This window comes from Arachis hypogaea, chromosome 1 (genome assembly GCF_003086295.3).
Source record: "Arachis hypogaea cultivar Tifrunner chromosome 1, arahy.Tifrunner.gnm2.J5K5, whole genome shotgun sequence".
Classification (NCBI taxonomy): domain Eukaryota; kingdom Viridiplantae; phylum Streptophyta; class Magnoliopsida; order Fabales; family Fabaceae; genus Arachis; species Arachis hypogaea.
In genome coordinates this window covers 106,302,384-106,374,472 of record NC_092036.1, presented here as the reverse complement: position 1 = coordinate 106,374,472, position 72,089 = coordinate 106,302,384, and the positions used below count along the sequence as shown (strand labels likewise).

Genomic DNA, 72,089 nt, shown 5'->3' with positions numbered 1-72,089 from the left:
CCCGATCTAACTCTTTTAGCTGTTGGGCTTTGGGTGCTCCACCATACAAACACTATAATGGAGGCAAAATCAGAATGTATCAACAGATTACAGCACATTAATAGGGGGAAAAACTGTAATTTGGATTAAATAGAAAACCCAAGACATACCGTGCAAGAGAAACGTGAAGATCTTCCAAATTTGACAGCCTCATCTTGGATCTGTGTAGCAAGTTCACGTGTTGGAGCTAAAACCAAGACAGTGGGGCCATTCAAAGGATTATTCCTTCTCTGCCTAAGAAGGATGAATGCAGGCATTAAGTAGCCCAATGTTTTGCCAGAGCCTGTTTTTGCAATTGCCACTATGTCCCTACCTTGCAGTGCTACTGGCCAAGTTTGAGCCTGAATTGGTGTTGGGTTTGAGAAGCCAGCAGAATATATCTGAAATGAAACAAATGCAGGAAAATCATCTCCATGAGCAGTGCAAAACATATGTCTTTTGGTTTTTAGAATATGTTGTTGCATTTTAAAAATGTACATAATTAGCAAACAATGAAACAAAAGGACCCATAGGTTATGGTTGCTTACTGAAGCAACTTGAGGCAATTAAAAAGGAGCAATAAAGACATGAGTGACGGAGCCAATATGCAACAAATCCCATATCACATAAGGTGAAATTTGAATGAAGGGCCAACCACCCTTTTAGAAGATGCCCATGAAAGGCTCCAACCATCCATTTTGCAGGCTCCAAAAATCAGAATAGTAGTTGCAAGTATAAGTGTGCCAATAGCAGATTAGCAGTGCAGCGTACGACATATGCTCCTGCTCTGGAGCAGATATCGCACCTGCGACAAGCAAGAATGAGTTCAAAAGTAAAATTTATGTAAAACCATCCCTTTATTAAGAAGTACCAAAGCATGCAATTTAATAGAACGTGAATAATACACTTACCTCTCTCAAAATCTCTGGAGGAAATCCAGTAGCATCAAATGTCATAAAAGGAGGTGGAATGTTGTCACCCTGTCCATTAAGATCCAATATATATGATGTAAGAAACAGTCCATCAAACGTAAAACATGGGTAGCAATTTGACTATGTAATAAAACCATATCTATATAAACTGTAGCCAACACCACTTTTATGTGGGAAAAAAAAAATTTTTTCCAGTCCAAATGGCGCAGGCCATACCCTATATATGATGTAATATATATGAACAACAATGGGATTGTGTTCACAAGATCAAAATTATCAATCATGACATGGACTTTTAAAATCTAGGTCATTTCAACAACTCCATAAGCTATTGATCAGGATATTAAAACAAATACCATACATAACAGGCAGCCTAAAGAAAATACAGACCGTTGCTGTAACTTCATGTTGCTGACAATAAATTTCAGCAGGTGTCATATCAGTAACATCTGTAGATCCCATATAAGGAGGTCCTTTCAAGGAGTTACTTGAGAGAGGCGGATGCCCTCCTACTGGTGGAAACATGTGCATTGGATGACCTGGGATACCACTTCCATTTCCACTAGGCATTACATTTTGAAAAGGGCTGCTGCCCATTCTCATATCCTGCAAATATGTGGAACAAATATATCAAGGGCAACAACATTTAATCAGACATTGACATGAATTACAGGGAAAGAAAGACAATGAAGGAGCAACTGAAAATTCAATAATTGATTACATACAAATGATACGAATGATGAAGCATTTAATCAGATATATTAAAACAAAAGCAAACTTTTGCTCAGACATGCAAGATTATCAAGAGATTGTTGATGATTTAAAGGGGAGCATATAAACAGAAAAGAGCAATCATGACACAGATTCTAGAGCCATGACTGACAAAACTATATTAACTAAATCACCAACATATAATAATATATGACTAAAGGACAGAACAAAAACACCACAAAACACAGCTAAAGCCTTAGGGTGCTTGGATTCTTGGACCAATATGTGATCAATACAGATAGATGCAAGGCAGCACCTTGATGATGTCCCATGCAACTGCAACAGTTAGAGCAACACAATCTCAAACAAGGGAGAATAGGATGTGAAACAGCTGAAAAGTCGTTTGGGGTTTGGGATTTTCAATTTTCAGGGACGAGCTTGGTTCTATTCTTGAGAATTGGATTCCTATGTCATGTATATTCAATTGTTATAAATATTCAATGTCTTAGTGTGTAAAACTTAGATAACATGAATCCACCAGTGATTGGTCCAATCATATTGAGAAAAAGACATTTCTGATTTAAAATTCACACTAAAAAGAAAATACCTGCTGCTTTGTTGAAATGGGTATTGGTGCAATATTTGGCTGCTGAGGACCCATAGCTGGCATCTCTTTGCTAGAGTTATAGTAATATTCATTCCCAGCTCTACCATGAAAATTATCTGCATGTCCCATCTTCTGGCTTCCAGGATGGACATTGGGTGGATGACCATGCATCATACCAGGCCCCATCTGGTTTTGAAAGCTAGGACCATGTTGGTAAACTGGATAAGAACTACCCTGTTGTAATGGCACTGCAGAGGGAGACTGTTGTATGCTTCCTGGTGCGCCACCAAACTGTTTTGAGTGACCAGCATTTGCACCTCCATCTGGCACTTGCCCAGATGGTCCGGATCTAACTCCAGCAGGAATGTTCTGATTGGTTTGTTGATAGTTAGATGGCGAAACTCCAACCTGGTTTTCATTTTTAAACTCTGGTTCCTCTATCTTTGGGAATGCTGATTTGAAGTCTTGTTGGTTTTCATAAGAATGACCATGCATGTTATGCTGGGAACTTGGCTGCACAGGTTGAGGCATGTTTGGCTGATATGGCATATAATGCATGTTCTGGGGGGCGAATTGATGTGCTTGTGGTTGCACAGAATGTGAGCCCTGAGCCTGAGATGCTCCTTGACCAAAATGTTGGGCATTGATACCTTGGGGCTGCATCTGATAATGCATCTGATGTGGTTGTTGTGTCATCTGCTGCCCTTTAGGCTGGACCATTTGTTGCCCTTGGGGTTGCATGGGATACTGTCCCTGAGGCTGCATTGAATGCTGTCCCTGATGCGGCAATGAATGCTGTCCAGCCTGATTAAACCCTGGTTGTGGCATGGACTGTGCCAACTGCAAATTCTGCTGTTGCACCCCTTGTGCAACCGGAGATGGCTTCTGCTGAGATGCCACATGCGAACTCTGCTGTTGTGGCATCATTTGCCCATGTTGCTGAGCAAGGTTACTCCCTTGCTGTTGAGAGGACTGAAGCATTTGCTGCCCATGCTGCCCCATCATCCCACCAGATTGCATCGCATGAGCCACGGGTATGGGCGCCATGTTGGGTGTAGAAGCAGCCGGAGCAGGGCCCGACGGCAAAGGGGGAGGTTTCTCATACTGGGTGACATTAGTTTCAGGGTTCCAGTAGTACAAAAGACCAGTGCTTCCATCAATTAGCCCCTTCCATGGCGTAGGAAGGGTGGGATCATCAGGTGCATACCGTGGACCAGCGGCAGCTTGAGCTGCCTCTGCTGCAGCCATGTCTTATTATGTATCTCTACAGCCCCCAAAAAAAAAAGCTACTTTAAATACCATCATAGACCAAAAATCCATTCAGAATCTACCAATTATCCAGTACAACTCAAAGCAAAAGAAAAACAAAACAAAAAAAGAACATCCATAATTTTACCATAAGTAAGTGGACAAATAAAATAAATAAGAGAAATATCATAATTCTTGCTTATTAAGAAAATTATTAGGAAAGAATGAATAATCATCTGAACAATCGAAGAAGAAAGAAAGCAAGAGAGAGCGAACCTGGGTGACAATGTAAGCTTTTGATTTGTGATTTTAATATTTATCCTCTTTGAAATCTAGAATAATTAATCAGGGTGCATGTCGGTGCAGATTTGCGGTGTGTCAGTGATTACAATATAGAGAAGAAATTGAAGGGAAGGGAAGGTTAGTTGGAGGGTGGAGGAATGGAAGTGAGAATGGTACGGTATTAGGGTTCAAACAACGAAACCTCCGAAAAGAGGACGAAGGTAACTCTATAATATATTAATATATGGTTCGGAGGCCATAGACGCCACTAGCAAGGTGACTAGGTACTTTCTATCATAGGAACGGGCCAAGTGGGCCTCATATTATGGCTACATGCTTATTGGGCCTTACGCATTCCTTTGACTGGCTGATCCAATCAAAATTATAAATATGTTTTTCTCTTCTGGTAACATTTTGATATGATTTATCAAAAAAAAAATCTGCCAAAAAAAAAGAAAAATGAATTATTTTTTATCTACAAATTTTCTGACTAAAAGAAAAGAACAAATCATTTTTTTTAAATATAATAAATTTAAGTTTCGATGCATTTGTGGTGTATTTAATAAATTAAACAATTTTAAAAACTTATACTAATAATGATTTAATACAAACTTTTAAGACATATATTAATTAAATTTTATTTTTATCAGAACAAAAAATATTAAAATAACACAATTAACCTTTTACTTTTATATTATGTCATAATATTTTTTTCATAGTTTTTTATCTTTTATATTATGTCAATATTCTCCTTTTATTTTAATTTTTTTTTTATGTTATTTTTCTTTGATAGAAATGATAATGATTTATGAGATAGGGTAAAAGACAAAATAGATATTTTAATACTCATATTTTATCCCAAATATTAATTACTTGTCTCGTTATCTGCAAATATTTTATTTATTGTCTGAAATCATATCGACAGATACTTACAAGTTATAACCTATGACTTATCAAAATAAAATACAAAATACTAAAAAGATCATATAAGTTTTAAATATAATTAGCCATCAAATTATAAATCGATTAAATTCTAAGTGATGTCAAAGAAGTTTAAATTTCTCCAACTAAATTAATTAAATCTAATAATCTATCTCAAGCATTCATTTATAGGCTCATTTTTTTCTGTTATGAAAAAAGATGTTGGTGTAGTACAATAAAATGGACATATCCAAAAAATTGTGTCAGCCCAAAATGCAACATGCGTTTTACGCTTTTCCTTTTTCTTGTATTTTTTTTTTGTTCATCAAATTAAACAAACATAGGCTGCGTTTTAGATTTTGAAAAATTTTTAATCTTTTTTTATTTTGTTTGAGACCAAACGCATTCTTTATTTAGTGAGGGCCAATTTTATTTTTAAATAACAAAACGTAACTTGTGTTTTTAACTTTGTGTCGGTCTTTTTTTTTTAATACACAAAAAGTAGGTTACATTTTTAGGGTGTCAGATTTTTTTTGAAAGTCTAAAATGTAGGTTGCGTTTTGTTTAAAAAAAATATTTTAATCAAGAGTCGTGTCTATAAATACGAAGTAGGATTCATTCAAAATGCTTCACTCCACTTCTACTCCTCCTATTTCTTTTAGTAGTTAGTTATGTCAAAAAAGTCGAGTTAGGTGAGGTTGAAGTTATGGAAGATACTGCAAATTTGCGAGTGTATTATAACGGTGAGATTATACCAAATACACACGAAGGAGTAACTTTTGTTTTTGAATCTCCATTGTCATTTGCTATTCCATGCACCATGGATTTTGTAGAGTTACAAAATGGTCTTTGTGATAACATACAAAATCACATTTCGAAAAGGGTGAGCAACATTTTATACAGGAATCTTGTACAAGTATTTGGTGGGCTGATACAGTTTCAAATAATGCCCATCACTGATGACGCCAGTATGCAACAGATGTTCTGTATTTATCAACAAATCCGATTTTTCACGTGCCGATGATAGAAATGTACGTTGAGTTCGAACAGCATTCGGGGCTGGATGCGGTTGACAAAGAGGCCAATGTTGATGAGTGTGGAGATATAGATTGGGAAGAAGATGACAACGATAGTGAAGAGGAATTCGAAGCCAATTATGAAGTCGATGATGAAAACAATGACGGAGACTTGGCAAGCAATCCGGGAGTGCAAAATGAAGCATAGGCGATTGTAAGCCGGCACCCCTTTGGTGTTTCGTCTTTTATGCGGACTCTGGATCTCGAAACCATGCATGCCCCGGAATTTTCTAAGTATGCGAGTATGGGTATTTATGATTATTAATTCAAGTTACAACTAGTGTGTATTTTATTTGCCTTGTCTAAATGATGGTGGTGCGCATATCGTAGGTGAAGGCAACGTTGCATTGGAAGATAGTGAGTTTAGTGTCGGAATAGAATTTGGCTCTAGAGAGTCGGTGATATCTGTAATCAAAAGCTGCACTATCTCTAAAAAAAATTGATTACACTGTGTATGAGTCTGAACCGCAGACATTCTATACGAAATGCAAGGGTTATGGTGCCGGGTGCGATTGGCTTATCCGAGTTAGCTTGATTTGAAAGAAAGCTTATTGGGGGATTAGAAGATACAATGGCAAACACACGTGCACCATGGGCACAATTTCACAAGATCATACCAAGTTGGACTCAGACACAATTGCAGATGCCATTAGGCCGTTGGTCAAAGCAGACCCGTCGATAAAGGTAAAGTCTATTATTGCAGAAGTTCAATCCAGGTTCAACTACACTGTTAGTTACCATAAGGCTTGGTTGGCAAAGAAGAAATCTGTTGCAAAAGTTTTCGGTGATTGAAAAGTTTCTTACCATACTCTGTCAGTATGGTTGAAAGCAATGACTGCAAAGATGTTAAGGTCTCGTGTTCAAATAAAGACGCTCCTCATTTACCGTGAGAGTGAGGATGTTCAAGGTGTAAGAGTTCTCCATCGCGTTTTTGGAGCTTCTATCTGTGTATAGTAGCATTCAGAGTTTCAGACACTGCAAGCCACTGGTGCTGGTTGATGGCACACACCTATATGAAAAATATAAAGGTGCACTTTTAGTTGCCGTTGCACAAGATAGGAACCAAAACATTGTGCCTATTTCATTTGCGATAGTCGAGGGTGAGACGGCAGATGCGTGTGAGTTTTTCCTAACCAACTTGCGGAGATATGTTGTTACCATTGATGGCGTTGGCATTATTTCTGACCGCCATAACTCCATTGACGCAGCAATAGCTCGCAGTAACAGTGCATGGTCACCATCAATAGCGTGGCACATGTTCTGCATCAGGCACATCGAGTCCAACTTCTTAAGGATGTTCAAGGCTCCGTATTTGCATAAACTCGTGGTTAACACATGTATTTGATTTCGCTCTTATGGTCCTATTCATAGTAATTTGGCATTTGCTTATGATTAAATGGTTTGTCCAACATGATATTCTAGGACGGAACAGGAGTACAACAAAAACTACCAATAGCTTAAAGAACAGGGTGAGGCATATACTCAATGGTGCAATGAGATCGATGTTTAGAGATGGGTGTTGGCATTCAACGGGAGTCATTGTTGGGGACATATGACGACAAACTTGGTAGAGTGCATAAATTCTGTCCTGAAGGGTGCACGCAACCTTCCTGTGACTGCCATTGTTAGGTCTACTTTCTATGGGCTAAACGAATTGTTTACCCGGAATAGGCCGAGGCTCATGAGCGTGTCCGCAACAGATTCACGTATTCAGAATTTGCTACCAAAAGCGTTGAAGAAAGCTTTCGACGTGCAGGAAACATTGTCGTCAATCGGTTTGATAGGTGCAAGAGATGTTTGAGGTTCGTGAAATGCAAGATGGTTCTATTTACATTGTCAACCTTGCGCAACGACACTGCGATTGTGGCCATTTTCAGGTCAAGCGACTCCCATGTCTCCACGTTCTTGTTTGTTGCGCTAACCAACGTCTTGATTGGCAAGTATATATGCATGATGTGTACAAAATATCTGAAATTTGCAAGATGTATAGAGACGAGTTTGTTCCAATTGATGACCCATCTACGTGGGATAGATATGAAGGAGCTAAAGTGATCCTCAATTGAACATTGAGGCGCGCGACCAAAGAAAGAGCAAAGTCAACCCGCTACTTGAATGAGATTGATTCGCGGGACATGCGTGGTCCTCGCCAGTGTACTATATACTAAAAAAAATTATTATTTTTAGGTGTTTACTACGGTACGATGATAAATTCATACGTACCGATACGTTTAAAATATAAACAAGTAATAATAAGTCATGTGGAATTTATTTTTCACATGAACATTTAATTTTTTCTTTTTTAAATATATATTATATCACCACTTTTACTAAAACAACTCAAATAAACGCATCAACTTTATCATCCTCCTCCTCCTCCTCTCTCGTTCATCTTCTTCCCTTGCATCTGCACTGTGATCTCATTCAAACCTCAAATCCAATGCTTTTTCATAGCTCTGTTCCCTTCACACCAAATTCGAAGACCAACAGAACCCACTTCCATTTCAGCAACTTCTCTTCCTTTAAGCCTCTAAAATGCTCCCTTTCCGCGGTTTCAGAAGCACCCCATTTCGAATTGAGCACTCACAGCAACAAGAAGCCCTTCCCCGCAAAGGTTTCTAGAACCATCATGGAGCTTGCCACTGTGGGAACCCTCTCTGCTTTGACCAATGAGGGTCATGAGGGTTCTTCTTCCCCTTTGGCCATTGGCGTCAGGTTCGCCGTTGACCCTCATGAAGGCACCCCTTTCTTCTTCTTGAATCCCACTTTTCCCTTCTCTCCTCAAACCCCTTCTTCCCTCCATGTTCAGGTGCCATTGCTAATGCTAAAGCTTCTCTGCCTCCTTCTCATCTTCTTATAACCAATTAAGTTGTAATTACTATGAATGATTCCAAAAAATAAAAGACATATAGATAGATAGACAGTTAGTTAGTTAAGGTAGTTGTAAGTTAGTTATACTTTCAGTTACTAGTTCTATTCTGTTATAACATATTATACTCTAGATGAGATCAAAGTATATGTAGTATGTACTGAAAATTAAGTTGATGAATATATTTTTCTCATTTTTTTCATTTCATATGTTTTAGTTAGCATAGTTAGAGGACATGTTAGTTGGAGGAATTTGTATTGAAGAGATTGATTTGAACTCTGTGTTCATCAGTTGAACCAATCTGGGTTGCACACTCCTCAGTGTACACTTCAAGGCACCCTCACCAAACCACAAGATATGAGTGCAACCAAGGTCTGTTTCTTTCTTCTCACTTATTAACTCATATTTAGATTCAGTTCACCATCTATAACCAATTTTGCCTATGACTCTACTACAAGGAAGCTTTTGTATTTCGGTATGGTTATGGTGGCATGGTTACAGGAATATGTAGTGTTTCTACTGTGCTTGTGTTTTGAGAAGATCTTAGTCCTCATTGTTTGGCATCCCCTGCCATTGTACAACGCCTTGTTTCATTGTGGGGGAAGAGGTTCAGAGAAGAAGTTGATCAAGATCTTATGTACATTGTTGCTGTAGATAGGGTTCTTCAGTTGGAAGACTTTCAAGAGGCGTGATGTTTTCTTGTTAATGCTGCTGGCTTAGTTTCCATTTTCCAACAGTTAACATTTGAAATCAATCTTGGAAGTAATATGTTCCCATGTGTTCTAGGATGGGGAATGGATCAGCTCTTTAGATTACAAAAACGCTTAACCTGATCCTCTACGAGAGTTTGCAGAAACTGATAGTCAGTGAGATTAACACCAACAATATGGAAGACATTATTCGCTTTTGCACTATGTATGTTGATTTGGATTTCCAGGTTTGCACCTAAACTACATTTGTTTTACTTTCGTGCTGCAATTTGCTCCTATAGAATTAACTAAATTAGTTCAAACCTTATGCAATGACTTGGATTTCTCATTGAAGGTCTTAGAAGCAAAGATGATATGGGTTGATCGCTTGGGGTTTGATATGCGCTTGTCATCGACTCAAAAAGGCATATTCGAGGTCCGCATTCCTTTCCCTCGAGAAGTCACGGATGAAAAGGGTGCCAAGTCAACATTTAATTGTATGTCACAACTAGCTTGGGAGGTTGAAAGAAATGTCCAGCCTCTAGACTTTGAGAAGGTTAAACAATTGAAGCACATAAAGTCTTGAGTTGTAGTTGGTGTAACCACTTACTGGTTTGTTAACAAATACGAATCATCGGTGAAGCTATGTAATTCTTTTTATTTAATTCATGATTGAGGATTCTTGTTGGGATCCTAATGGATTGATTCTAAGTTTGACGTAGTTTTGAGTTTAATGAAGCCTATTGGAGCAGTATTTGAGGTTTGGTTTGTGGAATGATCAGAAATAATCCAATGCGTGTAGCATATATTATGTATAAGGAGCATAAGAATAGTGTAACATAAGAGGATTAATAATACGATTTTTCTTAAAAGGAAAATTATATACATGATACTAATTTTAAATTTTTGTTTCCATATTTCACTTGGTTATAAGTAAAATAGTCGTTATAACACTACAATCAGTTAATGTACTAGAACGCAAGTTATTAAGAGTGTGCATTTATAAGACCTAACATGCAAAAAAAAACCAAAACTATATTTTAAACTTCATATATATATATATATATATATATATATATATATATATATATATATATATATATATATATATATATATATATATATTAAAACAATGAAATTATTATATTTTTAGTATAGATTTACTACTTGGCAATAAATTATAGACAAATTTAAATAAAACTTGACTATTGCAACTATGATATACATACTATACAATTATACTTCATTATGTTTTCAAATGCTTCTACCTGTTTATTTTCAAACATAATATGTAGATTTAGAGTACATTCATTTACCTTGATTTTTGCCAAAATAACAAGGAAATGACATACATGAACTACTTAGCAGCTAGAGTGAAGCGAAAATTTTTGCTAACTCGTTTTATTTTGCTAGTCCAATCTGCATGCTTGACACTCCCATTCTTCTTCAGCTTTGGCTGAAACAGAGACCAAATCTTATTCTCCAAACTCTCTGCTGTATATTTGATATGCTTCACAACCATACCTTCATTCTCGATTGTCAAGTTGTAATTCTTCACATAAGCCTTATAGATTGGTACAATACATTCCACCAAATGCTTGCATATATTTTTCCTCAAGGCCTCATCACAAATTGTCCAACTAGATTCCTTCTTGTACCTCTCATCAAAAGCTACATTGAAAGTATACAATCTCTTTCCCAAACCTTGGCTACTCAATGAGGATGAAAGTAAGTCTTTTTGAACAATAATTGATAGAAGCTTTCCCCAGCTATTCCTCAAATAAAGTGCTGCATAATAGTCCTTGTATTGTTCATGTGCTCCTAACCAAGTATCTCCCATCATATCCCCAAGCATGATACCCCTCAAATTGTAGAAATGGCAATGATTATCTATCATGAAAATGTAGGACAATGTGATATCCTCATAGGCCTTTGACCAAGAATCAAGATTAACTGCAACTTCCTTGATTGTGTCATATATTTGTGTGAAAACAATACCCTCTTCATATGTTTCATTTCTCCAACTAAGATGAGTTTCTAAGACCTTTTTCAAATGTGGTAGATATGTATCATTAAGCAGCTGATTGCAGTAATCAGTTACAAAGCTTATCAGCCTAGGGACACCGCCATCTCGGGGAGGAGAACTTGGCCTTTGCAGCTTCACTTGCGCCAGAAGTTGCTAGAATATCTCACAGGCACCATTAAAAACTTTGGTGACAAGATCCTTTGTCGCGATTCTAATTTCTTCACAGGCTTTCCCCCCAAAAAGTTGGTTGAATTTTAGTCTAAGATCATCTAACACACTGAATATGTCTAGCATGTTCAACAACTTGTAGGGATCGTTTCTACTCTCCGAAACATTCCTTCCAAATAGAATGAAAGAAAGAATTCCTAATCTGATGGCGATCCTGGCAAAACATTCGGTCGATGCTTCTCGGCCAATCTTCTCAAAGACACGGCAAGATAGCATGTACTCAGTATCAAGAACGTTCTTGACAACCAACTCCAAATCAATGCCCATTGGTCTATGTAACTCGCTATTTCCCTGACATCCTCAAATTTAGCTGTTGGAATCTCAAGGTAGCTCAAGTCTAAAGTGTTCAAAGTTCTTTGAGCATTCGTCCCTCGAACTTCAACATATATAGACTTACACTTGGCTAGCCTGCTGTTTGCATTTAACCGCTCAATGATGGCCTGCAACTTCCCCATAACAGAACCTGGCAAAGCTTGTGTTGCGACGTGTGATCCTACCGAAACCAAAGGAATGGGCATTGAGTTTGCCATCAGAAGTCTTTGGAACTCAGTCTCTAGATTGTCTAAGGCTGCACTGAGAAAACCTCCATTGATGCGAACTCCCTCTTCCACGGCTTGCAATTCTTGCAGTATCCTCAAGGATTTCTTCACCTGAAAGAGGTAAAACTCATTGGTGATCGCTTTGTCTTGTAAGAAGTCAAGAACACCCTGCAACCAGCCAATTGCTAACGTGCAATTATCAGTGAGAAGCTTCAAGGCTTCTTCAAGCTTCTTGGCATCTGAGATGTAAGAGCATAGATCAGAACCAGGGTCAGTCAATGGAGAATTCTCCAAATGCTACACAAATTCAAACACTTTGAGGACAGCAACAGCAGAACATAGAACACTATCTATACCATTGCCAACGTCCATGAACGAGCATTTCTGCATGGAGATTGGTCTGAATGAAGTTTGCAGGGATTAACATCGCTGGCGAAGAAGCTCCAATCTTGATTCAGATTCATCTAATGCAGAACCAATAGCACTTGATGTTTCCAAGCTAGCTAGCAAGCACATTCTTGCAGCATCAAGGTTCTGCCTTCCTTCCATCCCAAAAAGATATTGGCAATCAAGTGTTTTAATTTCAAAATGATTACTAACTTTTTAGATTGCATTAATGATTTAACCTTTTGCAAATGAAATATGGTGTGTGAAAAAAGATGATCTTTGTTGGTTTTTTCTAGAACCCTCATGACCCTCATTGGTCAAAGCAGAGAGGGTTCCCACAGTGGCAAGCTCCATGATGGTTCTAGAAACCTCTGCAGGAAAAGGCTTTTTGTTGCTGTGAGTGCTCAATTCGAAATGGGGTGCTTTTGAAACCGCGGAAAGGGAGCATTTTGGAGGCTTAAAGGAAGAGAAGTTGCTGAAATGGAAGTGGGTTTTGTTGGTCTTCGAATTTGGTGTGAAGGGAACGGAGCTATGAAGCATTGGATTTTAGGTTTGAATGAGATCACAGTGGCAGATGCAAAGGAAGAAGATGAACGAGAGAGAAGGAAGAAGAGGAGGAGGATAACGTTGATGCGTTTATTTGGGGTGTTTTAGTAAAAGTGGTGATATAATATATATTTAAAAAAAAATTTAAATGTTGATGTGAAAAATAAATTCTACATGACTTATTATTACTTGTGTATATTTTAAACGTATCTATAAATTTATCATCGTACCATAACAAACACCTTATTTTTATTACAGACATCTATTCTATTATATAAAAATAGGATATCTGCATTTAATGATGGAGCTGACGTGGCATACTCCGGAGAGTATTTCCTGATTTAATTATTTTAACTCATTCAATACAATTTATTACCATGATTTAATTATATCAGCTAATTAATTTGATTAGATATTTAAATATTAATATAATTTATTATAATATATATTACTTAATTAATTTTACTACATTAATTATAATTTGTTATATTAGTTAATTAATTTATTCATTTATAAAGTCTGAAATAAAATAAATAATTTATTGTTTATTCTAATTGAATTCATTAAATTTAATTATACATTATATACGAATTAATAATAATTTGTAAATCACTTTATATTATATATATATTAACAAAATATTATATATGTCTTAATGTGTTAATTAAATATTATATACGTACAGAAAAATAAATACAAAGATGATTTATATAATATTGATAATATTAAATTAGCACGGTGATTTTTTTTGTTTTGATATCATATAGTATTGATAATGATAATATTATTATATAGTATTATATAAACTTTCTAAAATTAGTATAAAAAATTAGAAAATTATTCCTTATGGCAATCATTCTTAGTGGAATAGTGTGTCCCTATATAGTATTGATAATTGTTGCTTAATTTAAAGTAATTGTATGTTGGTATCTTAAATTTATTTTTTAATAATGACCTAAATAGATAAATATAATTGAATTGAATGATTATATAAAATATTTTATATTATTAATATACTAAAATTAAATTCTTTTTTCGGTACAGAATTTTATAAGTAAATTTTATATAAGATTAAGTTATTTTTTATTTTTTAATTTGTTTTATCTGTGTTACTTTATTTAATTTTAAGTAACGTCATATTTACAATTACCGCTAGTATGATATTTTATAAAATATAAAAATCAATTTTTTTATAATTTAAATATCATTGTTTGAGTTAATTTTAATTTAACTTTTTTAAATTAATGTTATCTTTCATTTAGATCTTAATTAATTTAAAATACAAAAATACTAATATATTTATTGTCTCTTTAAATAATAATAACTTTAATTTATTTACTGTCTTTTTTTCTTTTATATTTTGTTTAGCAAAGATAATATATGGATTAGGATGGAGTTAAAAAATACTTTATGTTATGCATATTTGGCACTGATAAATTCATATGAAATAGATGAGAAGAAAACAGAAAGCTAAAAAACACTGAGTTGAATGGTGTAAACAGATTCATTGTAGCCAAATGTCTGTGGGTTCTCATGTCTCATCTCATTTTTCGAAGTTCAAACACATTTTAAATGTACGAATTTTAATTATATTTGTTTTGTCTCTCTTCAATAAATACTACAATCTCTTCCTATTTTTGCTATAGGCTTGTCTTTTATTTTAAAAAATACACAAAAAAATGTAAAAAGAAAAATCAAAGAAATTAAAACTGTTATTATATTTTAAAAAATTAAATGCTCTTTCAATTAAATATCTATGTAATTCTTATCTAGATATATAAATTATATTTTAATATATTGAGTGGTAAATATAAAAAAAATATATAATAGATAAGTTAAAATAACGAATAATGAGATATCTATCTATTCTATTTATTTTATTATATAAAGATCAAATTTTTGCACTTAATGATAAAGTCGACGTGACATGTTTCTTAGAATGTTTCCTGATTTATTTCTTTTAACTCATTAAATACAATTCATTACGGTGGATTAATTATATCAACTAATTGAGATATTTAAGTATCACACAATTTAATATTATGTATATCAATTAATTGAATATAATTATTAGAGTATAATTAGGATCAATTAGATCAATTAGCATTATTTAACATATCTAAATATTTATTATAGGATATTACGTTTTTATTATTTCGATTCTCTTAGCACCTATAAATACCCTTCTATATTGTATTATTTTACACAACTTGAATAACACAAACCTTTTCTCTAGTGCTCTCTCTTACCCTTTCTAATAATAATAAGTAGAGTTTAATTTAGTTAGAAGTTCATTATTTTATAGTCTTCTATAAAATAATCTTTTTATCACTTTGGATATTTTAACTCTTTTTTATTTTTTTCTCTTTATATGTAATTTTGTTGTGCATTAACTTTGTTTATTTAATGATGAAATATACTCAAGTTAATTATATCATATAATAGTTTGTTTTTTCCTATGTATTTTTATTTGTATAGTTATTATTGATCTTACTGTTTTCGATCTTGCTGTTTTTGTTTCTTGAATTGTTCTTTATTTTTTTTATGACTTGAAAATTAAAAAAAAAGCAAAGAACAGAAAAAAAAAAGATGGCCAAAGACGAAGGTTAGAAGCCTAAAGCAGCAACATCATTCCTCAGCATTATTATTATTAATATGAACTTTATTATTTCTTTTCTAACATTCTTTAATACAAGCTTCGTTTCTTTTTATTAATTATTATTAATACTTTTATTCTTTTCTTCTCTAATTATAAATCTCCTTATAATAATTTTTTGATCGGATATTTTTTTGGTCTAATAAATTTTTTTCTCTATTTTTTGTCAAAAATAATTATATTAGAAAAAAAGATAAAAGTAAATTTTAAGATTCAAATTTAAATAAGATGTGCAAAGAATAACTATTGAATTCATTTGGTCGATTTAAACACTTTGTATTATCATCATTGAAAATTTCAAATACTATTATAAAATTTTAGATTTTTTTTATTTTATTGTTCTTAAATTATATATTATCCGTGTATTTGAAGAGTTTCATCTTTTTGAAAATAAAGTGTGACATTATATACTTTTTAGATACAATAAATGAATAATAAGATTAAAGTGAGTAACAAAATTGATTATAAATAAGATACAAATTTTTAGAATTTCTAGCACAATTAACAAATTTTTAGTTTCAAAATAATTGTTTACTCTATTTTTTATCTTTTATTTGATTTTTTTATAATTTTTTCTTGATTTTTTTAATTAATTATGATTGTAATAACTCATCATAAATTTGTATTTTGTAAAAAAAAATTATCAATCATAAAACACAGAAGATTTAACAAAAAAATTTAAAAAATATTGATTAATCACAAAATAAAAAATTATGAATGATGCTTTAATTATGTTGTAAAATACAAATTGGGACTATTTAAAATTAGTTTTTTACCATTAATGTTAACTTCAATCACAATAAGGTAAAAAGTAAAAATTGTATATAATAATTTAATTTTATTATTTATACTACCAAAATTATTCTTTAATGTATTATATCCTATTTATTTTTATTCATTGATAATCTTTAGTTTTCTATTTTCAATAAAAATTTGAATTGATTAAAAAGACTATTTTTCAATTAGTAATATAATTATTGTGATATTTACTTTGTTCAGTAATATTTTTTTAATTTATTTAATCTAATTAATCATCTCTTTCTTATTTTATGCTAATTTAATTAATTAAAGTTAATAAATTTCAGTTATTTTAATTCTTGAAACTTTTTATTATAATAATGTATTTCTATTAATGTATTAATATAATTTTAATATTTATATGTCACTAATAATAATAATAATAATAATATATAATATGTCTAATTGTAAAAAATTTACGATTAGATTAGATATATTTATATTCAATTTATTTGATTATTTAATTAAAATTAATTATATTAAAAGATTATATTAATATTGTGGTAGACTAATTATATTATTATTCATTAATTATATTAAAAAATTAAGATTATGATAGATTATCATTATTTTATTATTTTTTATTTTTTTATATTAATTCAGATGATTAGCTTCTTTTTATTATTATTTTTTATTCTCTTATTCTATGTGTTTATTCCCATAAATCTTGCTAAATTAAATAAAGTACTATATATCTTATTTTTATTCTTCTTTTATATACATATAAAATTTATTATATTATTTCTCTTCCATCTAATAATTTTGTTTCTCTTCTATTTATATTTCTTTCCTTCTATATTTTATTGGTTCTTATTTTCTAAATTTTATTTTAATTTATGTATTTGTTCTTACTATACCCAATTTTTTTTTTATTTATGTGTAATATACATTCTTATATATGTTATAGAAATATGATTTGATTCCATTAACTTACCAAATTTTTTTGAAAAATCTAAAGCTAAAGCACAAAAATATATTTATAGATATTTTACTTTAATTTTTTAACTAAAAATATAATATTTTTTGTCATATTAGTTGGAATTCAAAGTTAAATATGAATATTAATTTTTAAAATAGATAAATATATTTTAAATTTTTTGCATCTAAAAATAATATTCTATCAATGTTAGAATTATTTAGATGGATAAGTAATAGTGAATATAGAATTATTTAGGATAGATAGAACTAAGTACATCTTTTTATTGAAAATACGAATTTAAAAATATTATATTTAATTCTCAATAGTTAACCTCTCATTGAACCATTTTATTTTCAAAAGATTTTTGAAAAAATGAAATAGTTTTAGGTATATAAATTTTATAAAAATTTAATTAATTTAAGATATTTATTATCGTTGATTAAAAAAGTAAATTGAAATGACAATTTAATATTTTTATACTCTTAAAATATTATTTATTTATTTTTCATGCATTCTTTATCATCCAATGATCACATTAATATAATTTAATTCAATAAAATTATTTATTATCATTTGATTGAATAAAATTTTTATTTTAGCTGAAAATTTTAGGATTTCTCAACCTCAAGATCATCCATGTTAAATCATTAAAAAATATAATTAAGAGCGCGGAAACGTCTCTTCATTCGAGAGTATGATTGAGATCAGAGAACTTGGCTCTTGTGGTTCTTTGATCTTCGTCAACCAAAATCTTTTGTATTTTTTATAGGGCTGAATCACAATTTTACTGTGGAAAAAGAGCTATGAAGGCGAGTTTGATGTGTTGGAGACCAAAATTTTAAAGTTATTATTTATATTTGAGTGTGACACTCATTAAACCCTAAAACTCAAATAAAATAGTATTTATGATTTTAATCTCATTTATCCAAATCAAAAGTAATAATGACTTATTTAATTTAACATTTATGACAATAAATGATATCACCGTTATATAACTCATTTAATGTGAAATTACTTAATTTACGATTATAATTAATATATGTATTATTCATAAATATATTAAGAAATAATAATTTCCTAACAATCTTCTACTTGGGTTATAAATATATTTTTTCCTCAGATAACCTCTTATAAATTTTACGCGTAAATCTGAATGTTATTTCTCTTATTACTTTAATAATCTGGTCTATCTCATATATTAGTTATGAAATTACCAAAACTTTTATCACATTAGTGTCACAACAAAACTACGATGATCCCATACTAAAATACTCAACCACATAGATCAAATTTGGATGAGAAAATTCAGAAATTACATGCAAAAATGATCTCATGCATGTCTATTTTTAACTTGAATAAAAATTCTATTTTATTCGGTGACAGACTCAGATAAAACTGCAACGATAATATCCGGGCATAGCAAAGGTGACTAAGTGATTAGTCTGTAGAAGAAGAAGAGAAGAACTTAACAGACTCACAATGAGAGATAGAGAGAGAGAGAGATAGAGGAAAATTTACCTAGAGAAAAGAAACTCGGCAGGAGAATAGTGGCGACGGGCTCAACAACGATGGTAACGGAATGAGCAGCGATGATGACATAAGCTGTGAACAATGATGGACCCAAAAAAATTTAGTAATGGAGACAAAAATATAATAAAATTTAGGTGTATATATTTTTTTGCTTCCCACGATATTCAACAAGTTAAGAACTAATCCGTCATGAATTTGAATTCCATTTAAGAATCTACAATTGGCCAGCAACGAGTTACTATACATACGAGACAGAATTCGAACCCTCAATACTTATTTAAGCGGACGACTAAGTTGATCACTTGATCAATCTAAATTGATTTAGATATATTCAAAATTTAAAATTAGAACTATCTAATACATATTGATAAGAACTAAAAATATACACACAATCATTATTATAATATTTAAAATAATAAAAATATAATTTTATACACATAGTATAATATTTAAAATAACAAAAAAAATATTTATAAGAACTTTTTTATTTTTAACATGATTAAATATTTTTTTATATATATTTTTAAACAATTATTTTACTTATTTGTCAAATCTACTTATTATAATTTTTATAGTATAAATAAATTTTTTAACCAAAATAATTACAATATATTAATACATAGATAATATATTTTTTATCTTAAACAATTTTTAAAAAATCACTAATAATTTAAGTTGTATTTAATTAAAAAATTAAGTTTTAATTTAATTATTAATTAATTAACTAATATAATATAATTAATTATCACTAATTTTTTAGTGTATTTATTTATTTTTCATACTAAATCAAATTTAACAATATAATTATTATTATGTGTTAAGTTTAACAAAATATTTTTTAACATAAAATACAAAAGAACTATTTATATTTTATTTTGAGACAAATATAATATAATAAGTGGTATATATGTATATAAGTATTACTTTTTTTTTAGTTTGTGGGGGCAAATGCCCCCTCTATATTAAACGTGGGTCCGTCTCTGGTTGTGAAGAAATATGGAAGTTGTGAATAGGTAAGCGACGATGGACTCAGCAACAACATGACAGGAGTTATGTGGTTTTTTTGTGAAGAAGTCGAGAAGAAAAAGATTTTAGGTGAGGATGATTGAGTTTATCTTGCATGGCTATAAAGTATAGACCGAAGCTATGAATCATGTGTGATGTGAGGCAAATTCTAATTCCTAAAAAGTATTTATATGTATATATTCGGGGCGGGTACACTCTAAACCCGTCTATACCCTGTCTTGAGCAAAATCTGCCCCGACTCGGGTCAAGTTATTACCCTTTTCATCCGGGTATGGACGGGTCGGGTACCTGCGTATTCAAAAACTCCTGCCAAGTCTAACCACGTATTGATACTCTATTTATTAAGGGTTTATCGCTAGCCAATGGATTGCTATATACACAAGGCGAGATTCTAACTCCTAATAGTTGTTTAAGCGAAAGAGTGAGATGATCACTTAACAAACTCAAATTGATTAAGACAAATACTAATTATTTTTGATATTTTAATATTAAAAATTTTGAGAGTTTGATTTTAATTATAACTTTATAAAATATTTATAATAATAATTACTATATATATTATTTAATTTTTAATAAAAATTTTAATATAATTTTATGTATTATCCCGTACAAGGTACGGGAACATACAGATGGCAGGACATACAACTTGCCATCTGCATCTGAAGTGGCTGCATTGATTGTTAGCGATGTCGATCAACTTAGCAAAGATAGAGATATTATTATAGAGAGTCAATCTAAAAAGCTCCAGCGGATTGATATTTTTCATCCATCTTATTTAGCCTTGCAATATCCATTGTTGTTTCCATATGGGGAGGATGGATTTTATTTTGGTATTGCAACATCAGATTCTATCTCCGCTAGACATACAAAGAAAAATAAAACAATCACTTTGCGACAGTTCTTTGCTTTTCGACAACAGAAAAGGACGGGTGAATCTCCGCTAATTCTGATATCAAAGAGATTATTCCAACAGTTTCTGGTAGATGCCTACACAATGGTGGAATCAGAGATGTTAAAATTCTTTAGGTGTAAACAACCACAGTTGAGGGTTGATAAATACAAATGTCTGCATGAAAGTCTTATAAACGGGGATGTAGATGCTGCAAGGCTTGGCAAAAGAATCATTCTTCCCAGTACTTTTACCGGTAGACCTAGGTATATGATGAATAATTGTAAAGATGCATTTGTATTTTGCAGATATGTAGGATATCCTAGCTATTTTATTACCATGACCTGCAACCCTGAATGGGATGAGATAACAAGAGAAGTGACTCCCATTGGATTGAAGGCAGAAGACCGTCCTGATATATTGTGTCGAGTTTTCAGGATCAAGCTTGATGGTTTGATTGATGACCTAAAAGAGGGAAAAATCTTTGGCAAAATTTTGGGATGTAAGTCTGTGTTTATGTAATTCTTTATTAAAATCTTATGTTGTAATGCTTTGCTCATTTGTCTTTTTCAATTTTCAGATGTTTGCACCGTAGAGTTTCAAAAGAGAGGGCTTCCGCATGCACATATCCTTTTATTCATGAGTAACGAGTTCAAGCCACAAACACCAGAAGACATAGACAAACATATAACAGCTGAGATTCCTGATGAAAATGAAAGGCCAAATCTATATGGAGCTGTTCAAAATTACATGGTACATGGTCCATGTGGTCCGTACAACAAGAATTCTCCTTGCATGAAGAACGGATCCTGTTCAAAGTTCTATCCTAAAGAGTTTAGACAACGAACACTCATTGACGAGGCCGGATTTCCCAAATATAGGCGTATTGACAACGGTCGAACAGTGAAGAAAAGAAAATGTGTACTAGACAATAAGTTCATTGTTCTGTATAATCCAAAATTGTTGCTCAAGTTTGGGTGCCACATAAATGTGGAATACACATGCCAAACAAGTTCTATTAAGTATCTGTTTAAGTATGTACACAAGGGTAATGACCGCGTAACAGCTACTCTATACAATGCTGGTGATCCGTCAGAAGCCACACAAGTTGTTGACGAAATTAGGAATTACTATGATTGTAGGTACATTTCGGCATGTGAGGCAGTTTGGCGTCTATTTGGATACGAAATCCAAGAGAAAGAACCATTTGTGATTAGACTTCCATTCTATTTGGAGGATGAGCAGCCTGTGGTTTATGGTGAAACTTCTGCTGTGAATGATATCGTCGAAAGAGCAATATCTCATAAGTCCATGTTTTTGGGATGGATGGCGGCGAACATGTCATATCCTTATACTCGAAGTCTGACTTATGTTGAGTTTCCAACCAAGTTTGTTTGGAAGGACGATTCTTCAAAGTGGTTTCCTCGAAAGAAAGGCTTCGCAATTGGAAGGTTGACTCATGTACCTGCAGGTAATGACGAGTTTATATTCATTTTTTTTATCTTACTTATTTAATGATTTATTAAAATCTTAATAGCCTGTACCCCACGCCCATTTTATTCGATTTATCTACATTAGAAAATAAATGTTCAGATAACTTTCAACAGTTATAATCTGTGGATTAAACAATTTTTATTTTTCTATATTTTTTCGAAAAATTATTCTTATGCGGATATGTAGCCACATAATAAATAAAATAGCATAGCTTAATCCATTTAACAACTTAAAAGTCAAATTTTAACCAAGTTTTTTGCAGCAAATACCGAAGAATATTATCAACGACTTCTCTTGAATACTCAAAGAGGATGTATGAGTTTTCGAGATATAAGAACAGTAGGAGGAACAATTTATGCTACGTATAGAGATGCATGCTTCGCCCTTGGACTCTTGCAGGATGACAAAGAATTCATTGATGCAATTAAGGAAGCAAGCTCATGGGCCTCAGGATCATATGTTAGAAGGTTATTTGTCATTCTATTAACATCCAACAATATCTCAAGACCAGAACATGTCTGGAATAGATGTTGGCATGAACTGTCAGATGATATTTTGTATCGACAGCGAGCCGTGATGAACATGAGGGGTAAGTTTTTATTAATTACAATGATAAAAGTTCTTCCTTATTGATCATTTTTAGTTTGATTGAATTTTTATAGTATCGTATAATATGCAGAGTTAACAATGTCAAATGATGAGATTAAGCAGTTGTGCTTAATGGATATAGACAAGATCTTATATTCCTATGGTAAAACATTGAAAGACTATCCTCCTATGCCTTTAGCAACTGAAGTTGACAGTTCTTTGTTAACCGAAAGGGTTATTAGGGAAGAGCTAAACTTTAACAGGGATGATTTAAAGAAAAATGCCTCAGACATGTTAGCCATTGCAACACCTGAGCAGAGATATGCATTCGATAAAATTGTTACAGCTATGTATTGTGATGAAGGGGGTTTTTTCTTTGTGTATGGTCATGGGGTACTGGAAAAACATTTCTCTGGAACCTTATGTCTGCTGAGATTCGCTCAAGGGATGATATAGTGTTAAACGTTGCTTCGAGTGGTATTGCATCTTTACTTCTTCCCAATGGAAGAACGGCACACTCAAGATTCAAAATACCACTGAATATAACTGAGGATTCTGTATGTAACATCAAACCTGGTTCCCCTCAAGCAATGTTGCTGTTGAAAGCCAAACTTATAATTTGGGATGAGGCTCCAATGGTTAGTAGGTACTGCTATAAAGCACTTGATAAATGCTTGGGTGATATCATGAGGTCTTCTCCAACATATAAAAAAGATTTGCCCTTTGGAGGAAAAGTGGTTGTACTAGGTGGAGACTTTAGACAAATTCTTCCTGTCATTCCATGAGGATCAAGACAAGATATCGTTCATTCAACCGTGAATTCGTCTTACCTTTGGAAGTTTTGTCAGGTGCTCAAACTAACAAAAAATATGAGACTCTTTGTAGGGATGACTGCTTCAGATCAAGATGAGACAGAGCAATTTGGTGAGTGGTTATTAAAAGTTGGTGATGGTCTAATAGGTGAAAATATGGATAGTGAATCTGAGATATGTCTTCCAGGAAATATTGTTATTCCTTCTTCGGACCAGGCATTTGATGAGTTGGTTCATTTTTCTTATCCAAATATTTTAAAAAACATGTCCTCAAAGGATTTTTTCAAAGCAAGAACTATACTGGCTCCCACACTAGACATTGTTGAAGAGGTCAACAACCATCTGATGGCTATCATTCCTGGAGGGGAAAAATTATATCTTAGTTCGGATTCTATTTGTATGGATGAAGGAAATATGGAGTGTCAACTAGATCTCTATGGTCCTGAATTATTGAATAGCATAAATTGTTCTGGTTTTCCTCCACATAAATTAATACTCAAGGTTGGTGTTCCGATGATGTTACTAAGGAATATTGACCAATCCAGTAGTCTTTGTAATGGTACAAGACTACAAGTTAGGAAGGTTGAAAATCATGTCATAGAATGTGAAGTCTTAACGGGTAACAATGTTGGTCATATTGCTTTGATTCCAAGAATGAATATGGTACCAACAAATGAAACCGTCCCAATTAGATTCCAACGAAGACAGTTTCCCATAATAGTATCGTTTGCCATGACAATTAATAAGTCTCAGAGACAAACTTTATCTCACGTTGGATTGTACTTGCCCAGACCAGTTTTTACACATGGCCAACTATATGTGGCACTTTCAAGAGTTAAGAGTAAGAGAGGTTTAAAAGTTTTACTTATGAATCACGTAGGAATGTCTGCAAATTCAACCATCAATGTTGTTTATAGAGAAGTCTTTGAAAAAATAGGATTCTAATGTAAATATGTTAATTTTATTTTAAATTCTGTATTAGTGTATAATTATTTTATTTTATTTTAAAAGATATAAAATAATTATTACTCCCTTTTTTAAGTTAAAGTTTAATTTTGATAATAATTTTATAAATTTCTTAAAATAATAATTATTTTGTATTTTTGTTTTAAATATCAAAACATATAATTTTTTTTTACTTTTATAAATTTTTCTGTGCTGAGAACGAGTTTATACACTAATTATTATAAACATGGAACAACATAATAATCATAATTAATTCAATACTTGTTTTCCTAAAACCGAAAACACTAATAATAATAATAATAATAATAATAATAATAATAATAATAATAATAATAATAATAATAATAATAATACGGTTACGGTTACTAATAATAATAATAATCTACTACTAATAATAATAATTAAAATTTTCATGAACCGTGTCATTTTTTTTAAATAATACTATGTTAATAAAATGTTAATAATAACAGTTACTTATATATTTATAATTATTAATAAAAACAAGATAACGGTCATGCATTTTTTAAACAGTATTATTATTATCGTAAAAAATAATAATAAATTATTAAAAAGTATTATTAATTATTAAAAAATAATAATAAATTATTCGCATTATCATAATCACTATCATAAACAAATAATAATATACTCATTATAGTAATAATTACTCAAATATAACAACAACAACAGTAGCAATAATAAACCGTAATAATAATATTAATAATAATGATAATAATAATAAAATTACCAACTATAACATAAATAAATAAAATTCAAATATATATATATATATCATTAAATATTAAAAAAAATTATTTATCCATTGAGAATGATCCAAATATTCAATAATGTATTCTTTAAATTTAGTAAAATCATGCCCTAACTATTTTTTGTTTTATAATATCTATCTTAAACCTTCTATTCTTCTTCTTCCTCTCACAAACTCTCAGCACAACCTTACAAGAACCCCTCACTAAGCTCTCTCTCAGCAAGCCTTTTCACTCTTCTTTCCTTTTTTTCTGCATTTTGTGTTTTAAAGACTCCATCACCGCTCTCCTCCAACACGTGGTGTTCATGCAGCCAGAGAGTCTGCCAAACGCAATCTACGTTTTGGCCCTGACAGTTGCCAAACAAAACTTTCATTTTGGAAGTTCTCAGGCGGTCAACACAGTAGTCCTTGTCTGCATGCAGAGAGTAGGGAAACATTTTCAAACTTGAAGCACCTTCCCTGCCGAACGCAAGCTGTGTTTTGTAGCGTGCATGCAGCTTTTTCTTTTCCTGTTGCAGTCAAAACGTAACCTACATTTTGCAAGTTACTAAATCTTACAGATTCACATTTATGAATTACACGTCATGCAACAATATATTTGAATAACACCATTTTTACTTCTATTCTTTAATTAATTTCTGTCATTTATATATATCCAGAATAGATACTCTTCAGAGCATCAACTACTTACTACTTATGCCTATCTCATATCCACCATCCAAAATCTAGTCAATGATTAAAAAACTCATCCCTTTTAGAAGCATGGTAGGTTAATTTGACTCAAATTAATATCTCTACTCTTTAAATTACTTGATATGTTATTTTTTTAATAGATATAATTAAATTATAAAACTTATTTTATTTTCTCATATAAAATATATTTCTATTTATTTTCAATATATAAAATCACATTTGTCATACAATATTATCTTCTTCACCTAAAATTTTTCGCCTCTTTCGTTTCGCTCACTCTCTTCTTTCCTTCTTATATCCTATCATTTTTTCTCATTCTTCTTTATTTTTCAATTTCGATCTAATCATTCTAATTAGTTTCACAAGTACACATGTATAAATATTATTATTTGTCAATTATATATCTCATTTTTTCTCTTTTTCTTTCCAGAGATAAAAATTATATTATTTTTTATATATACCAAATAATTTTACGTATTATATTGTGCAACATACTTGTCTTATTCGAATTTATATAACTAACCAAATAATATTTTTTTTATCTGGACAAAGCCTTCAGAGACAACCCATGGTTCTTTAGAAACTCATAGGTCATAGTGAAAATTCGAGAGAGGAATGAAAATTCATTTGAGAAGGAATTCGACATTATAGAAGTCAAACTTCAAATTTGGAGACTTCCAAAATACTGCAAAATTGTCAAATTAGGGCAAATAAATTGCAACAAGCATGGAAAAAGTAAAGGAGGGAGTGCTCCATCTTTGAGACTGTTAAGAAGCAATGCAAGTTTATTATGGCTACGATCAAGATAAATGTGGAAACACTTTTTAAAAAAGGGATACACGTAGGGACAGGATACAATTGACAGGAGGGACGGATCCAAGCGGTAGGGTCCATGGCTAAAAGCTGAACATTTTGGGGAAAAAAACTTGAGCATAAGAAAACAAAACCAAAACAAGGTTTTGAAAATCGAATCAATCATCGAACCATTTTAATTACTGGTTCATTAGTCTAATCAGTTTAACTGTAGTCTAACCGAAAAATCGTTTTATAATAATATAATAAATAAATTATAAATAATACTCTAAAACATAGTTATAGTTTAATATAAATTTTAAAATATCTTCCAAATTTAAAACACTTTATCAACCAAAATCTAATATAACATTTGATCTTCAATTATTAACAATTTATCATTCATTAGTCATTATATCATAATTGAACTCATTAAGATAGTCACAAAAAAATTTCATTGAACTAACTAATGACTTTTTTGAATAACATGAACAACCACCGATCAAATAAAAACACACTACACCTCCAAATTATCCACCTAAATCTTAATATTAGAATAACCATCCGTATACCTAGTGAAATGAACATCCGATACATTCATTGTTCACATTGTTTAATATTTTTATTATCTACCTATACTTTTCCTAAAAACAATGAGCACAAAAAGCACAACAATGTAGTAAAATTTAGAGTACTAGCAGTGAGCAGAATGAGCACAACAGCAGTGAAATTCAGAGTACCCTAGTTTCCTGTATACTTTGGATCATCCATAACAAATTGGTAAGCTATCACCAGTACAAAAATGAAGATGCCAAGGAAATTGGCAAAGAAACTCAAATCTTGATCATCAATCATCTGTAGCAGGAAGAAAAAATAAATTCATGTCATTACGATGGTTTTGGGAATCAAAATAGATTTCTCGTTCTTTTCCAATTGAAAGCACGTACAATTTGAACTGTGAATCTCATATACTAAGTTGATGGGAGTGAGAGGAAAGGGGGTACGGGAGGGAGGAGAACCACAGATTAAGAAGATAACAATCACTTCAATGATTGGAAAGGCAGAGACAGCTCTGCCGAGAGGCATGAAAATCATAAATTGGAAGTGTTGTGGGATTGGGAACCTATGGGCAATGAGAGTTTGCATAAGCTTATTAAACAAAAAAGATCCCAACTTTGTTTTCCTTATAGAAACAAGGAAGAAATCAGAGGAGATAACAATACCAAATATAGTGTAGGACTCGGGAATATTGTTAGTGTAGATTGCCAAGGAGAAGAAAGACAAAGGGATGGAGGTTTGACATGTTTGTGGGATAGCTTGTTGGAGGTTCACATTACCTCAATGTCGATTAACCATATAGAGGTGGTTCAGAAAGATGATAACTAAAAGTGGAGAGCAACAGAGTTTTATAGCTGTCCGAAAAATCAGAATAAACATGTGAGTTGAGATTTAATTAAAGCTCTTTGTAGTGTATCGAATATGCTATGGATGATGTTTGGAGATTTTAACCAGGTCCTAAGCCAACATGAGAAATTAGGAAGAAATAGAGTCATCCATTCACAAATAAAGGGATTTTAAGATGTTCTAGACATTGGTCTTTAGGACCGGGCTATGTTGGTCATTCTTTCACTTGGACAAATGGTCAACCCGCAGAAAATAATACATAAGAATGTCTAGACAGAGACTTTGCAAATCTTGAATGGAGAAAGGCCAGCTCAAAGACAACTGTGCAACATCTTTACAGGTATAAATCATACTATTGCCCCATCCTCATTAACTTATCAGGTGACCCGAACAAAGCTAAGCAAAAAATTAGAAGATTCTAACTTGAGGAGATTTGGAGGAAGGCTTGACAAGTAGGGTGAAGAAAACGATTGAGTTTGAAGAACTAATAACATTTTAGAGATGATGACTAAACATATTATTAGATTAAAAGTTAATTATATGTGTAATTAGTTCGTTTAGTGTGTAGAAAATTAATTTAGTCACACTGGCCCAAGAAGCAAGAAAACAAGCCCACACACACATACATTCAAGCTCAAAGAATTGTTGATTACAACAACAAATCCCTATCTAAAACAAAGAAATGCTTCAGGCCTCAAATTGATGAAGTGGGCCCATATCTATAAATAAGCCTAAATTGGTGGTCCACATTCAAGTCCAATTATTCAGTTGGTTGCTAACTAAGTAATTTAATTTCATTCCCATTTGAACTAAATATCACACTACCGAAACCAATCTTTCTCTTCTCTTTGTCCAACTCCATGTGATTTCTCTTAAGCAAAGCAAGAAAAAGAAAAACTCTGAGTTAAGCAAAATCAAGAAAACAAAAGGTGGGTTACCAATTCAATCAAAGAAGAAGGAAGTCAAAGAGGTTAGGGCTAAAAGTAAAAATCACTTCCAAAGCATCATTAGAGACATATTTCTAGATTTGTGCTTTATTGTAAGTCGTTGAAGAAATCATCTCTTTGTATGCACAGAAGTAGAAAGTTGAAAATGTTGAAGATGATGAAGCTCGACTGTGAATCAACATTCAAAAATATAACTTGGAACTAAAGCAAGAATGAAAGGTTTAAATTCAATAAGCAAGATGAAAAGGGTTGAAAGAGGAGATAGAAGATATGGATGGATGTATGACTCAATCACTGCCTCTACTCTATCTCTCCTTTGTAACACCGTTGCTACTTCTGATTTTTGGGAGAAGTCAAACAAGTGCTGAAGCAAGTTTCAAGTTTTGGAAGCTTCACTCCTCTATTAAAGAGGTGAACGGCCAAGGATTATAGCAAAGAATGAGAGTACAAGTTTGGGTTCCTATAGCTTGTAGAGCTATTATCTTCTTCTCATTCATGGTTCTCATTGAATATCTTATTTTCTCAGTCTAATCTTTCTTTGTTTTAAATGGTAAAAGGCAATACTACGGGGATTGTATGAAAAAAGTCATTGAGTGAAAAAAGGCAAGAGAGTTAGACTTGGAAAAAAGCCTATATTTATTTCAAAAATCTTTTGTAAGTTTTTCTGTTTTGTTTTCATGATCTTGAGAGAATTCTCTTATAAGTTGGACGAGCACTTTGTTGTTAAAAGTTAGGGTGAATTCCTAGTCAAATCTGGTTTAGGTTAGAAACTGGATTTGTCCCAAATAGGATTGGGTAGAATCCTAGAAAAAATTGGTGGTTGTAATCTTGTTCAAAGATAATGAGTTGTTGTGATGGAGACTGGATGTAGTCTACATTGTATTAAGTAGCTGAACCATGATATATGGTTGTTCTCTCTTTCTCTTTTCTGGTTTTGGTTCTGCACTTTAGGAGACAAAACAAAATTATCTCCTGAATATTCTATCCAGCTATACTTCACTGAAATACAACGTGCTCATTATTATGTTTTGACTCATCCCCTCGACGAAAGACAAAACCAAAGTGTCTCCCAAATTTCTACTCAAAGTGACTCAACAGATTCTCAGTTTGAAAGCAAAGTAAAAAGATGCCAAGATTCAACCCCTTCTCTTATCCACTGATATCCATCAATTGATATCAGAGTTTGGTCTCAAAAAGACCAAGCTTCACAACTTGGAGGAAGGATCCAAATGACAAACAATATGGGATCCAACTTAGTGGCTTACACACTAACTGAAGGGCAATCAAATAATAGACCTCTATTTTTTAATGGAAAACCCACAACTACTAGAAAGAAAGAATGAAGATCTTTGTTCAATCAATAGACTACAACTTCTAGAAGATAATCATTAATGGTCCTCAGATTACAACCAAAACAAGTGCTGAAGGTGTTGTTACTCCTAAAGCTGAAACAGAGTGGAATGATGATGACAAAAAAAAGGTGAAGTCAATGTCAAGGCTGTCAACATCTTAAACTGTACCATCAAATTCGAGAAATACCGAAAAGTTTCAAGATGCAAAACAGCAAAAGAAATGTAGGATAAGCTCCAAGTTACACATGAGGGCACTACACAAGTTAAAGAAACAAGAATCGACATACTGAGCAAAGAGTATGAAATATTTTCTATGAAGGAAGGAGAATCAATAGATGAAATATTTGAGAGGTACTCTATCATCATTAATAGCTTGGATACCATGGAGATTACTCATTATGAACAAGTGCTGGTGAGAAAAATCTTGAGAAGCCTAACAAAAGAGTGAAAAACCAAGACTACTGTTATCTATGAAAGCAATAACCTAAGCCAAATGACCTATGATAAACTCAGAGAAAAGTTATTAGCATATGAAATCACTCACATAAAAAATGACACAAAAAAGAAAGGAGTGGCTCTTAAATATTTTGTTAAATTATTGGATGATGAATCCAGTGATTGTTTATCAGATGACGAGATTGTGCCTTTTTCTAGAAACTTTAGAAGACTTATGAGACAAAAAGAAAGGAACAGAGAATGCAGCTCAAAAGAACCAAAACAGGACATAAACAAGGTCATTTGTCACAACTGCAAAGAAGTTGGACATTACAAATATGATTGTCCCAAGTTAAAGAGAGAAGACAAGTCTCAGAAGGACAAGAAGAAGAGACTTATAATTTCTTGAAAAGATCTGAAAAACGACACTGAAGAGGATGATGAATCAGACCACAACTTTCAAGCATGTTTAATAGCTGATCACAGTCACCATAATAAGATAATCTTTCTTGAACCCTCTAATGAAGAACCCTATCTTATGATTGATGATCTCATTGAAAAAATTAGAAATTTTTTGAACCAATGCCATGAACTTGAATTTGAAAATGACATTTTAAAGGTTGAAAATGCTTACCTCAAAAAAAAAATTAAAAGAAGCCGAAAATAATATTGATCATGTCGAAGAAAACAAACGGCTTAGATATGAAATTAAAAGTCTTGATGGAAAGCATTATATTGTTGCATACTTGAATTGCATTGAAGAAAATGAAAGATTGTATAAAGTGATTAAGGGTTTAAATCAAGACATAGTTAAACTCGCCTAAAGTCCTAAAAATTTGAACAAATTTTTAACTAGTCAAAGACCTCTGATTGTGAAGGCTGGGTTGCGGTATCAAGAAAAATCTGAATCTATTTTTAAAAAATCATGCATTGAAAATGAAGCCTCAACGTCCAAAAACTTAAGCTTTCAAAACCTAATCACATTGAAAAATCAGCAACTAAAAACTTTTGTCATACATGCAATCGGGTTGGTTTATCTATTCAGTATTTCATCTTTGAAAGAAAAATTGGTGATAAAGTTTACAAAATGATTGTCAAATACAATGTTCTTGGGTAACCAAGAAGATTTAATATTAAAAGATCCAAAATGATTTGGATACCTAAGGTCACTTAAAAGTATTGTGCAGTTTTTCCTAGCATCCAAGAAAAAGAATGATATGTGGAACTTGGATAGTAGATGCTCTAAGTACATGATCAAAAAATTTACATTTTTCATCAAACTTGACAAATATGATGAAGGCTTTGTAACTTTTCGTGATAATGGAAAAGAAAAATTTGTGACCATAGGTAAAGTTGGAGAACACATTAATTTACAGTAAAAAGAAAACTTAGCACAATAAAAAATTATAAATAAATATTAGTTTGATCGTATTTATATTGTAAAATAATAAAAAATAAACACACAAAAAATTATTAGTTTAATTGTATTTTAATTTGTTAATTTATCATTTTTATTTAAAAACAAATGTATTCTATATATTTTAGACTTTAGGGCTGCGTTTGTTTTCGAGAACAGAACAGGACAAGACACTGAGAACAGGATAGGACAAGACACTGATGGACAGAGACACAAATTTTGTGTTCTTGTATTCTGTTTGGCGATAAACTAGAACAAATTATGAAAATTCAATTTATTCTATTTTTTTTCATTCAAAAAATTTGAGATGAAAAATATAATAATAAAAAATATAATTATGAAAAATTAACAAAAATAATGAAAGAAAAAATAAAAAATAAGTTGTGTTCCTTGTTAGTGTCTCTGTGTCCTTCCTGTCAAGATGATACAAAATACACTAATTCAGTGTTTCTGAACACATTGTCTCTGTCCATGTCTCCTCTGTCAAATACGATTTTGTGTCTCAGTGTCTATGTCTCAGTGTCTTGTCTTTGTAAACAAACGCAGCCTAAATGACATGATAGTGTGTAGGATATTGTGTTTGAGTAGTTTAGTTTGTGTCTTTATTTATATTTGTGCTTGTTTCTTTTTATTTTTCTAATTTTTTATTGTGCCAAGTTTTCTTTTTTAAAAAAAATATATTTTGTATATTTTAATTTTTAATATATATTTAATTAAAATAAATATATTATATCATTATATTAAATATGGGTATAATTTATTATATAAACAAAAAATTAATACAACAACAACAATACTAAAGTCTTATCCCATTAAGTGGGGTCGGCTACATGGATCAAATGATATCATTGAGTTCTATCATGTATTATGACTATAGAAAAATCGTTTACATGTAAAACTCATTTGATCACTTTATGGATGGTTTTCCTAAATCTTCTTCTGTTTTTCACTCCTTGTCTATCTTCCATCTCATCCACCATGCTCTCGTAGTCTTCTTCTCACATGTTCAAAAATAAAAATGATTAGTGGCTAGAATCTAAATTTCATAATGTTATCCTTAGTATATAAATTGGTCTACAAATAATAGACTTTGACAAAAGTTACAATAAATAATTAAGAGTCATAATCTTATTTTAATGAGTATTTAGTTACTCGTTAGATAATATTAAGGTTCTAAAAATCAATCGGTCATTGAATCGCTCTGTTTACTATTTTATCAGTTTAAAAGTTTAACTGGAATAATCGAATTATATTGAAATGATATATAAAATTATAAATAAATATACAAAAATTTTAAAAACACATAAATTAAAATAAAAAACCAAATAAAATTTTATAATCCTATGTAAATATAATATAATAGTAAAACAAAAAAAGAAAGATAGAAGAATCGATACTAATTAACTGATTATTTTGATAGCAAAAATTTTTGCTCCTCAGTTTATTTTGTGGTCGGAGCAAACAATAGGAAAAGCATGTCAGAAAATACACTTAACAAATATCGTATAGAAAGTCAGAAACACAAGAATAAGATTTTATTGATCAAATGATTTATAAAACAATTTTACCTCCTTAAGAAGTTGAGGTGTCCAATGCAGTATGCAAATAGAATAACAAATATAACAGGGAATACAATGAGAAGTACACCAGTTACACCTAACAAATTGATAGAAACAAGAGACTGAGAGAATGATGTGAAAAGTGTATTATTGAGTTGTGTATCAGGTACAATATACAAGGGGTATTTATAGGTGCTAAATGAATCAAAGTAATAAAGACATAGAATCCTACAATTAATGTACAGATATGCTATATAAATATAGACGATACTAATTGATCTAAATTGATTCTAATGATTCTCTAACATCCCCCCTCAAACTCAAGTGGGAGCTAAGGATACCAACTTGAGTTTGGATAACAGAATCCGAAAGCGAGTCGGGTGATGAGCTTTCGTGAAGATATCAGCAGTCTGATCCAGTGTCCCAACAGCAATGAGACGAACAGCATCAATAAAGATTCGTTGCCGAACAAAATGACAATCAATCTCAATATGTTTGGTGCGTTCATGAAACACATCATTGTGGGCAATCTGAATAGCACTGCGGTTATCACAAAAGACATCAGTAGGAGACGACTGAGGAGCACCCAGATCTTCGAGAAGCCAACGAACCGAGATAACCTCAGCAGTGGTGTCAGCAAGGGCACGATACTCAGCTTCTGTGCTTGAGCGAGCAGTGAACGTTTGCTTCTTAGCACGCCAAGAGATGAGAGCGTCGCCAAGAAACAAACAATAACCAGTAGTAGAACGACGATCAGTGGGATCACCAGCCCAATCAGCATCAGAGTATGCCTGAAGGGTCAAAGAGGAATGGGCAGAAAAATAAAGGCCATGAAAAAGAGTGCCTTTGACATACCGAAGAATGCGAAGAACTGCCGCATAGTGAGTAGTACGGGGAGCAGACAAGAACTGGCTGAGGACATGAACTGGATAGGCAATGTCTGGTCGGGTGACAGTCAAGTAGACGAGACCGCCAACTAACTGGCGATAAAGTATCGGATTATCCAAAACAGTGCCATCCATAGGGGTAAATCAAACATTAGGCTCAAGAGGAGTAGACTCAGTGCGACTATCTGTAATCCCAGCGCGAGCAAGGAGATCTGAAGCATACTTAGCCTGAGAGAGATAAATGCCATCATCTGTGGAGATGACCTCGAGACCAAGAAAATAGCTGAGAGAACCAAGATCCTTCATCTCAAAGGTACGCTGAAGTGAGGTCTTGAGATCAGAGATACCATCAACATCATCTCCAGTAATGATCATGTCATCAACATACAAAAGTAGAAGAACAACTCGACGGTCGCTTTTACGAATGAAAAGTGCATTCTCATGAGGACTAGAAATAAAGCGAAGACTGCAAATGGTAGTGCTGAACTTGTCAAACCATTCACGAGGAGCTTGCTTAAGTCCATAAAGTGCCTTGCGAAGGAGACAAACCTTACTGGAAGGACAAGGATATCCTGGAAGTGGTTTCATATAGACTCTCTGTTTCAAATCCCCATTAAGAAATGCATTCTTCACATCCATCTGACTGAGAGACCATCTTTTAACCGCAGCAATGGCAAGGAGAGCTCTAACAGACGTAAGGCGAGCAACAGGAGCAAAAGTTTCTTCATAATCAATACCATACTCTTGCGTACAACCTTGAGCAACCAATCGTGCCTTATAACGGTCAATAGAGCCATCAGAGTGAGTCTTGATCTTGTATACCCATCTACTGCCCACAACTTCCTGATCAGAAGGAGGATCAACCAAATCCCAAGTGTGTGCTTTTTCAAGTGCCTGTATTTCTTCCTGCATTGCTTGTTGCCAATTTGGATTTGTGGAGGCTTCTCTGAATGACTTATAGTAGAAAAGCAATGATAATCAAGAAGATGAGGAGGGGGATTCCTTACCCTAGAAGAACGAGTGGGAGGAGGAGGCATGACGCTAGGAGCGGGATCGCCGTCCGGACTGGAATCATCGGGAGATGGAGAAGGTGGAGGATCAGGAGCCTCGAGTGGTAGACTTGGGGTAGACCCTGTAGTATCATCACTAGGAAAGAGATCAACATTTGGATTAGTAAAAAACGGTGATTGAGTAGAAGGAATGGACTCAAAGGAGGAAAAACTAGAGAACATGTGATGTTCCCAGAAGACAACATGACGAGATATACGAATACGGCGAGAGATAGGATCCCAACAACGATAACCCTTATGTTCAGAAGCATACCCAAGAAAACAACACATGCGAGCCCGATGTTCAAGCTTATTATGTTCATGAGGCTGAAGAAGGACAAAACAGACACAACCAAAAACACGGAGAGAACTGTAATCGGGAAAAGTACGATAAAGACGCTCAAAGGGAGTAGTGTTACCAAGAACAGAAGAAGGGAGTCTATTGATAGCATGAACAGCAGTGAGGACAGCTTCACCCCAAGCACGCTCAGGACAGGAAGAGGAAATAAGCATCGCACGGACAGAGTCAAGAATATGACGGTGTTTACGCTCAGCTCTGCCATTTTGTTAAGAGGTACCAGGACAAGAAAACTCGGACAAAGTACCTTGTTCAGCGAGAAAATTTAAAAGTTTGGAGTCACGATATTCCATAGCATTATCACGTCTGAAAATTTTAATGACCTTTGAAAACTGAGTTCGAACCATAGTGGCAAAGTTAATATAAATCTGAGGCAACTCACAACGATTAGTCATCAAATAGACCCAAGTAAAACGGGAATAATCATCAATAAAGAGGACAAAATATCGAGCCCCTCCCATAAAAGCGGTGGGAGCGGGTCCCCAAACATCAGAATGAATAAGATCAAAAGGAGAGCATGCAATAGAGGTATTATTAGTAAAGGATAAGGCAGGTTGTTTTGCAGTACGACAAGAAATGCAATCTAAAGACTCATTTTGAACTTGACCTAAAACACCCGTAGATATAAGAGGACGTAATTTGCCTAAGGAGCTATGGGCAAGACGTCGGTGCCACAAGTGAAGAGTAGATGGAGAGGAAGCAGCACAGAGATTAGTAGAGGGAACATGAAGGTTCTCGAGCTCAAATAAGCGTCCGACCTTACATCCAGTCCCGATGATCTTTCCCGTCTGACGATCCTGCACACGACATCCAGAATTTGAAAAAATGACATCAAAACCAAGTTCAACAAGCTGACCGACAGAGATAAGATTAAAATTCAATTTTGGAATAAAATAAGCATCAGAAAGATGAATATTGGACTGTGAAATAACCCCGTGATGTGTTGCATGCAAGAGGGAACCATTAGCAGTGTTAACAGAAGGTGCATTTGTAGTGGGAGACAACGACGAAAAAAGATGACGCAAAGGAGACATATGATTGAAACAATCAGAATCAAAATACCATTTAGAATTACCTGGAGGGGTGGAAAGAGTAGCGGGGGTATTACCAGAAAAAGAGAGAAGTTGCCGAAGAAGGGTTTCAATATCTGATGGAGAGACAGAAGGTGTGTTGAGAGATGTGGAAGAGGTGGACTCAGTAGTAGCAGCAGCAGCAGAGGCAGGCACATGCGAAGAGTTGTTGGGACGAGGTTGATACTTGTTCTGATCTGAGCGTGGTGGTCCAGTAGGACAGGTAGCAATCAAGTGACCCGAGAGCTTACAATAATGACAGAACAGTTTCGGGCAGTTGGAGCCAATGTGGCCTTTTTGTTTGCACTTACGACATTCAATAGAAGGACAGTCGGAGAAGGAATGCCCAGGCCGATTACAATTGCGACAGATTTTTCCCTTTCTGTCGGTGGCAGCAAAGACAGTTTCACTTTTAGAATGAAGCAATCCCAAGCGCATTTCTTCAGACTTAAGACGAGGAAGAGCATCTTTAAGACTAGGCAAGGGATTCTGATGAAGAAGAGAAGCCCTGACCGGCTCATAGTCATCAGTAAGTGCCATCAGAAATTGGATGAGACGTATCCGGTTCCGATAATCCTCATATGCCTTAGCATCAGTGGGATCTTTAAGAACAGGCTCACAGGAGGTCAACTGATCCCAAATAATCTCCATCTGAGCAAGAAAATCAAAAACTGCTTGGCCACGTTCTTGCTTAAGGCTATGAAGTTCCTTAAGCAGTTGGTACTGATGAGAGAGATCAGAGATAGTATAACGTTTCGCCAAATGATCCCATACCTCTTTAGCAGTTTCAAAACACCCAAACTGTAAGTGAATGCCAGGAGTAGAAGTGTTGCGAAACCAGGTGATAATCTGATGATTTTTACTATCCCAATCTTCCAATTTCTCTGCATAGTCCTTCTCCTTCTCAGCATCCTCCTTGGATTTGGAGGCACCATCTTTGGATACAGTTGGCTTAACAGGACAAGCAATATCACCAGTCACATATCGCCATAATTTTCTCCCTTTAAGAAATCCTCGCATGGCTTCAACCCAATGTGCATAGTTGGAGCCATTAAGAATAACAGGGATAGGCTGAAAGACATCCGATTTTTCCATAGTAATAGAAGAAATAGCAAAGGAAGAAGAAAACTGCAAATTCGGAGCAGAAAACGAGAAAACAGAGCGCGGAATCGGAAAGAGCTCACCAAAAAACCTTAGGGAGGGTCCACTTGGCGCCACGTCAGCAGTGACGTTAGTGCCACGTCAGCGAGTGACGACACGTGGCAGCACTGGATTGGCGGAAGGAGGCACGCTGCCGACAGGTGGCACGTGGGTCAAAGGCGGGTCGGGTTGGGTCGTCGCGGGTCAAGGTTATCCAACCAGCTTGCCTTGTGACACGTGGACGATCCAAGGACGTCCAATCTGCACGAAGATCCAACGGCTGCTGAAGCTTCTGGATGAGAAAGAATGGTGGTGGACAGCAATCTTATGACGGCGCGTGGGGGCGCGTGCGGTGGTAGTTGGCGGCGTTGGAAAGCTGACGGAGAGAAGAACATGATGATGCTGGAGGTGACGAACCAAAGCATCGGAAATAGCTCGAAAATTGCGAGCAAAGAGGCATGGGTGGAATCTGGAGGAAGATCAACCTGGTCGTGGCAGCGTCTTTCGGCGGCGCGTGGAGGCGCGTCTGGCGGCGGATGGCGACGGTTCTGGTTGCATTGGAATCACGGCAACAAGACGAACAAGATGGTTATGGGGGTGACGAACCAAAGCGTCAAAAACAGAACGAAAAAGGAGGCCAAAGAACACTGCCGACAAGGAAAAAACAAAGAGGCTATGAACTAATATTCATTGAAAAAAAAAGACCTAAGCTCTTGATACCATGATAGAAACAAGAGACTGAGAGAATGATGTGAAAAGTGTATTATTGAGTTGTATATCAGGTAGAATATACAAGGGGTATTTATAGGTGCTAAATGAATCAAAGTAATAAAGACATAGAATCCTACAATTAATGTACAGATATGCTATATAAATATAGACGATACTAATTGATCTAAATTGATTCTAATGATTCTCTAACACAAATCATGGTGAAAACTATAGTAGTCTCCTAATAAATTCGGCAGTTGTTTTCGTTTTTGCATCTTTAAATATTGTTAGTCTGTTACTGATATCACTTTGTTTATATCTCCATATTGAGAAGTAAGCAACCCATTCAATGCTAAGACACACGATTAACAGAATAATCCAAGTCAGGTCTTGTTATAGCTAAATATTACAAAATTCTTACCATGAACCTATATAGTTTTGGATTATCAAAGGGATCAGAATCATTGACAAATGATTTGAGGTTGGAAAGCATTAGGGTTGGCATTGGATTGGCATTTATCATGCCAATTTTTATTACTAACTCTAGCATATTTTTTTTTTGAGATTACATGATGTTGCCGTCATTCTGATAAGTGACTTCAGGATAAAGGAAGAAGTTGAAACTTCTCAGGTCTTTCAATGGAAAAATAGTATTTAATTTGGGTATTAAAACTTCAATTTCTTGAGCATTATTACTTGTGACAACAATATCATCTACATAAATGAGCATATAAGTAATATAGGTTGAGGTTTGTCTAATAAAAAGAGAAGTATCAAAAACAATGCTATTGAATCCAAAGTGTTGCAAAGTAGATTTTGAAGTCGAGAACCATGCTCTTGGTTCCATTTTAAAGGCCATAAAGAATATTTAGTTTGTATTCTAGTTTTCTAGTTGAGAGTTCAAAGCCCTAAGGCTGTGTCATATAGAATTGTTTAGTGAGAATGCCATTTAAGAAGGCATTATTGAAGTCAAATTGCCTCATAAGTCATAACCCATCCTTGAGATAGAGCAATGCTTAGGGTGGTACATGATTTAGTTAATCCAAAAATCAAACTTATTTTTTGGTTAGTCAAAAATATAATTTGGTTAATTAATCAAATTGGTTTTATATGATAAAATTGGTTATTAACCAGTTAAAAAATTCAAAAACCGATTTTTAATTGATTATAAAAATAAAAATCAATTTTAAAAAATAACCGATTTTTTTAAAAAACCGATTTTTACATAAAAAATTGAATTTTTCAAAAACCAAAATAAAAAACTGGTTTTTAACCGATTTTATAAAATAATCGATTAACCAATTTGATCACAAAAATTGTATAAAATTTTATTTTAGTTTTGGTTAACCGATTAAAAATCAGTTTTTAAAATTTGATTTTGGTTAACCACTTTTTAATAATATGGATATAATTTTTAAAATTGTTTTATTAAATTGGTTAACCGAAATGTGGTTATAATTTTTTAATTGGTTAACACAATTTAATTATTTTATGTACACCCCCTAGCAATGCTAAGGACAATTCGATGTGGATGGTCTGATCACAGGGGAAAATTTTGTTCATAATCGGTCCCTTCAATTTGGAGAAAGTCTTTGGCAACAAACTTGGCTTTATATCTCATAATATCACCTTGTTGTTTCTTTTAATAGAAAAGACCCATTTATTGCCAATGATAGGGGCACTAAGGGTGGTTCAACTAATGTCCATGTTCCACATTGTCTCAGTGCTTCGTACTTAGCATTCGTAGCAGCCTTTCAATGATCACACTACAAAATTTGAGTCACATTATTTGGCAAATTTTGTGTTAAATCATGAGGAGTAGTAACACTGTATAAAGTCATTTTCCTTACACCAGATTGACTTTGTTACCATTGGATGTTGGTTGCTAGTATTATCAATAATAGGTGGAAAACAAACCTCAATTCAATTGATTGGGATGATGTTGGTGTTGTGCAAAGATATTTTTGATGATAAATCAATTTGAGTGCGTGGTGTTGTGTTAACATTGTCCTCTGCAATGTGTAGTTGTTCTTTGCTATGAGCCAAGGATAGAGATTGAGTATGTGTAAATGTAAGAGCAAGAGTGTACATCATTGCAGTATTAGGAATGGAACTAATAGACATCAGAGGAAAGGAAAGGTAAGTAGTCACAGAATTTTGATTGCCAATAGTAGATGTAAGAGAAGTAGTATTATGTGAGAATAATTCAGCATATAAAAAACTGTTCAAAAATACTATTTATACACCAAAATCAACCATTAATATATTTATGTATAAATACATGTGATTTAATTTATTTTCAATGTATATTTATATTCTAACATGTATTTTATGCTAATTGCTGACTTTAGTAGCTAATTTTAGTATACATATAGCATAACCCAAAACTGTTTTTATCAAATTGCACATTTTTTTATAGGAATATTTTGCCTGATTTAGTCATGCATTTAAAACCATCATGATTATTGTCGTATCCTAGGAAAATGCAATTTTCATATCTAAATTGTAATTTATGTTTATTATATGGTCTTAGAAAAGGGAAGTAAGCAGAACCAAAAATTCTAGGCAATGTATAATTTGGTTTTCTATTGTACAATTTTTAACAGGGTGATAAATGATTAAGAATGCAAGTAGATAACCTACTTAATAAGTAGACAACAGTTGAGAATGAATCCTCCCAAAATGTCATAGGTAAAGTAGCAGTAAATAATAGATGTTTCAAATAAAATTTTAGAAGGGTTAACTACCAAAAATGCACTCGAATAATTTTATCACTGATAAAAATGCACTCGAATTTTGTTATCGACAAAATGCTCTCAAATAATTTAAAAATGCCTAACATTAAATATGTATTCTAAAAAAATTGCTTTAGAGATTCAATTTTGATGTGATTTTTTATAAGCATAATTAGATAAATGAGATATTTTTATTCTTAAAATTTAGTAATTTTTTGCTTAGTATATATATTTTTTCAATAGCCAATAATACTTTTAAAAAATAAAATAAAAACATAGAGATTAAATTTTTATCCTTTTTTTGTGTGTATTTTTTAAATAATTATATAAATATTCCTATAAAATTTTGGATTAAATGCATAAACAATTTGTCAAATACAAAAGTCGTTTGCCACTTACAAAAAGATAATATTTTTTTTGGACATTTTTGTCGTATTTTTAAATTATTTGAGAGTATTTTTTCGATAATAAAATTTGGATGCATTTTTGTTAGAGACAAAATTATTTAGGTGTATTTTTAGTAGTTTACTCTTTTTAGAAATAGGTGCATATATGATGTGAATTAGTTAAAGATGCATAGATGTGTGTGAAAAGTGAAATATGGATAAAACACTATGGGTAATTAGATTTATACATTAGGATTAGAAAAGTTGTTGTAGGTTAAATAGAGATTTAGGTTAATCAAAGTTTAAATTCTTAGTCCACCTAACCAAATACATCCTCGCCTTTTGCTTAGATTCTCTTGTTATTTTTCTTTATCTTGTCATTTAGTTTATAACCTCTTGTTGGATTTATGTTTTTTTATTAATGAATTTGATATTTTATGTTGTTCTTACTTATTTGAGATGTTATTGGCGTGTTCTTGAATTAGATAGTTGTAGTTTTTACCAATTGTTGTGATTTATAATGTTTTATCCTTATGCACTCTAAGTATTTGACAAAATGCTTGAACTAGTTATAAAATATATTTTTTTATTCTTGGATTGAATTGAAAACTATGGTGATCTTGAGTTACCAATGTCTAAATTGATTAATAATTTAGAACTATTAATTAACCTTGTTTTTGTTAACACTAACTTTTTACTAAATTCAATTAGTAAGTTAGTTAACATTTATGAATTAGGTTAATTAAGCTTAATCGACATTCCTTAATTTGTAGAGATTAACGAATTAGGTTTACTCTTTATAATTATCATGTTGTAATTAGTGATAATAATAGTGAATTTTTAACCTGTAACCATTGTCAAGATCTTAGAACTTGAGAAAGCGAGTTGACTAAAAAAGTAGAGCAAAACAATAAAGAAAAAGAACCACACAGGCAAAGTGCAATGAAAGCTACCCACAACCATGGTAAAATTTCAACTATAATCAAACTAATTACATGCACCAATACCAATGAATTACACCCTAATTCATCTAGTATCCCCCACTAAATTTCTAACCTAAACCTAGTATCCATCAAGTGCTATCCCAACTTGACTAAGGAAGACTCTAATATGGTTCAACAACCATCAAGTGTTATCCCAACTTGGCTAAGAAGAACTAATCCTAATTCAACAAAAATTAAATACACAAAAAATTATTTTGACTTTTTCAAGTTATCTCTTTTGCCTCTTTTCACTAATGGCTTTTTCATTTTCTCACTTTAGCCTTTTTCTCAATTACAGAAAGATAGATATAAAAAATCATAACAAAGAAATCTCAAACGAAGCTCAAAGAATAAGGAAACAACACTGCACGAAAATTCTCATTCTCTCTTTCTAGTATGCATAGTTGCAGTTAACTCTAAGCAAGAGAAAACCTGAATTCAAGTTATGCTGCAGTTGTTCAAGTTGTGCTGCAATCAACCCTAAGTAAGAGAAACCTGAATTCAAGTTGTGTTATAGTTGTTCAAGTAGTAGTAATAATAGTACATTAGTTTCAAATGAAGGAACCAACACTAAAAATTGAATTCAAGTTGTGTTGCAATCAACTCTAAACAAGAGGAAACTTAAATTCAAGTTGTGCTGGAGTTTTTCAAGGAGTGGTAGTAATAGTACCTTGTTTCAAAAGAAGGAACCAACACTGAAACCTGAACTCAAGTTGAGTTGCAATCAACTCTAAGCAAGAAGAAACCTAAATTCAAGTATGCTATAGTTGTTCAAGTTGTGTTGTGCTGCATTTAACTCTAAGCAAGAAAATCTAGTAGTAGTAGCACCTTGTTTCAAAAGATGGAACCAATACAGAAACCAAAATTCAAGTTGCCCTGCAATCAACTCTATGCAAGAGAAAATCTAAAATCAAATTGTGCTACAGTTGTTCAGGTTGTGCTGCATTCAAATCTAAGAGAAAACCTGAATTCAAATTGTTCTGCTGCAATCAACTCTAAGCAAGAGAAAACCTAAATTCAAGTTGTACTACAGTTGTTCAGGTTGTGTTGTTGTCAACTCTAAACAAGAAGATCTAGTAGTAGTAGAGTAGCAGTTGTGCTATTGTCAACTCTAAGAAAGAGGAATAGTTGTGTAATTGTCAACTCTAAGCAAGAGAAAACTTAAATTCAAGCTGTGCTACAAGTAGTAGGTTCAAGTTTGCTACAAGTAATAGTCTCAAGTTGTGTACTAGTAATAGTTGTGTTGTTGTCAACTCTAAGCAAAAGAAAATTTAAATTCAAGTGCTACAAGTAGTAGTAATAGTAGTTGAATTGTTGTCAGCTCTAAGCAAGAGAAAACCTAAATTCAAGTTGTGCTACAAGTAGTAGTTTCAAGGTGTGCTACAAACAGTAGTAATAGTAGTGTTGCAACTCTAAGCAAGAGAAAACCTAAATTCAAGTTGTGCTACAAGTAGTAGTAGTGGTTGTGTCGTTGTCAACTATAAACAAGACGAAGTAGTAGTTGTAGTAGTTGTGTTATTGTCAACTCTAAGCAAGAGGAAACCTAAATTCATGTTGTGCTACAAGTAGTAGTCTTAAGTATTAGTAGTAGTTGTGTTGTTGTCAACTCTAAGCAAGAGAAAACCTAAATTCAAGTTGTGCTACATGCAGTAGTAGCTGTTGTATTGTTGTCAACTCTAAGCAAGACAAAGTAGTAATAGTAGTAGTAGTAGTTGTGTTGTTGTCAACTCTAAGCAAGAGGAAACCTAAATTTTAGTTGAGCTACAAGTAGTAGTAGTAGTAGTAGTAGTTGAATTGTTGTCAACTCTAAGCAAGAGGAAACCTAAATTCAAGTTGTGCTACAAGTACTAGTTTCAAGTTGTGCACAGTAGTGTTGCAACTCTAAGTAAGAGAAAACCTAAATTCAAGTTGTGCTACAAGTAGTAGTAGTTATTGTCAACTATAAGCAAGATGACGCAGTAGTTCTAATAATAGTTGTGTTATTGTCAACTCTAAGCAAGAGGCAACCTAAATTCAAGTTGTGCTACAAATAGTAGTTTTAAGTTGTGCTACAAGTAGTAGTCTCAAGTTGAGTATTAGTAGTAGTTGTGTTGTTGTCAACTCTAAGCAAGAGAAAACCTAAATTCAAATTGTGCTACAAGTAGTAGTAGTAGTTGTGTTGTTGTCAACTCTAAGCAAGACAAAGTAGCAATAGTAGTAGTAGTTATGTTGTTGTCAACTCTAAGTAAGAGGAAACCTAAATTCAAGTTGTGCTACAAGTAGTAGTCCCATGTTGTGTAGTAGATCAAACCCTAGTAGTAATAGTTGTGTTGTCAACTCTAAACAAGAGGAAACCTAAATTCAAGTTGTGCTATAAGTAGTAGTTTCAAGTTGTGCTACAAGTAGTAGTAGTATTAATAGCAGTGTTGTTGTCAACTCTAAACAAGAGAAAACCTAAATTCAAGTTGTGCTACAAGTAGTAGTAGTATTAATGGCAGTGTTGTTGTCAACACTAAACAAGAGGAAACCTAAATTCAAGTTGAGTTGTGCTACAAGTAAGTAGTAGCAGTAATAGTTTTGTTGTTGTCAACTCTAAACAAGAGGAAACCTATATTCAAGTTGTGCTACAAGTAGTAGTAGTAGTTGTGTTGTTGTCAACTTTAAACAAGAGAAAACCTAAATTCAAGTTGTGCTACAAGTAGTAGTTTTAAGTTGTGCTACAAGTAGTAGTAGTAGTATTAATAGTAGTGTTGTTGTCAACTCTAAACAAGAGAAAACCTAAATTCAAGTTGAGTTGTGCAAGTAGTAGTTTCAAGTTGTGCTACAAGTAGTAGTAGTATTAATAGCAGTGTTGTTGTCAACACTAAACAAGAGGAAACCTAAATTCAAGTTGAGTTGTGCTACAAGTAGTAGTAGTAGCAATAGTTTTGTTGTTGTCAAGTAGTAGTAGTAGTAGTAGTAGTAGTTAGTAGTGTTGCAACTCTAAACAAGAGAAAACCTAAATTCAAGTTGTGCTACAAGTAATAGTAGTAGTAGTACTAGTAGTAGTACTAGTAGTAGTAGTTGTGTTGTTGTCAACTATAAGAAAGACGAAGTAGTAGTTGTGTTATTGTCAACTCTAAGGAAGAGGAAACCTAAATTCCAGTTGTGCTCCAAGTTGTAGTTTCAAGTGGTACTACAAGTAGTAGTCTCAAGTTGTGCAGTATTAGTAGTAGTAGGAGTAGTAGTGTTTTTGTCAACTCTAAGCAAGAAGAAACCTAAATTCAACTCTAAGGAAGAGAAAACCTAAATTCAAGTTGTAGTAGTGGTTGTGGTGTTGTCAACTCTAAGTAAGAGGAAATCTAAATTCAAGTAGTGTTACAAGTAATAATTTCATTGTCAACTTGTTAACTCTAAGCAAGAAGAAACCTAAATTCAAATTGTGCTACAAGTAGTAGTTTCAAGTTGTGCTACAAGTAGTAGTAGTAGTAGTAGTGTTGCAACTCTAAGTAATAGAAAACTTAAATTCAAATTGTGCTATAAGTAGTAGTAGTTGTTGTCAGCTATAAGCAAGACGAAGTAGTAGTTCTAATAATAGTTGTGTTCTTGTCAACTCTAAGCAAGAGGAAACCTAAATTCAAGTTGTGCTACACGTAGTAGTTTCAAGTTGTGCTACAAGTAGTAGTAGTAGTTGTGTTGTTGTCAATTCTAAACAAGAGGAAACATAAACTAGTTGTGCTACAAGTAGTAGTCTCAAGTTTTGTAGTAGTGAAAACCTAAATTCAAGTTGTGCTACAAGTAGTAGTAGTAGTAGTTGTGTTGTCAACTCTAAACAAGAGAAAACCTAAATTCAAGTTGTGCTACAAGTAGTAGTTTCAAGTTGTGCTACAAGTAGTAGTAGTAGTAGTTATTGTTGTGTTGCAACTCTAAGTAAGAGAAAACCTAAATTCAAGTTGTGCTACAAGTAGTAGTAGTTGTGTTGTTGTCAACTATAAGAAAGACGAAGTAGTAGTTGTGTTATTGTCAACTCTAAGAAGAGGAAACCTAAATTCAAGTTGTGCTCCAAGTTGTAGTTTCAAGTGGTACTACAAGTAGTAGTAGTCAACTCTAAGCAAGAAGAAACCTAAATTCAACTCTAAGGAAGAGGAAACCTAAATTCAAGTTGTAGTAGTGGTTGTGGTGTTGTCAACTCTAAACAAGAGGAAATCTAAATTCAAGTAGTGTTACAAATAGTAGTTTCATTGTCAACTTGTCAACTCTAAGCAAGAGAAAACCTAAATTCAAATTGTGCTACAAATAGTAGTTTTAAGTTGTGCTACAAGTAGTAGTAGTAGTAGTAATAGTGTTGCAACTCTAAGCAAGAGGAAACCTAAATTCATGTTGTGCTGTAGTCAATTCTAAACAAGAGTGATATGTGCTCAAGAGTATCAAAGAGAAACTAGTAGTAGTAGTAGACAACATAAATGAAATCAGAACTGATCAAAGTGAAGGTATCGCAATGGAGATCGAATTTAAACTAACCTTAAATGCATACCTCAAGGACTTGATTGATTGCTTCACTGGTAAGAAGCTTGGCCGATGATTGCTTCAACAAGAGACACTCAACTTGGTTACTACTTAGACAATTTTTACGTTGAGCCTTCTAGATCTTTTCACCACCACAATGATTTGATAACCAATATGTCATTTATGGAGCAGCAACAACACAGCATTCATGATAAAAAAATAAAGATTCAAATATTAAACAAATGCGGGTCCCTCTTCAATTTTGTAAAGAAAAGGATTCAGGATTAAGACAAGAACAATTAAATAATGGTAACTACTTTCCGTAGTTCAGCCAATTTTTCTGTGTTTAGGACCCAATCCTCCGTGCATATCCACTTGGTAACACACCATTTTGTTTTGTTTTGGATTTTCTCATGCCACAACTGCAAGAAAAATAGCATCAAGGTCAACAATCTAAACAACTTTCCATTATTGTGTAGTAGATAGATCTAACAAAAAAGAGGAAGAATTTTTACCAAAACTTAAAGTACATCAAGTCAATAGATATGCATACAAATTGAATATATTGAATCAAACAAGTTTGATGTTTAAACTGACATATGTTTTAGATAACAGGATTAATTGAAACTGTTCAAAGCCTTCCTAAGGCTAATCTATTGGATTTGTTCCAAAGAAAATATACGCTCTTTAGTTGTAAGTAACATACTACTCACCGCAGAAACTTAGCCACAAACATATAAAATTGGTCAAATCAAAGGTTTATAATAGTTCGTTACAAAATTTCAGATTGGAGTTGGTTTAAAGTATGTGAACATGCTAGTGGAATTAATGGAATAGGGTTCTATGCATCTGAGACTTTTGTAGCTTCTGGTAAGTGAGAACAAATAATTCAAGAATAATTGTGTTTCTTCTTATTATATTTATTCATTTATGACTTGACTTATTGCAGGGCTTTCTTTTATATTGAAAACAATAATGAATAAGCCAATCAAACGGAATATGTTATGGACAGATTAATGCAAAAATGTAGTGAAAAAGAGTGAACAGAAACCTTTGGCAATTTACGGAACATTTGGTGATTGCAGATGTTTTGAAGCGCTGCCCTAAAAACCAGCATCTTCAACAGATTTACTTCTGAATGCAAACTCAGTTTCTCAGCCACTTTCTTTCTGTACACATCTTGCAAAGGAGAAAAAAAAACCACATAAGTTAAAGCTCCTAAACCCGAAACAAATGTAACTTCCCTAGTTCGAACAATTTCATCAGATCCTCAGAAAAATAGGGGAAAAAGAATACAAAATTAAACAAGAACCAGTGACTCTGAGGCATCCAATATTTTGGAAAGAGAAAAGGATTTCAGTTATTATGGAATTTGAAAGAAGACCACCAAAAACCTTCAAGAACATCGACAACAATGGCGTTTCTTGAATGCTAGATGACTTATCATTGAAAAGACTGACAACATGAAAATCAGCAGTGCATAATTCTTGGCCATGAAAATTGAAATAAAAGTAAAAAAGAAAAGAAAAAAAGAAGCCAAGTACATTGAAATCGCTGATTGTGAATCTTTTTGGTGCTGTTTATGAACGAATGCTGATTAGATCAATTGCCAGTGATGCTCATAAATGTCTCAATTGCCTCCTGATTAGGCCTCGCCATTGACATCGTAATTCAAAGAAAACCCAATACAGCAGAAGAATGAATAAAAAGAAAAGAATTCGATAATGAAGAGAAAGAATGAGATTCGCTTTCGTCTGCTTTATGGAGAAAAATTGGAGCTTCAAAAAGAGAAGTAAGAAATGTTTGTATTTATATTTTTTCGACTGAAATATCAAAAAAGAATTATATAAAGCGGTGGGTAGGAAGGGCAACATGAGCGAGAGAACGAGGAGAGAACTGAGAAGGATGGGTTCTTAGGGGTGTTTTGGTCTTTAGGTCTTTATAATGTTATTTTCAGTATATAAATGGATCTATATTTTCTATTATAATATTATTTTAATTTAATTATTCATTGTATAATATCAAAATTTTGAAAGTTAAATAAGTCATTGAACTAATTTAATTATTGAGTTATTAATTTAGAGGTTCAATTGAAATAATTGAATTATATTATAATAATATATAAAAATAATAAATAAATATACAAAAAAATTTAAAAACACATAAATTAAAATAAAAAAAAAGCAAATAAAGTTTCATAAGGCTATGTAAATATAATATAACAGTTACGGAAAAAATTATTAGTTTAATTGTATTTAGATTGTAAAATAATAAAAAATAAACAGACGAAAAATTATTAGTATAATTTTATTTTAATTTGTTAATTTATCGTTTTCATTTTAAATGTATTTTAGACTTTAGAGTACATGATAGTATGTAGGATATTGTGTTTGAGTAATTTAGTTTGTGTCTTTATTCATGTTTTTGCTTGTTTCTTTTTATTTCTTTAATTTGTAATAAGTTCCATTCTTAATTTTTTTATTGTGCTAAGTTTTTTTAAAATATATTTTATATATTTTAATTTTTAATATATATTTAATTCAAAATAAACATATTATATCATTATATTAAATATGGGTATAATTTGTTATATAAATAAAAATAGGTAGTGGCTAGAATCTAAATTTTATAGTGTTATGCTTAGAATATAAATGGGTCTATAAATAACAGATTTTGAGAAAAATTAAAATAAATAATAAAAATCATAATGTTATCTTAATTTAGTTACTCATTAGATAATATTAAGGTTCTGAAAATAAGTTTTTATAATAAAAAAGACTTTTAACTTGCAACTAAAATAAGGGTAAAAGAAACAAATAATTTGAAAATGAGAGTAGTATCTTCTGGCCTATCCTTTTTTCTGTTTGTTAACGCATATACAATTATACATACGTTAGGTGATTTATCAGCCATCCTCACATCCAGAGAAAAAATGCAATTTCCTTATCTTTTCCTCCATAGTAGATTTTGGATTACTGACTTGTCTAGTTAGAATTAAAGGGATAAACTTGTAACAAATGTAAAATTTTACGTGCAGAAGCTGGGGATAACCCTTAAGAGTTTAAGTCGCTAAAGCGATGATAAGCAATTAAGCATTAACAAAGAACAGATCAATTATAACACAATAGGGGCTACACAAAAGAGGAAATTTTCTTCAATAATATACGTTTTCCAATTGCTGGATGCTTCGACTCTCAAATCTGGACATGGTAAATAGCCCGCTGCCCTTTTCCCCAGTTAAAGGAATAATTATACGAATAATAATATAAATAAAATTGTAACGTATTTTATACAACACAGTTCAAAACCCTGACTTTTCTTAAGAAGAAATTCATTTACACACAACAGCAACATATGATACAAACCATACTTATCTCAGTTATCTATATTGCTGGAAATACAAACTAAATTCGGGGAAGGCATTCAGAAAATTCACGATCACATTCGAGGGCAAACTTTGTCCATCTATGAGTATATGCCGATATTTGTCTATCAAGGATAACACAATGTCGTGCTCATCAACATCACCTAATGGACCTGTATTCCCACCATGACAGCAGATGGATTAAAAAAGGTGCAAATTTTTCATCTATGCTGAACTTGTGGATAAGCAACCATAAAATTAAAAAAGTAATAACTGGAACTAAGAAATCCAAATTTTCTTTCATTTTAATTTAATTTTGCTGGGGGTGTGACCACTTGCAGATTAACTGCAGTGCTGCATATACTGATATCTTTGCATAAATGATTCAAGTACAAAAGATCAAACAGTATATATGCAAATATTCATATCATGCATACACATAAATGGCTTACCTAATTCCATCTCCACTTCTTGATCTTCATCATCCCCCTCTTCAATAGTTGAACCATTTTCTAATGCCTCAGCAGCTTTAGCATACCTATCAAGAAATTCTTCTTCTGTTTCTTCGTATTCCTCAACATCAGAGTCCTAATGTGAACCAAGAAAGTAAAAGACAAATTGAGTAATGAAAGCCAATCACTGCTACAACAAAGATAGAAGTTGATTTAGAACAACGCTGAAAAACAATATAAGTCAAGAAATTGCAAAAATATACCTCATCATAATCTTCAGAGTCATCATCATCACTGGCCTCATCCTCATTGTTTTCCTCATCATTTTCAGCCACTTCTTCCTCTGGGTCGTCTTCTTTCCCGTCACGCACCTCTTTCAGTCGTATAAATACTTCCAACAGAAAAGTAAAGCAGCTTTGAATTGAATCAACACCTGACTTCCCTTTTCTCAGTAGTTGCTCAATCAATTGGGCCAGCGTCATCACTAAAATGCATGTAAAAACAAACAAATAAATAAAATAAAAGAAATTGTTAGCAACTGTGGAAAAATAGATTCCAGTTTCAACTATTCCAATGTTCTATTTATAAAGACATAATGATGTTGTGAGAAACAGCAACCTTCAAACAATTTATACTTAAAATTATTAGCAAGATTCTGTACAGAATGAAGTATTAATAAGTATGGCCTTCAATGTCTGCCTTCAGCACGAACAACAACCCCAAACCAAAAAACAAAAACAGAAAACAAAAGAAAAGACGGCTAAATTGATTCAAAGAGATAGTTTTAGAGGAGGGTAAAGTTGGTATGATCAAGGAGAAAACTTTGTAAGTGTATAACGAAGACAATCAATAGTTGTGAAGCCCATTCTTCAAGGAAAAGAAAAATACAATATTCTGAAGTTTCGTTATAGCTGAAGGCAAGCTACTTACCAATCAACTTCATCTCGGACTCGGCTGTCAGACCTGCCTCAAAGGAGCTATTGGATAGATGACACAAAGAAGATGCCCAAATTTTGAGGCCTCCCTCTTCACTCTTCTCCAGAACACCTTCAACAATATCGGGATAACACAAATAGCATGAAGATATAGCAAGCAATAGAGGCTTCCAAAGTGAACCAGGGTTGCCCTTAACTTCTCTAAAGCGAGAGAAGGCTGCTCGACTAAAAGAAATAGCCAATGACTGCTTTACACCTTCAGTTTCAAGTGAGTAGGTTGGACAATGTAGTAATATATGCACACATGAACAAGCTCTCAATGTTGCAGATGGATATTGCTTAATGGCCTCGCTGATGAAAGTGCCAATGCCTTCTATGATTGAACGTTCAGGCACAGGGGGTGCTGGAGGAGATGGCATATCTTTCACAATGAAGTTTTTCAGCCTATACTTACGAGCTAAATACACAGCTTCCTTAATCACGTCAAAAATGGACAAATCCTCTGATTCTTCCCATGCATGCCACTCTGCAATCATTTCAGCCCAAACCAACAGCAGCTCTGACACTTTAAGCTCTTCAATCATGTCATTTCCATTAATAGACAGCATGACAGACTTTAGCATAGTTGAGGAATCTTCTATGCATGATGAAGGGGGAGAATGCTGATCCTGTTGATCCTCAGTTCAAGATAATTATTTTAAAATAATTCTCGCATAAAAAGTATAATGTGGGAATATTTTTAATTTGCAAGATTGAATTATTGAAGACAATCGTTATCTGATAGCCAAACCACCGAAAGGACAATAAGAAGCACAATAGTTTATATGCACATAAAGATAATCAAAGAAGTATAATGGTATAAACAAAATTAGAAAAAATGAATGGAGTAAACACAGATTATATCTGCATATCTATCAAATCATTGATGAATTAAAACAAAAAAAAAAATAAAAGAAGGAAGCCTGCCTGTGGAACATAAGCACAATTAAAAAAGGCACTCAAACTAACCAGTGTGGACAGCGGAGTAAGCCAAGCCTGCTGCAACAGTGCAGCAAAACTTCTACCAATAGAGGCTTGTCCAGCATCCCACATCTCAAGAGAATCAATTGACTCAGATTCTTCACGTCTGCAGTCCTCCCAAGTCTGACCAATAACTGCTAGAGCAGCAATTGCACGCTCAACCACCTATTGCAGATACATAGTCAGATCAAAATTAGTATTGCGTTGGTGCAATACTATGGGCCAATGAAAAATCCAGCATGGTCCAAAATAACTAACTAGACATGCATGTTATTTGCTCCATCAAACAAAGCAACTGAATGCAAAGTTATATTTATTTATCACACATTACTGACGGCAAAGTTATATTTATTCATCAAACCAAATTCAATGGTATTATCTATTAGAGTTGTTAGCAAAACAACTGGTAGCAATCATTGCTAAACAGCAAATAAACAAGAGAGATCAGCGCATACTTGAGGCCAAGGCTCCGGATTAGGTGTTAACCACTTTGAGATGGGACCAACTAATGATGAGACAATATGTGGGATATGGATAGCTAATTCCTCATCTCCAGCTTCCATGACAGAACTGAGAAGTTGTAATAAGATGGAGCTCTCACTCTCATCATTTCCAATGTTGCCAATGATTACTTGAACTATGGGTAGAAAATCAGGGGGCATGTATTCATTCTGGAAAAAGGAAAAACAGAAGCTGAGTGGTAAATCAGAAAAAAAAAAGATTGGACATCCCTGGTAGATGTAGAAATTAAGAGCTCACATCAAGTAGTGTCGTAATTGCCCCAGCAGAAGAAATCCGGACAGGGTAGCAAGACATATCCTGCTTATCTGGCATGACCAATGCCATAAGCAATTGAGAATATACATCAGCGCTCATCTCCTAAGATGAAACAGAAAGTTAGAAACAAGATAGGCTAAATGTGTCCTCAACATTCACCAAAATGCATTTTGGAGCAGTATTTGAAAACGAATTTGCTCAGGTTTAGATAGCATAATTGATATGCTGTCTTACTTCAGGTAGACAGGAGCCTAGTTCTCCTAGTACCCAGTTTGCACTTGCAACCAGGTATGGCACCAAGGCAGCTATTGCATACAGTGGCAAAATCCTTGTGCGAAGCAGAGCTGTTACATATCCAGGTTCTTGCTCCCTCAGAAACTGCATAAGAAATAAAATGATTTGGGGGAAAAAAATGTAAATCAAACTTCAAATGCAGATGGCTGGTTGAAACAATAGGTGAAATGTGCTCACATCTTGTAGGCCACCATATGCCATCAGAACACCAAAGTAACTGCCAAAGTTGATTATGTAACAATAAGTACAATAGTAATAGGAGAGTATAGAAGTATAGAACTATTAATAAAACAAAATACTGATTAAAGTTAAATACGTACATGAACAAAGCATTTTAATAACATGACATCAAGTACGGAAAGGGGTGTTACGGGAGGAAAAATAAAGGATTTAAGCAAAAAAGAAAAAGAAAAAAAAGGCAGTATTTCAGCAATCAGCATATGTTTCAGTATTTCACTTATAACACTGCTCAGCCAATAGGCTTTCAAATAAATAGCAACAAATCAACAGAGTAACTGATGCAACAGATTGTGCAATTGATCTTTATAGAGAGAGAGAGAGAGAGAATGTTTCCATTGTCTGATCAAAGCATAAATATGTAAAGCATATGTAGAAACTCACTTGTTCAGAATTTGCTTTGAGACACATCAGAATCAGAAGGAATTGGAAACTTTGACAAGAATGGAAGCACCAACAACTCCCCCATGGAGCGCCGTTGATTGCTTTTTTTGTTCTTTTGGCCTTTCTTACGCTTGGCTGAAGCTGATAAAGCATCAGCAGCACTCTCCGTAGGTGGCCCCTGTAGAAATTACAGCAAATGAACTATAGAAATAACTAACATAACTCAACAAACTTTTATGATGTTTACCTTTGACATCGAGATTACACCAAGCAAGTTTATTGCACTTTTTCTGGCAGTGAATAAATCATCTCTCCATCCAGAAATTTCGTCCTAATAAAAAAAATTTAGGTCGTAAGTAACTACAAAATATGTAAAACAATAATATCAACTTTCAATTCATACAATGTCTGAAGGAAGATTCTTCCGTATATATTCATCTGCGTCTTCTTCCCACTCTGATATATCCTACACATAAACATTTTCATAAATCAAAGAAGGAAAAAAGTGTATGTCAAGCTACTTAAATTTGATTAAAATAATATTCTTAAACAAAAATTTGTCCATGTAACATTTTCAGAAAACATCCTAACCTTCTCATTCATTACTAATGCTGGAAAAATTGCAGATTCCAATAGAGTTGTAAAATGTGGAGAAACTAACCGCCATCCCTGTATTTATTGAACTTGAACCATATTAAAGATGAATATTTGGAAGAATATGTGAAATGCAAAAGTTGCAGCATCCAAACAATTGAAACTCGATTAAGAGCTCACAACTAAAAAAAACTAACCGGTCCAGTCTCCAGTACATTTGAAATTACATCAAAACCTAAAGAAAGAACCCTCTCAGACAGGAAAGGAAGTTTCTGCAAAAGAAATATCACTATTAAAATTCCAGTATGCCCAACAAAAGGAGTACAATTAAAATAAATATAAGGTAGCATGACTGCAGAATCAATTTCAAGATAGAATTCATAAGTAAGATAGACTTTTAGAATCAAAGCTAGAAATAGAAAGAATAAGCATTGTCAAAATCAACTCCTAACCAACCAGTAATCAAGTACAAAGATTGAGGTCATTATCTTACACTGGTATTTTTGCTATATTTGACAATGTTAAGAACACAACTTATCATTTGTGGCATCAACCTGAAAATGGAGGGCATATACTTTAATATATATAATATAAAAATGCCTTCATTCAGTGAACAAAGAAGTTAAGCATGATATTACTTATCAGAATGTTTTCTGTGCCTAGTGACAAGTGCAGAAAAAATAAGCAGACTTCTTTTTCCAGTCTTCAATCTTGTGAAATATACATCTTCTTCAGCTACCAGATCATCAAATCTCAACGAACCCAGAATGGCAATCAAGTCACAACAGAATGAAGGAAGAAGAGGAATTAAAGTCGGTGGCATGTAAGACTTTACCTATAAATAGGAGTATCAAATAAAAATAAATTTAGCACCTACACTTTAGTCATAGAATCATCTGCTACATGAGCCACTCTACAATACTGCCAATGGTTTGTACAGAAAACAAATTGGAGGAAAATAGCATAAAACTCCACTTATGCCAGTTGAAGCTGGCAAGGCAAAAATATATTGGAGGGCGACATAAATATTTAAAGGGGAATAGGGGATCTAACTTATCAGAAAACAATTAAAAAGAAACTACTTGAAAAGAGTATAAGCACCACAAACAATGCAACAAGAAGACAATTGAATTATATCACTATAGAAAAATATTTGTTAATTTTAAGCTCCACAAGGATAAATAGACTCAAGTGAATGCAGAATTGCACATAATAACTAATTCATATATGTTTGTGTTAACTATATACATGTTCAAACATTACTTACTGCAAAATGTAGGCATTTGCATACAGTGAGAAGAACTTTCTCAGTTTCTATTTCTGCTCTGTCAAGGGTAGCTAAAGCCTGGTACATGCATAATAAAACCATTCAGAAGTGGAGTTCATAAGAAATGGTAAGTTAAGTAAAGCACAAAAGGGATAAAAAACTAGAAATTACCTTTCCAACAAACTGATGAAATATAGAAAGCAAAGGCACAAGAATTTCTTTCGCTATAAGCTCCAGCTGCAGTGGTACAGGCTCCTTTGGTACTTTAGGATTCAAAAAATACTGCAAAATGAAGCAGTTAATTTATATACAAGACAAAGGAATCAAAACATGTTTCATGGCATACAGAAGTTCTGATAGAGGCAAAGAGACAGTATGTTACATAAACAGGACCAAACTTAAGGGTTAAGCTAACTGCTACAGAAGTGAATAATTACTGAGAGAAAAAAAAAAATGATCTAATATTTGTAGATATTATCTTGGAAATAAATGTTTCAAAGAAGAAATTGGAAGGATTCTTAATGCATTTAAGAAAACATGAAGATAAGAAACAAACACAAAAATACACATGTAAACGTTGCCAAACACATGACAATGTATCAATGATGAGTCATGGCAACCACTAAACTGCATTCTGTCTCTTCTACATCTAAAATTTTATTCAATAAATCTCAATCAGTAGACATGATTTGATGCAAATTGTCACTGCCAACATTGATTTCACATAAAGGCAAATTGCATGAATAAACAAAATCCTAAATTTCACTCCAAGTCAAAAACCAATAGAGACTTTGAATACCTGAAAAGGTCTAAGAAGAGCATGAAGAACTACAAGTGCATTGATTGTGCTACATGCAGAGCTTGAACCATTGATGAGATTGCTATTCTGAATAGCAGACTGCAGATAAGGCACAAGCTCCGGCCACGAATTCTGCTTAACAAACTCAGCAACCGCAACCGACTGGAACTGCCACCACAGAATCATTCAGATGCATAAGAAAACACAATTCAAGGGCGAATCAACAACAACGGCAACAAACAAGATACGTACCACTTCAACCAAAATCTTCAGAATGTGGAACTCGGCCTGAAGCAGAGCTTGCATCAGCTGCTCCTTGAACTCCTTGCCGACACTAGAAATCGTGGCCGCGCTACTGCTATCCATGTTCCGGCGCGTGAAATTCTTCAGGTAAGTAGCAGCAGCAACCTTCTGACCTTGATCTTCTCCTCCTGCATGCAAACACCGAATCAAAATTCTCGTAAAAAAGAATGAGCTGAACATCCAAAACTGCGAAATCGACGATGAGGAAGAACAGAAGCTTGAAAGTGAAATTACGAGTTGAAATTGAAAGGAGGTAGAAGGGGAAGTTAGAAGTGAGGCAGAGTCGATCGAGAGCATCGGTGGCGGCACGAACGGCGTTGGCATCGGGGCTGAGTGTCTGGTTGAGAAGATCGGCGATCTGAGTAAGCTCCGCCATGGAAATGGTTCAGCTGTTAGTCTGACACCACTGCTACTGATAAGTTGTGGTTTCGGTTTGTGCTTGTGACTGTGAATGAAAATTCACAAACCCTAGTTTTGGCTCGCTGATTTTGCATGTTGGCGGGAATAAATCAAGCTTATGTGTAGGTGAAACAGAAAAGATTCCTTTTCGATATTTGGAGCGCTTTGGTTTTATTCAGGGGAAGGAAAAAGCCAAAACAAAAAATGATATTCGTGGAGATGCGGGGGATCGAACCCCGTGCCTCTCGCTTGCAAAGCGAGCGCTCTACCATTTGAGCTACATCCCCCTGTTGATATAGGCCTTCCAAATTTAAATTATATTATTATGTATTTGAGAAAACCCATGTTCACGAGATAGACTGGTAAACCAGTTAGCTTTTTACTTTTCAAATGTGGATCCCATACACCAGCCTGTGCCCCAACGTTCAAAAATCTATTCGAGTAAATTACGGACTTTTATAATATACATCTTTGTTCTACCATTTTTTTTTAATTTGTAAAATTAAATTCATCATCCCGAATTCACTCATCATCTTACTTTTCCTTTGGTCCAAAAACGCGTATAGCTTAGCATATTCCACTGTTGCTAGCTAGTTCCAAATCTAGAACATGAAGATGCATCTTCTCGTATTCACATTCCTACTACAACTACAAGCCATTGTTATTCCAACTACTCTTGCACTCTCCATTTGCAAGAACTCATGTGGCAACATTCCCATAAACTACCCATTTGGCTTAGAAGATGGTTGCGGTGCACCCCAGTTCAGGAACATGCTTAACTGCAGCACTAACTTGTTCTTTCAAACCCCTTCTGGTTCTTACAAGGTTCAATCCATCGACTACAACAAACAAACCATGGTAATCTACTATGCTTAACTATTGTATGTGTATATACGTATTTATGTATAGTTTTATATCGTATTCAATGCTGGTTTCGTATTTGTATTTGTGGGATCGATGTAGGTAATCTACGACCCCGAAATGTCCACATGCTCCATCCTTCAACCACACCATGACTTGGTCATGACAGAAGTTCAAACCGCCATAATCCCACCATCACAAGACACCATTTTCGTGCTCCTAAACTGCTCCATAGACTCTCCAGTTCTCAACCATTACAAGTACCTCTGCTTCAACTTCGAAGGCCACACTTGCGACGAGCTTTACGGCTCCTGCAACGCTTTCAGGGTGTTCCACTTGTCAACAACTAACAGTTCCCCACCGTGCTGTTTCACAAGCTACAACACCGTGAAGTTCATGAGCATGAATATATTGGATTGCACGCACTATACGAGCGTGTTTGACACGGGAAAGTTGAGGGGTGTGGGACCTTTGGATTGGGTTTATGGGATTAAGCTTTCTTTTAGTGTGCCTGATGTGGGGTGTGGAACTTGTGAGAAATCTGGTGGGACTTGTGGCTTTGATGCTGATACACAAGGTTTCTTGTGTCTTTGCTCAAGTACTACAAATTCGACAAGAGATTGTGGTAAGTTAATAACTTCAAAACTTTTGGTTTCTACTTTTTATGTTTATTTTCTGTTTCTACTTAACTTCGATCTACCTTGAATTTTTTATCACTTTGTATTGTGTAACTAATTTGAGTGGTTTATGTTTTGTGACTCAATTCTCAGCTGGTGGAAGCGTAATATCAAGGGGACAGAAGATTGTTCCATGGACACACTACTCCCAACTGGTTTCATTTCTTGTAGTTGTAATTGGTCTAATTTACAAGGTTTAAGGCTCCCTTAATACTTCAAATTTAGTAGATTTTCACTTGGTTTGTTTATACTTAATAGGCAGAGAGCCCCTGTGTAGTTGCAAGTTGTTTCCATGGGGGAAAAGCATAGTGGGTTTGCTACCAAAATTGAAGGGAACCATTCTTTGATGCAATTTGCTGTTCAAATTTACCACCTTGTGTTACAAAAGAAAAACATATATCACCACTTCAGCAAAGTCCTACATTTTATTTTACATGTAATGAATAGATCAAGCATTGTCTTATGTAGTATGTACGAGTATTTGTGATAGAGTTTCTACTTTCGACCTTTTTCTCTCTTTTCCTTAGGAGGGAGTACAGGGAGTCAATAGAATATTTGTACAATGTGTATAATAGAGATTTAGAAATGTCTGATTTAGTATTAGAGATATAACAATTAGTGTTACTTTTTTCCATTAGTTTAAGTTTTTGAGATGAGTTCACGATATGGTATTAAAATTCTAAATCCGAAAAGGTTAAAAGTTCGATTCTTAGTGACTCCAAAATTAGAACTCTTTCCTTAATTATTATTTCACATTATTCAATTAATATGGAAAAGATATATTACTCATTTTTGTATATATAATTTTTTTTATTTCTAGAACTTGAATCTTAAACCCCTTAATTGAAGAAGTAAACACTTTCTATATTAATTGATCTTATATTTACTGCTATTATATATATTAGTCTATTAGTCTATTAATATACCATTTTATCTATCTATTATATCTATTATACATTATCAAAATCAGATTTCTTTAATTAATAACATAGCTAATGTGGCATACTTTTAAAGCTATTTTTTTATATTTGATTCATTTAATTACGTTAATTAATTAATTATTTATTCGATTTGATTAGAATAAATGAATTGATTTTATTTTAATTTGTATTATTTTTTTGTTGTCTTATATATTTCTGCAATCGTCTACTTTCTCTAATTTAAAAAAAAAAAGTTCAATCCGGTCCTTGTTCTTTAATGCAATGAGACAACGCAATTCTTCCGGTATTTTTGGGTGTTCACTCAATGTATTTTCATTAATGATTTTTAAAGTATTATTATTAATAATTTATTTGATACATAAGACGAAAAATAAATATAAATTAAAACAAGATCAATTCATTTATTTCAAACAAATTAAATAATTGATGTAATTAATTAGTTATAATTAACTGGTCAAATAAAATATTAAATAATTTGATATTTATTTTAATTAAATTAAATAAATTATTAATTATAATATTTTTAAAAATTATTAATCAAAATATATAGAGTAAAGTATCGTTTTTATCCCCAACGTTTAGGTTAAGTCTTAAAGTTGTGCCGAACGTTTCAGTCGTCCTATTTAAGTATCTAACGTTTTAAAATTGACTCAATGTTATCCTGTCATCAGGGATCCGTTAACAGAATTGACGGCGGGACAAAATTGAGACGATTTTGAAACGTTAGGTACTTAAATAGGACGAAAATGTTAAGGACAAAAACGATATATAAAAATAAATTTTAATTTAATTTTATCTTTCAATAATATTAATTTTTTACTGTACATAGTATTCAATTATTTTTTAACTACATCTAAATAAATTACACTTAATCTCATTACTTTCATTTTAAATAAATTTATTTTTTATAACTTTAAAGAATCTTGATACATTCGAGACAAAAGATATAATTTATATTTTATTGTATATATTTTTTTCTTTTCTGCAAATTTATATACTAGTCATTCTACAAACATTTCATGATAACTAAAAATCTTTAAGAGTAAAATAATAAAAAATTAATTTATTTAAAATGAAAGTAATATGATTAAGTGTAATTTATTTAGATGTGATTAAAAAATAATTCAATACTATGTATAGTAAAAAAATGATATTATTGAATGATAAAATTAAAATTTATTTCTATGTATCATTTTTGTCCCCAACGTTTTCGTCCTATTTAAGTCCCTAATGTTTTAAAATCGTATCAATTTTGTCCCACCGTCAATTCTGTTAACGGATCCCTAACGGCAGGACAACATTGAGTCAGTTTTGAAACCTTAGGAACTTAAATAGGACGATTGAAACGTTAGGGACAATTTTAGAACTTACCTCAAACGTTGAGAACAAAAACGAAACTTTACTCAAATATATAAAACAAAAAAATTAATATAAATTAAAACAAAATCAATTTATATTTTTTAGTCAAATCAAATAATTAATGTAATTAATTATTTACCGTTAATATCGTCAACCAAAAGAATAACATTAATATAATGAATATCATAACAATAATAAAATAAGAGTAAGTATTGTTTGTTGTTATTAATGTTTGGGGTAAGTTTCAAAGTTATCCCTAATATTTAAATCATTATATTTAGGTTTCCAATGTTTCAAAATTGTCTTTTAGAACATTAGGAGACAAAAACGATGCATTACTCTTAAAAAAATTATCAAATCTAATAAAATAAAAGTGAATTTTAACGGAATGAATTTAATTACAAATTCAAAATTTTTACTCATACTTGTAAAATGATTAGTAGATAAATTTATAGAAAAGAGAAAAAAAATGGTACATAAATAATAGATTATAAATTATACCTTTTGTTTTTAATATACGAATTTTTTTAATATTTAATTTAATTTTTAACTTTAAAATAAATTTTTATTATCTTTTAATAATATCAATTTTTTATGATAGATACTTATTCAATTTATTTTTTTTATTTTACTCTTAATAAAATAAATTTACTTTGAATAAAAGTAATGTAATGGACAAATCACGTAAACAAACCAAATGAGATTTAATTTTATATAAATGTCCTAAATGTAAACATGGTTCATGGATGTCTCATTTTCGCCATTACTATATAAATCGAAGCAATATGATTCGAATTAGCAAGTGTAGCAACAAGTCAATGTAAATCGAATCAATTAGGATCAAATTTATTAAGGAAGAGCATTACATACACTAAATCGACTCATATTGATTCGATTAACTAGTATAGGCATGCATTTTGATTAAATTGAATTCATTTAATTCGATTTACTAAGAAGTATGTGCTATATAAGGAGGATCAGAACGTGAAGTGTTCAATAGAGTGGAAACAATAGCAAGTGGAAACAATTTTTTAGTTCTAGTGCACTATAGAGGAACGATTAAGAAAAAAATACAAGAAGGAATAAAATTTACTGATAAGAATTTATTGAGTGTCTTTATCAGACCTTCTACGAGTTCTGTTGATTTTCATAATACCATACTCTAGAAATTGGTACTGTATGGAATGAAACGAGTAGAGAAATTATTTTATAGATTTTCGATTTCTGTTGTTCACGATGGGATAAAGTACGACTCATTTGTAATAGATAGTGACGACGATTTGCAAGTTTTATTTCACTGTCATCGCTAATTTCTCGAGATGAGAACTCATGAACTATTGGCTAAGTTTTGGGATGTGGTATCTAGTTCAGAGGCATCGAACTAGAATCATCAATTAGCACCAATGGCAATAGCTTATAGTTCAACCCCTGTTGTTGCGTCTTCATATCTACCTGTAGTGGCATCTGCGAAAGATTTGGTGGCATCTCCATCTTTCGCAATTGATCTAAACTGCGATGATATCGCAAAAATAGGTGATAACAGGAATACTCATGTTGTGATCCCAGTTTATGGAGAGGTTGGAAAACCAAATGCTATGAAAAATGTACTATGGGATGATGATGATGTGGAGTCCGCCATGATTGATGATGATAGCAATGATGCTATAGGGAGGAGTATTCCTATTGGGGTTGGTGGAGCATCGAGCTTGGAAACTCAGCAGTATCTCTCGCACTTTTCAACTTTAGACTTAGATGCCATGAGACAACATGCATGGGTTCCTGGATGTAGAATTTGGCTTTGGGACCAAAGATTCATAGGACACTGCAGGTCTAGCTGAGTTCCAAGTACCTCATCGCCAACGGCCAATGAAAGGCGTCAAACGCATCGGGCCTGAAATCTAGGAACCGTCAGAAGATCGATGACTGGAGGAGCTGCAATGGACCGGCCAACTTAACCACGTTTCTGTTAGTCACACGACACAAGTACCGGTATAACTACAAGAGAGTTGCGGATCCCCAAATGTATCTGTCCATGTTCTCTAATCTCACTACGTACGATAGCCACCGAATATTCATACGTGTACCGGACTTGTCACCAAAGAATTGGGTCGATAACAACATTATGATGTACGCCCTCGCGTACCTCCTAACTGTCTCTTCTTCTGCGCCCTGAGGAAGGGAATGACTCCTGTATCCAAGTGCACTTCACAGTGAACTTGTCAATATAGTCTGCCGGAGGTAACACACCCAATAGCTACTCGAAGTAGACCCATGCAAGTTGGTCGCCCTCAATATACCTCTTGAAGTCCGTAAAATATCCATTGATGTACTGTTCGTCGATCGGGAGGCCTAACTGGTACACAACATCATGTAGTGTAATCATGCACTCCCCAAATGACATATGGAACGTATGCGTCTTTGGACGCCATCACTCCACAAATACACTAACTAGCAGCTTATCCAACATAAACCAGTAGTCGTGGAGTTTCGCAAGATGGGCTAAGCTGGCCATCTGCAAATACAGTGTGATCCTATCATCTAGGGGCATACCATGCTACCTCCTCATGCTGGTGTTACATCGGTGGGGCTACACAATAATAAACAAAAATCTCGAAGAACCATAACAATTAATGTAAAAGATATTGCAAACCTTAAATTAAATTCTAATAGAACCTACTTAATCTAACATGTAAGACTTAAATTAAATTAAACTAATTTCTAACTAAACTTCTAGTGCCTAGTTAATCTCACATTTTAGACTTAAATTAAACTAAATTAAATTAACTTCTAACTACATTTCTAACATTTAAAACTTATAAATTCTAACAGAATCTCTAATCACTACTCTAATTAACAGTTATTTATTACTCCTCTAACTTACAGTTGTAGTTTCAAAATTTTAACAAATTACTAAATCACTACTCTAACTACCACTTGTAGTTTAAAAATTCCAATAACACTTATAATCAAATTCCACGAGAATTAATATTACTAACAATTCTGATCTTTATCAAAGAAAATAAATTTCATTCACTAACCTCTTCATGGATGCTACCAACAATATGGGCAACTCCATCCAACCGATAGATACGATCCAAATTGTCTTCTATTTCCGTAGTTTTGAATCTTGTGGTATTGTTGCACAACATTTCTCTCTTCGGTATGGTTTGGGGTGGAGGAAGTTGTAAAATGTAATTCAAAATAATTGAATTCGAATTTATATATAGGGATAATACTAGTAAATCAAATTTATTACATTCGATTTACCTATGGGCTATGTTTGCTATAAATCGAATTCACTCAATTCGATTTACCATGGGCTAGAAATCAAAGCATCTTGATTCGATTTACCATGGGACCTAAATCAAAACTTATTGATCTGATTTACTATGGGCTACTTCGCTAATATGTTTTTTTCATAGTAACTCGATACTAATAAATTCGATTTACTAGTACATCTACTAATTTGAATCAATTGAATTAGATTTATATTGAAAAAATGTAAATCGAATCAATTGAGTCTCATTCAGTTTGTTTATGTGATTTTCCCTAATGTAATTAAGATTGAAATTTAAAAAATAAATTTATTTAGAATGAAAATAGTGTGATTAAGAGTAATTTACTTAGATCTGATTAAATAAATAACTGAATAATTATCTACTGTAAAAATTTGAGATTATTGAATGATAAAATTAAAATTTTATTAAATTAAACATTAAATGAGTTCAATACATTATAAAAAAGAATATATAATATATACTTTATTATATATGTAGTTTGCTCTTATTTTCTCTTTCGAAAGCTTATCTACTAGTCATTTTATAAGCATTTTAGGATAAGTAAAAATATTTAAAAGTAAAATTAAAAAAATAAATTCACTTAAAAGAAAACTAATATGATTAAGAGTAATCTACTTAGATACTATTAAAAAAATAATTAGATAAATATGTACTGTAAAAAATTACTATTATTGAAGGATAAAATTAAATTTTTTTCACAATTAAAACTAAAAATTTATTGAAATTAACCATTAAAGAATTTTGGTACATTAGAAACAAAAATGCATAATTTACACTTTAATATACATCTATCATGCTCTTTTTTTGTTTCAAAAGCTTATCTACTAGTTATTCTACAAGCATTTTATGATGAGTAAAAATCTTGAATTCATAATGCAATTTATTTCGTTAAAATTTAATTTCATTTTACTTAATTTGGTAATTCTTTTAAGAGTAATTTATCGTTTTTATCCCCAATATTTTCATTTTATTTAAGTTCCTATCGTCTCAATGTTGTCCTACCGTCAATTCTGTTAACAAACCACTAACAACAAGACATGATTTTGAAATGTTAGGTACTTAAATAGAACGATTTAAATGTTAGGACAACTTTAAAATTTACTCCAAACATTAGGGATAAGAAGAGTACTTTACTCAAAAAAATAATTTAAAAAAATGCTGTATCAAAAATCTGTTTAGGACAAATAAATCTATGACTAATTTAATGTCAAAATGACAATGTTTTATTTGAGTAAATAGAGATAAATAGGTCTCTAAGTAATTTGGATTTAGAGACAAATAGGTCCCAAACCAATTTGACAATAACAATATGTCACTTAACATGTCAGCTAAGCAATTTTTCGCTACAAGTTAATGGAAAAGATGACAGAGAAATCATATTATCTCATTATGTTAAGAAAAAGGTTCCAGATTGAGATTTTTTCCGAATGATATTTTGTCCTTTAAAGTAATGATTAGAGACCGGATTGGGTGTTCACTCGATGTATTTTGATTAATGATTTTTAAAAATGTTATAATTAATCACTCCATACTACTTCTACGGATGCATGTTTTATTCTTGGATTGATACAAGAGGATAGGGAATTGAATGATACTATTAAAAAATGAAGCACATAGGATTTAATATCATATGTCAAGAGATTATTTGTCACTTGAATATCTTTTAATTGTCATGATACCACTTCTCCTAAAAATTTAAGCTAATATGAGAAGACAATATAAATGATTATATTTCTATCGTATCCCATCAAGCAAGAATCTCTTTTGGGTTTGTTGACATAGAATTTTGATACCATATCATGATATCACTTCTTCCAAAAGTTTAAGCTCATAGAAATGAACAACATGAATGGTTATATTTCTAACACTAATAATATCTCAAGACCATAATTATTAGCATGAGATCTCAATGATATTTCATATCAATGAAGAATTGTACTAAACATGTTAAATAAGTTTTATTAACTACAATAATATAAGCTTTTTAATTGTTAATTATTTTAAATTGATTAAATTTTAATATATTATGTATTATGTGTAGAATTAGCATGTGAGATAATGAGATTAAACAATTGTACTTATTTGATATAGTTATAAGATAATTAAATTTTGAGAAGAATCAATTGAAACAAATAACCTCAACCATATTGATTTTTGTAACACATCTAAGAAAAAAATATAACATTTGATAAAGTTATTACGATTATATATCATGGCAAAGGAATTTTGCCTTTGTTTATGGTCATGGGATATGATGACAACAACATTTCTTTGGAGCTTGATTTCGGTTGAAATTCATTCAAAAAATGAAATGCACTAACTTTTAATTCAAGTAGCATTGTATCTTTATTCTTTCATAATAGATGAAATGGAGTGTACTTACGGTTTAAAATACTATCAAATGTAATTGAGGATTTCATATTCAAGATCTAACTTGATCACCCTCAAACAATGTTGTTAGTTAAAATCAAATTCATAATTTGGAAAAAGACTCCTTAGTTAATATGTACTGTTATAAAACACTTGATAAATGTTTGAGTAATATCTTAAATTTTTTTTTTACACATAACCAAGATTTGCCTTTTGGTGAAGAAATAGTTGTATTGGATGGAGAAATCAACTTTAATTCTTGAATAATCAATATTACTTTTGTTTCTATTGCAACAAAAGTTTTTTTTATGGAAATAACCTGTATCAATAATTGTTATTTTACGTATCAATAATTCAAGAATTTAGACACAAATCATTTCTATCATTCTACAAGAGACAAGATATTATGCGTTTATCTTATCTTTGACAGTTTGGTAGGTATTTAAACTAATAAAAATATGAAATTATTTTTAACTATAAACATAACTACTTTAACTTAAAAATAGACAAAATATGTTGGTAAGTTTCAACAATTAATAATATTGGTCATATTACTTTGATTCCAATAATAGATATGATACTATATTATAAAGCATTTATATGTAAATTTTAACAAAAAATATTCTTTATAATAGTTTTTTTATTATGATAATAAAAAAAATTTAAAGACAAATTTTATCTCATGTTAGATTGTACTTATTCAAATTGGTTTTAATATAAGAGTAAGATGGTTTAAAAATTTTACTCATGAATTATGAAAAAATATCTACAAATTCAACCACTAATATTTAAACAGATTTTTTTTAAAAAAATAAGATAGTAATTGTTATACGTTGAAAGCAAGTAAAATTATTACTCACTGGTTAAATTTTAAATATAATTATTACATATTTAAGTATAAATATTTTCACAAATAGTTTTGTTAATGGCTAAATAGTGAATTAACAAGATATGTTTAGACACATTAATACTTGTGAATCCACTAATCAGACACAAAAAATACATATGATAAAATAAAAAATTCAATGTACAAACAAAAAATGGCTAATGATGGATAAAATTAATCTGTTATTAAAAGAGCTCTGTTTTGATTTAGTTTAGCGTACACGCGGGCATAAAAAATAGTGACTCCACATTTTTTATCATTATTTGGGTAACTATTGAAGTAGAAATTAATAATTTTTTTTAAATGAAAAATATTATTGTTAAAGGATATAGTGCCATTATTCTATAGTATGAGTCCCAAAAAAGTGAATAAAAAATCCTAGCTGAGGCGTCATTGTCCATCATGGTCATTGTCCTCCATCCTTCCATCAAAGCAATCATTATTTGGAATTTGCGATAATCCACATATTGCTGAATGCGGTCAACGAGACGCTGTTGTTGATATGTGATCTCAGTGACAGAATTTCGTATAGTTCTAATGAAAGTGCTTTGTTTATGATTCGACAATAACAAAAGTAAATACTCATTGTCATCCTCTCTATTGATATTGTCCAAGATTAATTAACTATACTAATTGCATTGGATTATTGTTTTCATTATCAATCATGCTACATTACCAACATTTTTTCTGCCAAGATCTGCCAACTTTAGTTAGGCTGGACACCAAGCCCATTCACTTACAAAAGCTACATCCAAATTAACCCAGATTAAACCTAATTTACCTCGTTAAACCTAGTTTACCATAGACCCACATTGACTTACCATGGATGATCTCTCCCAATCCCCATATCAGCATCCAGTGTCGCATAACCTCCATTGTTGCCGTCTTTGCCGGTCTCCGCCGTCAAGGGAAGTCAACGCCGCGCGAACCACGAGACTACAATGTCAAGAGTACGTTCCCATAGACACCGTGAAGCCACTGGCTCTGATGCATGTCATCGTCGGAGGTGCCTTGAAGACGCATCTGGTTGTCCGGCCTTCAACTCCACGTAGCAACCTCGCGCTGTCTCACCACACACAGCGGCTGCATTCATCGGGCCGTATGGGTTCACTAGAAATCCCGTGGCTTTCTGGCATTGCCCCTCCTACCGAGCGCTGCTCCTTGACTCGCGGATGAGCCCGACTAGAAGAGTGCCTTCCCTTCGACACCACTGCCACACTAAGAGGTAAGTGGGTCTTTGAGATTTAAACTAGGTGCTGATATAGATTTCTAATTCTGAGCATTACATTTGGATTGAGAAGGACTAAATATGGGACTGTGTCTGTTGGCTGTGAAAAAACTTGGGAATTGGTGAATGAATTATTTTTTTTTGTTGAACTTATTCCCTGGACCAAGGTGGTTTCGCATGCTGTTTTCTATCAGTTATGTGACAAAAATGGTGGTATCAGTTATTGAATAGTTTTTGTCGTTGGGACAGTTTTCAGTTTATCCCTTGTAGCTGTGTTGTGTTATTTGGAGACTCTAAAACATCGTTTGGTGTAGTGCCTCTATGGTCACCCTTCGTAACAAAGTTGTCGTCTCATACTTTTTAGTACCTTTTTCCCATTTTTTAATTTTAATATTGTTACAGATACTTTAGTACTATAATTTATTTAGGATATATGCATGTGATAATATAATTTGATAAATTTAATATAATTTAGTAATATAATTTATCAAATGTCTTGATCATTTTAGAAATTCAGAGAGCGATAGTATTCGATGGCTAAATTACTGTTTGTATTGTTATTATTTAATATGGGTCTATGTTGAATTAGAAAACACAGAAGCTGAAACGTGGTCTTAATTTAATGCTTTAATGTTTATTTTTTTAATTTGCATAGCTTATTGTGTCTTGTGTTGAACTTTCTTATGACATAAGATAGAAAATTCAGTTAAAAATTGGTGTCTCTTTTGGGGCATATTTGGCCTTTTTGAAGTGTGCATAAAAATGTTTTTCCATACTCAAGTTGGACATGTTATTATACAAAGAAGTTAAATAATTGTTGTCCTCATTTTTTGTTTTAAAAAATGCATTGAGATCTATGTATTTTTTATTAAATAGTTGGTTGCTTCATGATTCACCGAGCGACAAGTGCAGCGGTACAAATTAATTTTATAATTGGTATGGCCTATGTTAACATTTATCTTTTATGGAAATGTTTATATGAGCTTTTTATTAACAAATTGAATTTATAATTGGTGTGTCTAATAATTGCTGTTGAGACTTGAGAGTACACCAACTTAACATCATATGTGTCTTGTTCATTTTAGCAATTTTTCTTGAGTATATATATATATATATATATATATATATATATATATATATATATATATATATATATATATATATATGGTTTAATTTGCTTAATGTGTCTTGTGGTGCATTTTCTTGTGATACACAGAGCAACAAATTCAGTTAAGAATGAGTATATATTTTGAGCATATTTAGTCTTTTTGTAATGTGCAGAAAAGTATTTTTCTGTACTCAAATTAGACATATGATTATATAAGTAGGTTAAATAATTGCTGTCATCTTTTTTTATTTTAAAAATCCGTTGAGATCAACATGTGCTTTTGTAAATATTTGGTTGCTTCATGATTCACCGAACGACAAGAGTAATGGTGCAAGATGATTTTACAATTGGTGTGGCTTGTGTTAATATTTAGCTGTTTTAGAAATATTTCTAGGAGCTTTTTGTTAGCAAATTAAAATTATAATTGGTGTGTCTAATAATTTGCCTTTGAGAGTGCACCTTCTTTACATTAGATGTATCTTGTTCATTTTAGTCTACGATGGTTTAATAATTGTTGGTATTGTTATTGTTCAACATGTGTCTATATTATATTAGAAAAGACAGAAGCTGAAGCGTGGTCTTGTGGTAATTCCTTTTTTTTAATTTGCATAGTTTGTTGTGTCTTGAGCT

At 32.6% G+C, this 72,089-nt stretch overlaps 6 protein-coding genes, 1 long non-coding RNA gene, 2 other non-coding genes and 1 pseudogene across 12 annotated transcripts in view; 4 read left to right on the top strand and 6 right to left on the bottom strand.

The window, feature by feature from the left end:
* Nucleotides 1–4,065, bottom strand: part of LOC112707548 (DEAD-box ATP-dependent RNA helicase 40) — a 6,339-nt gene extending 2,274 nt beyond the window's left edge. Inside the window, exons 1-6 of the mRNA XM_025759313.3 lie at nucleotides 3,793–4,065; nucleotides 2,269–3,532; nucleotides 1,341–1,556; nucleotides 930–998; nucleotides 150–419; nucleotides 1–52 (exon numbers count right to left, since the gene is read on the bottom strand). The exon at nucleotides 1–52 is cut by the window's left edge and continues 299 nt beyond it. Of these exons, the coding sequence (XP_025615098.1) occupies nucleotides 1–52; nucleotides 150–419; nucleotides 930–998; nucleotides 1,341–1,556; nucleotides 2,269–3,516 (1,855 nt within the window). The 5' untranslated portion in view covers nucleotides 3,517–3,532; nucleotides 3,793–4,065. The remainder of the gene's footprint in view (nucleotides 53–149; nucleotides 420–929; nucleotides 999–1,340; nucleotides 1,557–2,268; nucleotides 3,533–3,792) is intronic.
* Nucleotides 4,066–8,124: 4,059 nt separating this feature from the next.
* LOC112707538 (glutamyl-tRNA reductase-binding protein, chloroplastic) lies at nucleotides 8,125–10,104 on the top strand. 4 transcript variants are annotated; one of them, XR_011865203.1, is made up of 4 exons: nucleotides 8,125–8,601; nucleotides 8,879–9,033; nucleotides 9,448–9,598; nucleotides 9,706–10,104. XR_011865203.1 is itself a non-coding variant. In XM_072202102.1 (4 exons), exons 1-3 carry the CDS (start codon nucleotides 8,233–8,235, stop codon nucleotides 9,313–9,315), a joined length of 603 nt encoding a protein of 200 aa, XP_072058203.1. In that variant the 5' UTR covers nucleotides 8,131–8,232; the 3' UTR covers nucleotides 9,316–9,347; nucleotides 9,448–9,554. The 4 variants fall into 4 exon arrangements, 1 of the variants encoding a protein (XP_072058203.1); XR_011865202.1 differs by having other exon boundaries at nucleotides 8,131–8,601; nucleotides 8,953–9,033; XR_011865201.1 differs by having other exon boundaries at nucleotides 8,131–8,601; nucleotides 8,953–9,033; nucleotides 9,163–9,598.
* A 427-nt stretch (nucleotides 10,105–10,531) lies between these two features.
* LOC112707528 (uncharacterized) lies at nucleotides 10,532–13,131 on the bottom strand. The gene is made up of 2 exons (XM_025759292.3): nucleotides 12,500–13,131; nucleotides 10,532–12,382 (listed from the first exon to the last, which is right to left on the bottom strand). Exons 1-2 carry the CDS (start codon nucleotides 12,531–12,533, stop codon nucleotides 11,742–11,744), a joined length of 675 nt encoding a protein of 224 aa, XP_025615077.1. The 5' UTR covers nucleotides 12,534–13,131; the 3' UTR covers nucleotides 10,532–11,741.
* Nucleotides 10,708–11,670, bottom strand: LOC112768061 (exocyst complex component EXO70A1). Its single transcript, XM_025813343.1, has 2 exons — nucleotides 11,560–11,670; nucleotides 10,708–11,430 (listed from the first exon to the last, which is right to left on the bottom strand). Exons 1-2 carry the CDS (start codon nucleotides 11,668–11,670, stop codon nucleotides 10,708–10,710), a joined length of 834 nt encoding a protein of 277 aa, XP_025669128.1.
* On the top strand, nucleotides 12,834–23,761 carry LOC112767895 (uncharacterized). Its single transcript, XM_025813342.1, has 7 exons — nucleotides 12,834–12,926; nucleotides 20,619–21,160; nucleotides 21,203–21,396; nucleotides 21,475–22,365; nucleotides 22,651–22,977; nucleotides 23,068–23,369; nucleotides 23,411–23,761. Exons 1-7 carry the CDS (start codon nucleotides 12,834–12,836, stop codon nucleotides 23,759–23,761), a joined length of 2,700 nt encoding a protein of 899 aa, XP_025669127.1.
* A 291-nt stretch (nucleotides 23,762–24,052) lies between these two features.
* LOC140183824 (uncharacterized) lies at nucleotides 24,053–24,733 on the top strand. Its single transcript, XM_072233248.1, has one exon. The coding sequence runs from the start codon at nucleotides 24,053–24,055 to the stop codon at nucleotides 24,731–24,733; it is 681 nt and encodes a 226-aa protein (XP_072089349.1).
* Nucleotides 24,734–43,396: 18,663 nt separating this feature from the next.
* Nucleotides 43,397–49,741, bottom strand: LOC112707517 (uncharacterized). Its single transcript, XR_003811305.2, has 3 exons — nucleotides 49,450–49,741; nucleotides 48,957–49,084; nucleotides 43,397–48,327 (listed from the first exon to the last, which is right to left on the bottom strand). It is a non-coding gene; the product is annotated as an uncharacterized lncRNA (long non-coding RNA).
* A 1,401-nt stretch (nucleotides 49,742–51,142) lies between these two features.
* LOC112707508 (uncharacterized) lies at nucleotides 51,143–59,001 on the bottom strand (annotated as a pseudogene).
* TRNAA-UGC (transfer RNA alanine (anticodon UGC)) lies at nucleotides 58,945–59,017 on the bottom strand. Its single transcript has one exon. It is a non-coding gene; the product is annotated as a tRNA-Ala (tRNA).
* Nucleotides 59,018–59,215: 198 nt separating this feature from the next.
* Nucleotides 59,216–60,634, top strand: LOC112707502 (uncharacterized). The gene is made up of 3 exons (XR_011865200.1): nucleotides 59,216–59,588; nucleotides 59,694–60,216; nucleotides 60,362–60,634. It is a non-coding gene; the product is annotated as an uncharacterized protein (transcript).
* Nucleotides 60,635–72,089: the final 11,455 nt, after the last annotated feature.

Excerpts from the sequence above, each read along its gene's own strand:
- LOC112767895 (XM_025813342.1), top strand. The coding sequence starts at position 12,834 with ATGACCCTCATTGGTCAAAGCAGAGAGGGTTCCCACAGTGGCAAGCTC. Across the intron at positions 21,397-21,474 it reads CTTTGGCAAAATTTTGGGAT|ATGTTTGCACCGTAGAGTTT; the intron begins GTAAGTCTGTGT and ends TTCAATTTTCAG. Across the intron at positions 22,978-23,067 it reads AGCCGTGATGAACATGAGGG|AGTTAACAATGTCAAATGAT; the intron begins GTAAGTTTTTAT and ends TATAATATGCAG.
- LOC112768061 (XM_025813343.1), bottom strand. The coding sequence starts at position 11,670 with ATGCTAGACATATTCAGTGTGTTAGATGATCTTAGACTAAAATTCAAC. Across the intron at positions 11,431-11,559 it reads CAAAGGATCTTGTCACCAAA|CTGCTTAATGATACATATCT; the intron begins GTTTTTAATGGT and ends TACTGCAATCAG.
- LOC112707538 (XM_072202102.1), top strand. The coding sequence starts at position 8,233 with ATGCTTTTTCATAGCTCTGTTCCCTTCACACCAAATTCGAAGACCAAC. Across the intron at positions 8,602-8,952 it reads CTTCTTCCCTCCATGTTCAG|TTGAACCAATCTGGGTTGCA; the intron begins GTGCCATTGCTA and ends TGTGTTCATCAG. Across the intron at positions 9,034-9,162 it reads AAGATATGAGTGCAACCAAG|GAATATGTAGTGTTTCTACT; the intron begins GTCTGTTTCTTT and ends GCATGGTTACAG.
- LOC140183824 (XM_072233248.1), top strand. The coding sequence starts at position 24,053 with ATGTCCTCAAAGGATTTTTTCAAAGCAAGAACTATACTGGCTCCCACA.
- LOC112707528 (XM_025759292.3), bottom strand. The coding sequence starts at position 12,533 with ATGCAGAAATGCTCGTTCATGGACGTTGGCAATG. Across the intron at positions 12,383-12,499 it reads GTTCATGGACGTTGGCAATG|ATGCCAAGAAGCTTGAAGAA; the intron begins GTATAGATAGTG and ends CTTACATCTCAG.